At 36.2% G+C, this 72,089-nt stretch overlaps 2 protein-coding genes across 2 annotated transcripts; both read right to left on the reverse strand.

Annotated features, from left to right (window-relative positions):
* Positions 1 to 28,166: 28,166 nt before the first annotated feature.
* On the reverse strand, positions 28,167 to 44,621 carry LOC101435005 (olfactory receptor 51I2-like). Its single transcript, XM_023583744.2, has 2 exons — positions 43,709 to 44,621; positions 28,167 to 28,654 (listed from the first exon to the last, which is right to left on the reverse strand). The coding sequence occupies exons 1-2, from the start codon at positions 44,619 to 44,621 to the stop codon at positions 28,167 to 28,169; spliced, it is 1,401 nt and encodes a 466-aa protein (XP_023439512.2).
* Positions 44,622 to 50,148: 5,527 nt separating this feature from the next.
* On the reverse strand, positions 50,149 to 51,107 carry LOC101434580 (olfactory receptor 51G2-like). Its single transcript, XM_012518327.1, is given in 2 exon segments — positions 50,149 to 50,276; positions 50,279 to 51,107. Coding segments are annotated over 2 exon segments (957 nt in total).
* Positions 51,108 to 72,089: the final 20,982 nt, after the last annotated feature.

Below are 72,089 nucleotides of genomic sequence, written 5' to 3' on the forward strand. Positions count from 1 at the left end.
GCAATGTGAGTTGCTGAGGCAATGAGAGGGGGGAAGAGCTGTGATATGGGATTTTTGCGACTTGATGCTGTCCTGAATGACATTGCAGGGACAGATGCAAGACACTGTATATCCTGCCATAACCCACTGGATGGACTTGGGGGAGTGTGAAATACAATGTAAACTATGGTCCATTTGGTGTGGTAGTGCTCAAGTGTGTATTCACCAAATGCAATAAATGTGCCTTACTGATGATTATGTGGAAGGAGGGGCGTTGGTGGGGTGAGGGGGTGGGGAGTGGTGTATATGGGAAATGAACCTCATGATTCTTTTAATTTATTTTTTTCTTCTTTTTTTTCTTTTAATATTACATTCAAAAAATATGAGGTCCCCATATACCCCCACCCCACTCATCCCACCCCTCCCACATCAACAACCTCTTCCATCACCACAGCACATCCACTACACCTGGCAAATACATTCTGGAGCACAACTGCACCACATGGACAGTGGTCCACAATGTAGTCCACACTCAACCCCAGTCCACCCATGGGCCATGGCAGGACAGACAATATCCAGCATCCATCCCTAAAGCACCACCCAGGACAACTCCAAATCCTGAAAATGCCCCCACACCGTATCTCTTTTTCTATCTCCCTACCATCAGCCACAACCATGGGCACCCTCTCCACATCACTACTACAATTTCTTCCCTTACTAATCACAATAGCTCCCCAGCAGAATACCAGTAAGTTCACTCTAATCCATACTCTATGTCCAGCTCCCCTCTACATCAAGAGGGGGCTGAGATACCACATGGATAATGGATGCCATTCTGCTTGTAGCTATAGGCACTCTTGGCTCCCTGGTGTGGTGGTTGACCCTTGTCACCTCCCTGTCAGCTGGCCAGGGTATGTCCAAGAAACCAAAGTGTAGGAACTGCAAGTCTCCTGAGGCCCAGGGCATGACCATCACATGGACAGTCCAGAGATTCAGGTCTCCTGAGAATATACCAACCCCAGGGCCAACCACAGGTCCAGTAAAAGTAACAGAAGAGATATGTGTAGAAGTCCATCTCCATCACACTCAGAAACACAAACTCCAAAGTAGGACCAACTGACATGGTCCTGAACTCCAGAGCCATCTGCCATGACCATAGAATCTGTGGGTCTCTGCAGCCCTCAGGAGAACCAGCATATGGGTTTCCATCTACACTGGTTGTCTCTGGTATCCTGCTGAAGCATGCATAAGCATGACCCCTTTGATGACCTATCAACTCTTTTTTGGAGACTCATAGCCTTATAAACTCCCTTGTTCTTTCCATTTCCCCCTTTTATCTAAAGTCAAAAAGTAGTTTTTAACACCTGATATTACATGTAGGCTGAGATATTCTGCTGGTATGAATTGACCCCTTTATTCAAGGTCTTTTTCTAGTTACGTCATCAGCTGCTGCTTGGTAGTAATCCCTTGGCACCAGGGAGGCTCCTCCCTGGGAGGCATGTCCCACACTAGAGGGAAGGCAATGCATCTACATGCTGAGTTTGGCTTAGAGAGTGGCCACATTGGAGTAACATGGAGGCTCTCAGGAGGTAACTCTTAGGCACCCTGCAGCTCTAGGCCCAGTTCATATTTCAGGCACACAGGTTTATAATCAGAGCCATCATTATCAAGGGTTCATCGTTGGACCATCCATCTTTGTTGGTCTTTGCATTTGCACTTGGGAAATTGTTGCTGTTCCACTGGGGAATGTGATAAAGTTCCCCTGGCCAGGAACTCAGCACTCTCTCAGTTGTCATTTACAACTGAAACCACTATGAAAATATCCAAACCTTTTTATGTACCCTGTATACATGCCCTGGAGAACTCCCTCCCAACCATGTGTACCCCACCAATAAAACCCCACACAAGTACTCCTCCCCCACCATAGTTGAACCTCTATGTAGTCCCAAACTACTTCAAAAAGGAAGTCCAATATATTGCCAGGTTACAGTAATAGTAAAATCGAATATAGTGATGGATTTAAAGGTTAGATATAGACTACATAGTAATTTAGAAATATTAAATAAAGGAAAAATAAATTGGGTACCAAAAATTGAAAAAATGAAAAAGCTTTGTTTAGACATTTTGCCTTTCATCACTGCTATAACTGTTGCCCTGTATGTACAGTGGCAAGGCAATTTCTTCCATTTCTTCCTCAATGTCTACATCCTTTCTTTTTTTTTAATTATTAAGTTTGTTTTCACATAATTTTTAGATCATAGTAATTCACATATACAATATATGGTACTCCTACATATCCAACATCAACCCTTTTATCCCTTCCTCAGCAATGCTCTTTTTACATGTTCATATTATATTTGCTGCAGATGATGTATAGATATTGAAACAATAGCTTTCAAACATGGTTCCATTTGGGTTTACATTATGGTTTATATTTCAGAATATACAATTTTCTAAATTTTTAGTTATCTTATGTTTTACATTATGGTTTACACTTTAGCCTATAGACTTTTACACATTTTTGGTGTAATTTAACATGCCCTATATCCATGACTGCATGGTCTTGTGGAACACTTCCATTGCCTCACAGTTAGAGTGATTCCATGTATTCAATACCTCTTTCCTCCTCCCCTCAGGGCCCACCATGACAATCAATCTTCATTACTTGAAGAACCACATTCAGAGATACTGACAATAATGTTGAGGGTTTGACATATTCGACTGCCCTAACCCATTGGGAGTCACCAATTCTCTTGAAATATACAAGTCCCTCTGTTTGAGAACATCCATCCTCACCAGCATGTGAGTATACCTTCACTCTCATTGTATGGGTCTCCACCCAATGATATAGCACACTGACAAAATGAGCACTCACACACTCCCTAGAAGCCTACCCTGTGTCAGATGCCCCCCTTAAGCATTTTAAACAGGTTACCTTCCTTATTATATTTTCTTAAGAGTTTTCTCTACATTATAATTTCAACCACATACCTGAAAATCTCCTATGTTCAAATGTCCCCCCCACCTGCCTCCCAATTTCTTGAACCATCTGACCAATCCACCCATCCCTAGCTCCCCTCAAGCCAGCAAAGCCTTACCCAAAGGTATCCCTATGCCCCCATTTTATCCCTTTCCTGTACAAATACTTACCTCCATCTTATCATAGGTTTCACTGATGTAGGTGTCAGCTTACAACCTTCCTCTACCCCTCAACTTCCTTTAAGTTTATCATCCAGTCTCTAGCTCTCTGAGACTGGTTGGTTTACTTATTTCATATCAGAGAAGGCATGTAATATTTGTCCTTCAATGTCTGGGTTCCTTCACTCAACATAAAGTTCTCAAGATTCATCCATGTTATCACATGTGTTTGTACTGTATTTGTTCTTATAGCTGAGTAGTATTCCATTGTATGTATATACCACATTTTATTTATCCATTCATCTGTTGATGGGCATTTGGGTTGATTCCAACTCTTGGCAATAGTGAATAGTGCTGTTATGAACTTTAGTGTGCATATATCAGTTTGTGTCCTTGTTTTCAGTTCTACTAGGTATATACCCAGCAGTGGAATTGCTGGGTCATATGGCAAATCTATAGCTAGTATTTGAGAAACAGCCAAACTGTCCTCCAGAATGGCTGGATCCTTCTACATTCCCACCAGCAGTGGATGAGTGTTCCCAGTCCTCCACATCCTCTCCAACAGTTGTCTTCTATTGTTTTGATAGCTGCCAGTCTTATGGGAGTAAGATGGTATCTCATTGTTGTTTTGATTTGCATTTCCCTAGTAGCTAGAGATTTTGAGCATTTTTTCATGTGTTTATTAGTCATTTGTTTATCTTCTTTGGAGAAGTGTCTGTTCAAATCTTTCCTATTTTTTAAATGGGCTTTTTGTCTTTTTTTTTTTTTTTTCCCAAGATATAGGCATTCTTTGTATATGGAAGATATAAGTCTCCTATCACATAAATGGTTACCAAATATTTTCTCCCATTGTGTAGGGTCTCTTTTTACTTTCTTGACAAACTCTGTTGAGGTGCAGAAGGCCTTAATGTTGAGGAAGTCCCATTTATCTATTTGTTCTTTTGTTGCTCGTGCTTTTGGTGTGAAGTTCATGAAGCCATTTCCTATTACAAGGTCCTGTATATGCTTCCCTACATTGCTTTCCAAGGTTTTTATGGTCTTGACTCTTATATTTAGGTCTCTGATCCATCTTGAGTTGAATTTTGTATAACGTGTGAGATGGTAATCCTCTTTCATTATTTACATATGGATATCCAGTTCCCCAGGCACCATTTCTTGAAGAGACCGTTCTCTCCCAGTTGAGAGGGTTTGGTGGCCTTGTCAAATATCATATGACTGTTTATATGAAGATCTATGTCAGAATTCTCATTGGTCAGTGTGTCTATCTTTGTGCCAATACCCTGCTGTTTTCACTACTGTAGCTTGGTTGTATGTTTTGAAATCAGGCAGTGTGATTCCTCCAATTTCATTTTTCTTTTTCAGTATGTCTTTGGCTATTTGGAACCTCTTTCCTTTCCAAATAAATTTTATAGTTAGTTTCTCTAGTTCACTAAAGAATGCTGTGTTGATTTTTATTGGGATTGCATTGAATTTGTAGATCAGTTTTGGTAGCACAGACATCTTAATAATATTTAGTCCTATCCATTAAGAGAGAATATTCTTCCATTTATTTAGGTCTTCTTTGATTTCCTTGAACAGTGTTGTGTAGCTTTCTATGTATTAGTCTTTTACAACTTTAGTTAAATTTATTCCTAGGTATTCAATTATTTTATTTACTATTTTGAATGGTATTTGATTCCCAATTTCCTCCTCAGATTGCTCATTATTGGTGTATAGAAATCCTACTGATTTTTGTGCATTGATCTTTTAACCTGTGACTTTACTGAACCCATATACAATTCTAGAAGCTTTGTGGTAGACATATCAGGGTTTTCAATGTATAGAATCATACCATCTGCAAATGGTGAAATTTTGACTTCTTCCTTTCCAATTTGGATGCCTTTTATGTCAGGTTCTTGCCTCAGTGCTTGAGCAAGTACTTCTAAGATTATGTTAAATAGGAGCGGTGATAATGGGCATCCTTGTCTTGTTCCTGATCTTAGAGGGAAAGATTTTAGAATTTCACAATTGTAAATAATGTTAGCTGTGGGATTTTTACAGATACTCTTTATCATATTCAGAAAGTTTCCTTCTATTCTGATCTTTCGCAGTGTTTTAATCAAGAAAGGGTGTTGTATTTTTCAAATGCTTTTTCTGCATCTACAGATATGATCATGTGATTTTTTCCTTCAATCTGTTTATATTTTGTATGATCTATGTATCATTTTTAAAAAGACAATAATTAAATAATAATAATACATTTTTAAATTTAAAAGAAAGACTCAATTACTGGGCCAAATATGTGTCAGTATCTTTCAGGTGTGGGGCAATATTCTCCAGGAGTCAGTAGATGCTCTAAATCAGTGCTCACTCTATGGTGTTGTTTCTCCCATAGCCAGGATTCATGAATCCAGGAATCAGGTGGTGAAAATGGGAGTGGCACCACTCACTATTACCCCCCAGTTTACCACTAGGAAATTTTTTGCTTCCTGCCCCTGCAAACTTAAGCTCTGCTGGTCTACATGTCCAAAGGGGGGAGTGATTCCCTAGCAACAAAATGGTTACATTGAACAGTGGCCCACTGGCCACTTTGGTCTTCTTGTGCTTTTGAATCAGCACGCAAAGAGGGGAATTACTGTATTGACTGGGGAGATTGATCCTGGCAATCAAGGGGAAATAGGACTGCACCTACACAATGGAGGTAAAGAAGAATTTGCCTGAAATACCTGAGATCACCTAGGGCTTCTCTTAGTACTATCATGCTCATTAATAAAAGTTCAAGGGAAATGACAACAACTCAATTCAGGCAGGAAAAAAATACCTAAAATATTTAGGTATGACAGCCAGCTGAGGTTCATGCTGAGAGCAAAGGGAACATGGAATTAGTAATGAAAGATGGTAATGATAAATACAAGTTTCAACCAGAGAAAAGGACTGCAATGGTCATAAAAATTTCTTCCTTGTTTTGTTATGAATATGTTTGCATATGTACATAAAATGAAAACCTTTATTTTCGTCCCTATCTTTCCCCCTTATCATACAACATAAGTTTGTATTAGTTACATGTTGTAGTATTTAAGGATGCCAAGCTTAAATGTGCATATTATCCAAGGACTTATACCCTATACTGTAGGGCTTTATTGCATTTCAATTTGCAGGACAGATATATATATATATTTCTGTAGGAGTTTGATATGGTTATGAATTCCAAAAATAGATATTGGATTCTGTTTGTAATCTGGTCTGTACCTGGATGTGATTAAATTATGATTAGGGCTTTGATTAGGCCATGTCATTATGGCATTGAGTCCCCACCCATCAAGGCAGATAAAAGTCAAGGCAAAGGACAGAGTTGAGGGGCTTGATGTTGGAGTTTTGATGTTGTAGTTTGGTGCTGAAGCCTTAAGCTGGAGCTTAAGTATCTAAGTATGGTTTAAGGTGATGTGTATGGCTGCCAAGTTGGTGAGAGGTAGACTGTGATGACTAAGCATATGTGTTATCTAAGCCAGGAACTGGTGTCCTGTTGTTTGGTCAAGCAAGCACTGGGCTAATTGTAATTCAGGGCAATTCACGGATTTTAATCATCAGAGAATTGATTACATAGATCGCAAGTTACATCTCCAATCAACTGAGGAGATGGTTGTCAGCAATGAGTGAGGTTTCTCCCAATCATTTAAAGGCCTTAAAAGGAGAAGTGATTTCAACATTCAGAGAGAGAATTCCCATTTCTATTTCAGACAGCCAGCATCTCCTGGGGAATTCAATGAAGACCTTCATTGGAGTCCCTGGCTTGAAGCCTGCCTTATGGAACTTGGACCGGTACATCCCCGTAGTGGTATGAGACAATTTTATAAAATGTCATATTATTTAACGATATCTTGTGTTGGTCTTGTTTCCCTAGAGAAATCTGCCTAATAGAATAGGGATTGTATTTGTTTTCCATTGCTTCTGTACTAAATAACCATAAATTTATTCACTCAACTAAAATCAAGATGGCAGGAGAGTTGTTTTCTTCTGAGGTATCTTTAGAGGAGAAACGCTTTCTTGAATTTCCCAGCTTCTAGAGACTGACTATATTCCTTGACCCATGGCCTCCTCCCGTTTTCAAAGAAAACAAGGGTTTTTGAAGTCTTTTTTATATTTTATCACTGTGACACTAACTCTTCTGCAGCCTCCCACTTCCAACTTTAAAGACTCATTTCATTATATTGTGTCTACCCAGAAAATCCAGTGTATAATCTCTATTTAAGTCCAATGATTATTAGGAGCACATGTGGCTCAAGCAGTTGAGTGCCTGCTTCCCATAGGGGAGGTCCCAGCTCAGTTCCCGGAGCCTCCTAAAAAAATAAAAACAAAAAACAAGCTAAATAAATTAAAAAAAAAACAACAACTCTGGGGAGATAATGTCACTTAATGGTTATGGGCTAGCTTCTCACATATGAGGTCAGGGTTTCAATCTCTGGCCTCCAGTACCTCAAACAAAGAAACAAAAAAATCAAATGATTATCCATCTTTAGTCTGTCTGCTGCCTAAATCCCCATTACCATGTAAAGTGACTTGTTCAGAGATTCCAGAAATTAGGACATGGTCATCGTTGATGGCCCATTATTTTTGTCTAACACAGAAGTAAATTTTCTTATTTTCTAAAGTTTCTTTGTGCTACATCTGATTTATAGTATTTTATTCCTTGAAATTTACTCATATAGTTTAGAAATTAAGTCAATAATTTGCCTCTTGATATGCAATATATTTGTCTAGAGAGGATTGGTATTTGTTTTTTCCAAGTTTCTGTAGGCCTTCACCAAACATAATGATTTAAATTAAATTTTCTCCTTAGGTTTTATCTGGATCATGCATAAATTTAAATAAGAGACTTACTAATGTTCTACCAACTAAGCTAGCTGGGCCTGTTCATTGGACTTACTCAGGTCAGTTAACAGGAGGTGAGGATGGTCACCAGAGAACTGAGAGAGTCTACAAAGGCAGCAAGCAGGAGAATCCCATTAATCAGCCATGTGGGATCTAGGCCCCTCTCGATTTAGAGGTGGTGTGGACATCGTCATCCCAGGGTCCTCAGATGGAGGAATAAAAAATGGATGAGAGTGGACTTACTGGTATTCTACTATAGAATTATTGTGGTTCTAACAATGTAAGAAACTATATCACTGATGTGGAGACAGTGGCCATAGGAGTTGCTGAGGGCAGGGAAAAGGAAGAAGAGGTATGATATTGGGACATTTTGGGGACTTGGAGTTGTCTTGAGTGATATTGCAGGGACATATGCAGGACATTAAATTTTCTGCCATAATCTACTTAATGGCCTGGGAGAGAGTATAAACTACCATGTAGTAAGCTATAATCCATGCTGCATAGTAGTGCTCCAAAATGTGTTCAACAAATGCAATGAGTTTGTCACATTAATGAAAGAGGTTTTTGATGTGGGAAGAATGGTGCTGTTTGGAATGGGGTATATGGGAACCTCTTATATTTTTTAATGTAACATCTTGTGTGATCTATGTATCTTTTTTAAAAAAAGATAATAAAAGATTAAAAAAGAGAGAGAGAGACTCATGATTCTTGGTTGTAATAGGATCCAACTGTGTCTTTGCTACTTAAGAACTCTATAGCTTTGGCCATTCAGTTAACTTTTTTAACCACTTAATTCTCTCACAGTACTTAAGTGAAGTAGAATAACGATTTTTTAATTTGGTTTCTTTGGTAAGTTTTGTCTAGTTCTATAACTTACATTTGGTTCTTTTAAAAAATAATCTGTTTTTTTTTATGTATATATCAACCTTATTTTTCTTTTTTTAGCATATTTAATCATAGTTGTAAATTTTATCTCAACACTGTATGTTTATTCCTGTGGAACTGTGGTATATTTGTATCTTGGTTTTAAGTCAGATTTAAAATCAAGTATTTGTTTTCATTTATTGCTATTCGTTTCTCTGCTTGATTATGATGAAACCAGATATTTTATGTAACAAATAGAAACAATTTGAAACCTAGCTTAATTTTATAGAACGCTATTCTTATTTATGTGATTTATACTTATGCCACCTGGTCATGGACACCAACCATCTTGGATATCCTAATCAAATCATTTGTGATGATTTAAAATTCTGAGATCATGTCTATTTCTGCTTCACTCTTACACACTGAGAAACATTGTATAATATTCCTTCCCACAGTCTGGGTACTATTTTAGATATGCCCACTTTTGTGGGCCATGAACTGTATGTTTACTCCTGTGGTAGATTTGTATCTTAGTTTTTAGTCAGATTTAAAATCAAGTATTTGTTTTCATTTATTGTTATGTATTTTTCTGCTTGATTATAATGAAACCAGGTATCTTTGCAATAAATAGAAACATTTTGAAGCTTAGCTTAATTTTATAGAACATTATTTTTATTTATGTGATTTATAGTTATGCCAAGCAGTCATGGGCACCAACCATTTTGGATATCATAATCAAATCATGATTTGTGATGATTTAAAACTCTGAGATCATGTCTATTTCTACTTCACTCTGGATAGAATGTGGGAGTGTGTGGGGGATATGGAAGCAGAAGTGGCCTATAAACCTGGGTTAGTCCAGGAGGTTTAAAGAAAGACAGTCAATTTGTAAAAAAAGAAAAAAAAAATGGAGAGAGGAGAAAATTGACCAAAAGAAGAGAGATTGGTATTGGTAGTTAGAAATAGGAGATTTGCATGAAAAGATGAATAAATTATTTATGAAAAAAGTATGACGTGATATTGAAACATTAGATATGGTTGGCTATTTTAGAAAAGTGATCAGAAAAAAATTGAACAGAGTGGTAAAAAAGGGCTTAGATTTTTATACAAATAATACAGAATATGCCTGTAGTTGCATCAAACCAGGAGATGAAGATATATTTTGTACTTAGAAGTAATAAAACTTCAGAGAGGCATTCTTGGGGGATTTGTACATGAGAGAATAAAGGTGAGGAGGAAAGGAATGAGGACAAAATCAGATGCATAGTTCAACTTCCTTTTTACTATACATGAAGTTCCACTAGGTACTTTCTTAAAAGAAACATCAATGGCTTTCCTTTTATTTTGACAGCAATGGAGAACAATTAAAGCACTGTGAGTATGGGAATGACTTGACTTGTCTATGTTTTAAGAATTTGCTGTCATGAGGAATATTGATTGTGTATATGATACATGAATGGAAAGAATGAGATGAACTAAAAGGCTAATAAAAGAACATAGAAAAGAAATGTTAATGACTGCTGTAAGGACTGAAAATAAATAAATTACAATAGTTTGGACATAGAAACAAGATAACATGCTGATTGATTGAATAAGAGTAAAGTGATTTGAGTAATCAAGAACAATGCCTACATTTTTCACAAAGCAGCTCCATAGGTAGTGGTACATTTCTCAAAATGAGAATATTAAGAGACATCAAGAATTCTGTCTTGGCCATTTGATGTTTGCTGTACATATTAAACACGTAAGAATTGATATCCAGTATACTGTTGTATCTATCTTTAATGTCTAGAGATCAGTAAAGCTTTCAAGGATAGAGATATACCTTGAAGTCATTAAGGCATAGGTAGTTTTAAAAATTGCATCACTAGATAAAATCTGTTAGGGTAAACATGTAGTTATATAAGAGAAATAAACCCAGAGCCAAAATGAGGAACCTTATTACAAAATTGAGAAATTTGACAAAGGAGAAGGGCCCAACAAAGATTGAAATGGATCAGCTAATGCTTTAGTTTCCTAGAGAGCTACAACAAAGCTATAGAATGGTTCAGTTTAAGCAGTGGGAATTTATTCACTAATGGATAGAGTCCAGAAAACTGTCCAAATCAAGGCATCATCAAGGTGATGCTTTATTCCTAAAGATCAGCTTCCAGGGATCCTTGGCTCCTCTAACACATAGCAAGGCACATGGCAGTGTCTGCTTGTCTCTCCCTTTTCTTCTGTGCTTCATCGCTTTCAGCTTCTTACTTCCTTTGCTTTTTCTCTTTTGTCTGAGTATCTTTCTCTTATAAATAACTCCAGTAATCAGATTAGACCCATCCTGGATGAGGTGGGTCACATCTTTATTGAATTAGCTTCTCAAAAGTTCCTATTTACAATGGGTTTATACCCCCAGAAATGGATTAGACTTAAGAATAAGGTTTTTCCTGGGGTATATACAGCTTCAAACCACCATAGCTAGTAAGATTAAAGGAAACAAAATCAAATAATTAAACACACACACACACACACGGTTTAAAGAGTTACTGGTGTCCCATCTGCTGAGAATTTTAGTAGGATGAAGATATTCATTTGTGTTTGCTGACTAGAGTTCAAAGATTAACTAGACTAGAGCTCTATCAGCAAGAGTTTGGGTAGGAAGCCAGTTTAAAGAGATGTAAGGTGAGTTAGGGAAAGACACATACTGCCCATAATGCTCACATAGTTCCTTTTCATGTATTTTTAGATATTTCCAATAGCTCCTCATCCTTGAGAGATAATAACTTTTATATAACTGTCTAATATAAATGCTTTCTTCAAGATTTGTCACAATAAATATCTACATAGTTTTACTTCCAAGTTCTAGGCTTTTAACTCTAACCATAAGGAAGTTGTACTTACATCCCACTGTGTTGTAGGGTCCTAAGCTAAGTATCTAATTTGGAAGCTTTCTGCTTTCTATTTTCCCTTTTAGGCTGGAAAAACTCAACCTGCCAATGCAGTTGTATATCAGCCTTAGAGTTAGGGAACTTTATGGGAGTTAGAGGAACAAAATTCCAACAAAAATCTTCCTTCCCCTCCCCATACTTTCAAGATCCCAACAACTGCTTAAGGCAGCACTCTGTCACAGAGATTCTTACAACTCACCCCCTTCACTCCCTCTCAAGTCCAGAAAAATCTATCTTTCTCAGGACCTGCCTCCCTCTGTTTATTTTGTTTTAGATTTCTTTTTTTTTTTTGGTGAAATGGAAAACAAAAACAGTAGAGCTTTAGGTAAAACTTGGAGGAATTTGCAAGAGATGACAAGGATATTATTCAGGGAAGACTACCAGAAAGGGAAGGCACCATTTTATGAATGTCATCCACATTTCAGTTCCTAGCATGTGATGGAGTCATTACAGTGCAGAGTTGAGACTAGTTCTTATAATCAGAGATGAAAAGGTTTCAGCGGAAGATGCAGAAGCCTTAGAAGCAGGGGGATCACTTTGAAATCATTATTTCCTTTAGATTGCTGAATGATGACTCTAAATGTCAGGTTGCATAGCTATAGCATGACATCTCTGTTAATCTCATAGAGATATTTTGCTCTTCAACTATGAAAAATAATTAAATATACAAATAATTTTAAGTCTAAAAGTACTGTTAGATATTAACATGTGATTATTGATCCTGAGTTAAGTTTAAGGTCTTGCCCAAAAGGATCCATTTTTGTGAACTATGTAGAAACTGGAATTTATTTATGTATTTTCTTTGTTTTTTAAATCATTTTTTAAAGAAACTTTAGATTATATAATTGTTACATCAAAAATATTGGGGAATCCTATATACACCCCCTCACATACTTTCCCATATTAACAAATTTAATTAGTGTGGTACCACTAATTAGTTTAAGCAGTTTACTACAACTGATAAACACATATTGAAGCATTTTACTTACCAAGGACTATGGTTTACATTATAGTGTACACTTTACCCTCACAATTTTCTAGTAGAAACTCTAATTTAAAACTAACCTTTATAAAGAATCCGTGAGGCATGTGGGATAAGGCATTTTAGTTAAATGGCAAGACTTTAGTATCAGACTTAAAAAGCTGTTTTGACAAGAAGAAAATGAAGAGGTAAAATAAGTATCTGAAGGAAGCAATTTTGCTGTTTGTACTTACATTACTATGGTATTAGGAACTACAGGGGGTACTCACTTGGGTATACAATCAATCTCTGAGCAAACTGTCACATGGCTGCAGCAGTAAGACAGGTGAGGGATTCCAAATCTGAGAAAACTCCATCTACATGATCAGATAGTAATATTGACATTTATTAAAATTATTAAAGCTATGTGGCCTTGGGGAAGCCATTTTAGCTTCTAAGCTTTAGTCTACTTATTTATATGTCTACTGATTTCATAAACAAATAATACAAATATGATAATTTAAGTGCAATTGGGAAGCATTGTTGTACATTTAACTTAATGTACTTATTTGTACAATATCATGAAGTAGGGCTGATTCCCTTTAAAACTGAAATATGCAAAAATCTAGTGAACAAAGGAGCAAGAATAAGGTAACCAACAGAATGGCACCAGAGTGTTATAATTGCTATTGCCACTGGATAACCATCTGGCAAGGGGGGTTTACATCATTCTAAAACCCAAGGAATGGTAAGGTTGGAATAGCCAGTATTTTTCTTGCCTTTTTCAGATAAGGTCCAAGGCTGTGTCCTAAGATGGAAACATTAGACAATCAGCTTTGAGTTTCAATAACAGCCGAAGAAGACTCTAGGATAAACAAGCCTGGTATAGCTCACAAAACAACTATATCCATAGAACAAATGTTAAGAATTACTTAAGTAAGATTGTGGATGTTTTGCAGTGTATGTACACATAAATGAACCTTGGCAAAGAATATGAAAGAATAACTAAACCCAGACACCCAAGTGAGAGTGAATGAGGTAAGTACTATTTACACTTGGATGCTTATACAATCAGTTTCAGAATCGATTCCTCTACCTCTTCAACTGCTAGCTATATTCACTTGGTATACATTGTTTTTTAAATTATTCCCTCATATCTTATGGAAATATTTCTAAAATTCTTATACCAAGTGTCATTGGTAGAGAAAAATGAATGCTTAATATAGAGAGGTCAGAGTCTGAGAAAATATCTTTACTTATCATACACAAAAACAAATAGCAAAAAAAAAAGGATATTCTTTAAGTAAAAAACAAGGCTATAAAATATTATTAGAAAACAGAGAATATATTATAAACTTAGGTGGCTGAGAACTTCCTAGAAATGATCCAAATTCCAGAAGCATTACAAATGACTACATGATAATTAGAAACTGTTTATAGGATTAAAAAGTAATATAACAACAAAAAAGGGGTGACTTTGTAATATGTGACAAATTACACAATATATGGGGACGTTCTGAACAAAACAATAAACATTAAGAAAAAAACCTAATAAGCGAAATGTGGGTTTCTATCTTCTCTGTGTTGTGTGTTTTTCTTTCTTTCAGTTTTAGGATAAGAAAACAGCTACTTGGAACATCCTTATGGCAGGCTCTGATTCCAGTACTGGGCAGTCTGCTTCATTCTACCTCACTAGAATTCCTGGCTATGAGAATGTGCATCACTTTATCTCCATCCCTTTTTGTATCCTCTACCTGGTTGGAATAGTGGGCAACTGCACCATTCTTCACATCATCCACACTGACAAGAGACTCCATGAGCCCATGTACTACTTCCTGGCCATGCTGTCCCTAACAGACATGGGCATGTCCATCTCCACCCTACCCACCGTACTGAAGATCTTCTGGTTTGACTCTCGGAAGATTGAGGTCAATGCCTGCGTAGCCCAGATGTATTTTATTCATACTTTTTCTCTGATGGAGTCAGCTGTGCCTCTTTGACAGGTATGTTGCTATATGTGATCCTTTGAGGTATTCCAGCAAACTTACCCCACGGCACATTCTCTCTATATATAGGGGTCTTGATTGTAGCCAGATGCTCTGTTGTCCTTCCTGTCATTCTTACTCTCATTCCCACATTTTCCTTCTGTCACTCCCATGTTCTCTCCCACTCTTACTGCTTGCATCAAGATGTAATCCGGCTGGCCTGTGCTGACATCTCTTTCAATATTGAGTATGGCTTGTTTGTTGTTGCATTTTATTGGGGTATAGATTCTTTGGGAATCCTGTTATCTTATGCTTTCATCCTCCACTCTGCTTGGCATTTCATCCCAGAGAAGGAAGTTCAAGGCCCTCAATAAATGTACCTCCCATATCTGTGCTGTGCTCATTTTGTATGTGCCAATGATAGGCCTATCTTCAATACATCACTTTGCAAAACACTCCTCCTCCATAATCCATATAACCATGGCCAATATTTTCCTTTTCGTTCCACCAGTACTCAATCCAATTATTTATAGCATAAAGACAAAGCAAATTTGCCAAGGATTCCTAAGAATATTACCCAAAAGAGTTTGACTTAGGAGGCAAACTTAGGAGGCAAAATAAGTCCCATTATTTTGGCCTTTGATTCCTTTTTCTTCTTCATGAGGATCACCTCCTTAGAACTTCTTGGACACTTTTGGTGCATAATCATTCTGCAACACTTCATAAGCGCCATGTGTCCCTTCAAGGAAAGTATTGCAAGTGCTTCTATCATTATCTTATAGCTTTTAAATATTCTAGAGCTCAGGTTTCTGGAGCTATAAGATAGAATTCATTTAATTCAAATAATTTATGAGGCTATTTTTCATTTAGGTTGCAAGAATTGTTCAATTATGCAGGTTAAACTAAGAAAAGGTAACTATTCAAAGTTCACAGACATAATATAAGATAAAGCTGGCATTGGCAACTAGGTAAAATTCCTTTTCATTAAGGCAAAGTTGGTAAACCATTGTGAGATAGTTGTATGAACTTAGAAATGGAGTGAATGAATATATTGCAGTTTTTTCCTTTATGCCTATAGGAATAAATGCTAGAAAAGTTTTGGGCAAGAAATATAAAGGATTAATTGTCCCCAAAGGGGAAAATCCACAAAACCAATAAAAATTTTATACCAAAATGGCTGTATATTCATCATTAAGTGAGATAGCAAAATATATCAAACCTCTTCGCTCACTATTCTGACCATGTGCATAATTTTAAACAAAAATACAATAAGAAAGAGGCCAATAAAAACCTTATCAATTGCAACTGTCCAAATTTTTTACTGCCTCACTCCATTTCTCAGCAAAAAAAACAAAAACAAAAACAAAAACAGGAGAGAAAAAGAAACCAACGACAACTAATTTTCAGTACTAAAATCTAAAGCTCACATTCTAATGGAAGGATAGAAAGAGGATTTAGGTAACTGGAAAGAAAGTTCAAGGAAAACCCAGTCAAACTATTTTTTTACAAATATTATTTTAAATGACCCAAATAAAACTTCTTGGTTAAATAAATCAAATTTGAAAAACATAATTAAATCCATTTTTATATGATGTTATAGCTAGGATCTCCTCAATTGTTAAAAGAATATAGGAAAGAATAAAAAAAAAAGAGAGAGAGAGAGAAAGAAAAAAAAACTATACAGAGTCACTATTTTTTTGTTTTGTATTGTTTTTTGATTAAACCTATACAGATTCATGATTTTTTAAAAATCATTCAGAAAGTAAAGTTATCTAGGAAACAGAAGGAAATATTTAGACTACAAATTTTGTAGCTGCAAATTAATTTAAAAGAAGAAAACCTCCTTGAAACCATAGTTTAGGGATAAAATAAGAGGAGAAGGCAGATTTCAGAGTAAAGGGGACCAGTGCATGCCAGAAAATACCAAAAAATAAATAAGTATATTGAAAAAAATTGATCTGGTATAATCAATATTTCAAGAAATAAGAGTAAAAAATACAAGAAAGAGAAATGTTGAATATAATAAAATAGGTAATAATGGATATATAAGACAGACCTTGAAGGTTCATGAACTCAATGATGGGAAGCCCTTACAGTAGAGAACAGGACAAATTGTATACAAACTATAAAAAATATATTTTACAGTGTGACAAAAGACTCACATTCAGACATATGCTGGTGAAGTTTTTAAAAATCACTAATAAAGAAATAAAAATATAAATATAAAGGAAAAAATTAAGCCAACTCTATGGGAAAATATTAAATTAGAATGGTCTCAGATTTCCTCATAAAAATAAAATTTAAAAAATAATGTATGAGGATTTCTTAAGGTAAAATATATGACCCAGATTTTCTATATTCAGCATGTTAAATATTTGCATATTAAATTATATAAAGAATGGGATTTGTCTCTAAATAGTCAAGAAGCATGTAAATGGGTTCAGGTATAAAAACTGTAAAAGTTGTATATCAGTTCATAATTGTTGAACCTGGGTGATGGGTATTTGAAGAGTTATTATAATATTCTCTATTTACATATGTACTTTTTTCATAATATGAAGTTTAAATATAAATAACTAATTAAAATGAAAACTGAAGCTAACAAAGAGAATTCTGGTGTTTTATTCCCTGGGAAACTACTTCGACCCTTATTCAGATCCTATATGATTACTGAACAGATTCTTTAACTTTTAAAAATCTATACTCTCAGCACCCTTTAAAAGTACTTTTATAGTTTTGTACTTTCTGTAGTGTCTAACTTCTTATTTCTTGCTTTGCCTTCCTTTTTCCTTTTAAGTTTTAAGTGGTCTCATTTCCACTCATGAGCCTATCTCTCCCTCTCTCATTACAAGACTTCAAGTTTTATTCCAATATAAAAGGGAGCCTGTCTTTTTAACGTGCAGAGAGACTAGGATGTGGTGGTAATCCAGCCTCTGGCTGATGAAGATTTGTTCTTTTCACTCATCCATTTAAGACTCCTATGTAACAAAGACATTATTTTTTAAATTCTGATGACAGAGTCTTATTTTAACAACAGTTGTCCAGGCACCAGAGAAAAGCATAGCTGATTCACATCTACTCTGCTCCAAGAGCATTGCCACTGAAGAAGCATATTCAGTCTCCTTTATTGAGAGAGGCTTACTGTCTCCTTCTTCTCTAGGCTGATTTGCTCTGTGCTTCTTGTCTTTTCACCAGTCTTAGTTTTTTCTAAATGCTGTATGAGAAAAAACTAAATATGCAAAGACACTTGCAACTTTTTGTCTTATACTGGGCAACTGGCTTCTTTGAGCTCCTCACTACCCATTTGGAGAAGAAACAAACACCATTTTGGTCTGAGGAATGAAAAAAAAAAAGGACATCAAGCCTGTAAGAAAACAAACAAAAATTCCACAGATTAAAAGCTCAAGGAGCCATAAACTTGTAAATAGTGATGGTGATAGTGATAAACATAGAAATAGATATACCAAAAATAGAAATAAAAATAGAGAGAGATAGAAATGTATACATCTATTTGAGGGAGATATTTTCCCTTTGTTTTAGTTAAGGCGCTGTCGGGAAATAGATGTCATGTTCAAATGAGCACATGGAGAAGGACACCTGGCATGAGCTGTGACTTTCTGTGCAGGGCTGCAACCACCACGATGAGGCCAGAGTGCGGCATGTGGGTGGAGAGCAGGGGAGGTAAATACCCCAAAATCTTGTATTCTATATTTCAGTTTCCTAATGTTTCTTCTTTTGGGGGTAAGTCTAACCAGAAGCCAGAGAACAAGAGAACCTGTTGCTGCAGCCCATTATGATTAGAAAAAAAGATAGACTGGAAAATAGATCAAGCACACTTTTCTCTCAGAAACCATCCTGACTTCATAGATTTGTATACTCTTGGGCTTGCTGACCTAGGTGGTTCTCTAACCCCAGTTCTAAAGGTGGACATTTGCCCATCACATTCCCCCCATCATTAATGATTAAGGTCATGATTTAACTTATAAATACTTTTTTATTCTTCAAGTTATAATTTGTGAGTGGTAGGTATAATTACTCTTTTTATTTTCTTCCATTGTATATCTGAGAAAGGTACAAACTACATACTAAGAGCTTACTTGGAGTAAAACATAAAGTTGAATGATATTCCTCTATGTTTGGGATTTTTGGTCATATAACCTTTAGATGATGCTAAGTGTTTTAATTTATATTAAAATAATTAATGTATAAGAAGAATTCTGGGAGCATCCAGTTTCAGAGAAGGCAATAAGGAAAATTATTTTTTCTCATTATTTCAGAAGGGGAAGTGAGAAGATGGAGATGTGAAGTCTTTTCTAGTCATGAGATATATAAATACTCTCATGTTCTCATAAGACATCATTGTATGGCAAATTCCTTTAATAATTAACTATTTTATGAGGACTATCATTCCATTGACATAATCAAATCCTAAAAAACCATGTTTCAACTGAGTGTATTAAATGTAAAAGTGCCTGAAGATTAATAAGGTATGACATACATAATAAATTCTGAGCATATGGTTATAGATTTTTATTTAATCATTCAGTAGTGCATAAGATAACTCCTTCACAGCTCAATTAACCAATAGACATTTACAGGTCAATGTTGATGACAAACATAGGGGGTATTATTCATTGAGCCAAAGTTTCTACTTAAAGTCAGACCATTTTTACCTAATTCATGTATTTGTTTCAGCAGAAAGACATTTAAGACTAAGTGAAATAAATATTGCACCAGAAAATCAGGAAGCATGAATGATAAAATTAGTTTTATTGCTTACCATATGATTTTGAGGAAGGCATGTCACATAACTGAATCTCACTTTAATCCCACATGTAATAATTGATCTGACACTCGATTCACTTTCAGCCCTTAAGTTATAGAATCTATATCCATCATAGTTTAAATCTTCAGTAAGTCTTCATTATCTATGCAATGTGTAACAGTATTTGCTGTCCTATCATATTCTTGCTTCAAACTAGTATCTCATGACATATCACACTATATCGTTTGTCCCAGACATCAAGTGAATAAATATTCGGCACTCTCTGTAAGATTCTTTTAACTATGCTGCCAAACTGTAGCATCTTGCTGTGAGCTGTGAGTGGTAGAGAGAGGAAGATGGAAATGGCCATAAACAGTAACGTTGGTGCTCACAGGGTTACTATTATCCAGTCATTATCCTGGGACCTTGTATCTCTAAGAAGCAGAGGAAGCCATCCTTTGAGAACTGGGACATTTACTCCTGGCAAGAGGAAGTACTCTAATAAGCATGTGAGACTTGGGAAAAAATGAAAGTGGGAGGGAGTGGGAAAATATAAAGAATGACCTTGAAAGGCAAAATAATAGAGTGAGAGAGAAGAGGGCAGACAGTTATTACGTGCTTTTAGAGGACATAGAGTCTGGTTCTGGAAAGGAGAGATTCTCAGTTCAGCACAGGGCATAATTCTCACTATAGATATCTTTATCCTTCAGGTCCATGCTAGTAGCCTCTAAAACAGACCCATATAAGGGGGAACTGATAGGTAGACCGGACTTACTAAAGATTCCCTGGACTTCCATGGCAGGTGATACCCTCTCCAAACATGTTGTTTACACATTCTGGAGGACCATTTTCAGGCATAGCAGAGAGAAATTCTAGAATAAGACTGGCGTTGCACCAGATAACTTCCAATCTCTAGTATCCCAAGTGATTTTTAAGGGGACTTTATTTACAGTTCAGTGGTATAAATCACACTTTAAAAGTCCTAAGGATTTTCAAATTCACAAACTAGCACCAATGATTTCCATCTTCTTCCTATGAGGAGAGGTAGAAGATGCCACAAGGTCATCTGAGTGAATTTCAAATTATATGGTCAGGGGCAATTAAATTAGACTTGCAAAATGAAGCAAAATGAAGCAAAATGAAGCAGTGCTACAAGATAAGGGAATGTGGGATAATAAGAGGATCAGCTGCTCCTGTATATATGTGGTACTTCCGTGGTAACTTTAGAGTACCAAAATAGCTGCTCAGATTTCATCGGATTGAGGTCCCCAGGATCATATTTCTTTCTTTGTAGAACCACCCTTTCTACACTGGACTCTGTTCTTTCTAGTTTGGCACTGAATATATCGAGAAGCACACACATAGCAGAATCACACTTATCATAGGGACTTGGGAGTAGGTAAAAATGTCAAAAAAGCAGTCCTTAGCTCTGGCTGCACTGAGTCTTTACTGAATGAAAGAGATAAAACTGATGTAATTTGCTTCTTCTCTGCAGCCCATTAAGGTCAATTCTGTGAGATACCTCTCTCCACTTATGCATTTTTCCTGTATGGAAGACACATTATGGATGCCTGAATTCTTACCTACCCCTTGACTTAAAAAAAGTTTTACTATGGTTCTTATTACTATTGCTGTTGTCATTCTTACCATCATCACCATCATTATTATTTTATGGTTAGTGTTTCAATCTCTAATAGCAAGTATTTACTGGCAATATCACATTTAATACTCAAAACAATCCTGTTGAATTGTTATTATCTTCACTTTACAGAGGAGGAAATTTTGATTCAAAGAGAAAAATAACTTTTTTAAAATTAAGAGCAAGTATGAACTGTGTCCAGGTATAACCTAGGTCAATGTGACTGCAAAGCCAGAGGAATGGAATGTGAGAAAGTGATGGTAGGGAGCTGTCAACTTAAGTCTCAAGAAAAAGCCATTGAGATCAACCACTAATTGTAATCCAGAATGTCCTCCAGATCAGAGAAATTTCAGTTAAACTATGTGTTTACTCCTTGGCACTGGGGGACAGAGGCTATGAGGTCAGAGAAAAGGTTTGATCTGGCTAGGTGGTACAGTTAAAAGAAAGCAGATTTCCAAAAGATATAGCATTCTGATTCTGGGTGAGAATTTTCAAGTGTATAAACAAAAGGAAGAGATAAAATCTGGACATGTTGGATTAGAGGAGATAGTGAGGACAGATTGCACATCATACACAGAAAGCAGGCATGAAAAGAAAATGAGAGAAACAGAAAGGAAGGGAAAAACACTAAGATCATTGATCAGTTAAGGACCATGGAAAACAGCTCTAAGGGGAAAAGCAGGGAAGGGGCAGAGGTATTCAGGAGGGTCCTGAAGAAGTCAGGGCTGGTTCCATATAACTATCTGTTATTTACCATGGTGGGATCTCTGACTGAAGGTTCTCTCTTGTGCTAGTGTTACCCAAGAGAAGAGAAACAAATACATTTTTCTCGTGGAGATACCACATGAGCCACATGTTCTAGTATCTGCCTTTGATCATAAAGAAAGGCAAGTGCAGAAAGGAGCATGCGTTAGACAACCCATTGTTAGATAATTAGGATTTGGAATGGTGATAAGGCAATCAGAGTGAGCAAAGTATTAGAGTCTTAAATATCAGTTTATACAATATGTAGATAGAATATAATGTGAATAATGACAAAGACTGAGTTTGTCTCTAGAATTTACTTGTTTGAATCCTTGCTCATGGATCTGTCATTTACTAGACAATTCCTATTATTAAAAGCCTCAAACAAATGTAAGCTGCATTTAAGATTTATCAATATGGGACTTGAGGATATTGAAGGGGATTTAAGTGTCTCAAAGAGCCAAAACAGACACAGAAAGAAAGACAAGGCATGATAGTTTATTAACTTATAATGCGGGAAACGGACTTTGTCCCAGTGGTTAGGGCGTCCGTCTAACACATGGGAGGCCCGCGGTTCAAGCCCCGGGCCTCCTTGACCCATGTGGAGCTGGCCCATGCGCAGTGCTGATGTGCGCAAGGAGTGCCGTGCCACCCAGGGGTGTCCCCCGCGTAGGGGAGCCCCACACGCAAGGAGTGCACCCATAAGGAGAGCCGCCCAGCGCGAAGGAGGGAGCAGCCTGCCGAGGAATGGCGCCGCCCACACTTCCCGTGCCGCTGACGACAACAGAAGTGGACAAAGAAACAAGACGCAGCAAAAAGACACAGAAAAAGATTCAACCAGGGGAGGGGAGGGGAATTAAATAAATAAAAATAAATCTTTAAAAAAAAAATTTATAATGCATTAAAATTTTTCATTTTCACATTTGGTGAGCACGATTGTTCAGTAAAATAATGGACAAGTAGGGTTATGAGAGGCAACTCATATTTCTTATTTCAAATATATTTTTCTTGACCTCTGGGAGCTAGAGGGGAAGAAATATTTTCACATTGGGTCTAAGTATAAGTCATTTAGTGTCATGAGAATTGAAGTCAACAGGCTTATTCCAGCCAATTTGTTTCACATTTTTTTTTTTTTGAGAAAGAACCAGTCTTCAATGACTGATTATTTCTGAAAAGTAACAAGGAGAAAATTTTAAATATTTAAATCAGATCAAGAGTTAATTGTGTTTTCCTTAAATGACATATTTTATTATCTTAAGATTTTGTTTTAAAAATTCATATTGATTATTTAATTCTATTTTAACCTGAATTTAGTTCTTGATTTTGATTTTTTACTCAATACTAAAGCTTACTCTATGCTATGGATTGAAAAATAGTTGACTAAATTTAGGTGACAGACCAAGAGTAAATTGATATTAGACTTGACTCTCAATAGATACCAGATCTCGGGCACCAATTGCATAGATGGGGATAAGTGAATAAAAACATTATGTAGGCCATTAGTCAACTGAATTCTGTAAAGATACCTTATGTGGTGATCTAGCATCATTGAAGACACTATCAAGATCAGAAGGATAAAGAGATTTCATGTAAATCATTGAGTAGACATTAAAAAGAAAAGGACTAACTTAGGAGCAGTAATTCTGGCCAAGAAAGTTCCTAAAGCACATTATTCAATTTATGAATGTAGCCTAGAAGAAGTTGTGAGTTGTTCAGTCTGGAGAGTGTTTTTGGAAGATGACCACATTTTTAAAAAGGATGCTGATGATTCTGCATCTGAGAGGCAGAAGAGAAGGTCCACATGCATATGAAGTGGATGCTCTATTGAAATGACAACATCCAGAAGTGAAGGAGAGAAAAATAAAACAAGAATGTGGAGATAGATTTCAGGGTGATTGCAGATAAGCACTGATTTTTTTTTCCCCAGACACAGATCTTGATCTTATCATTACCCTACCATAGGACTGTGATTGTGGAACTATAGATCAACAAGTCAGCCCTATGGCAGTCTCAAATTCCAGCAGTGCTCTTTCCCCCACATTCTACCTTACAGGCATCCCTGGCTATGAGGAATTTCAACACTGGATTTCCATTCCATTCTGTCTTCTCTATATTGTTGGAATAATGGGCAACTGCACCATCTTACATGTTGTGTGGACAGATCCCTGGCTTCATGAGCCCATACACTACTTCCTTGTCAAGCTTTCCATCACTGACATGGGCATGTCCATGCCCACGATGTTATCATTTTTCAGGGTGTTGTGATCCATTTCCAGAGAGATTCAGTTTAATATCTGTGTGGTCCAAATGTTTTTCATTCACACTTTCTCTTTCACTGAATCATCTGTACTCTTGGCCATGGTCCTTGATCAGTATGTGGCCATCTGCCACCTTCTGCGATATGCTACCATTCTCACCCCAAAACTCATCACCAAGATTGGAATTGCAGCTCTGCTCAGGAGTGCCTTTGCCATGATCCTACTTCTGGCCTGGCTGGCCTACTATCCCTTCTGCCATTCCTACATCCTTTCTCATTCTTATTGTCTGCACCAAAATATGATCCACCTTGCCTGTGATGATACCAAGTTTAATGTTATATATAGGTTGGTTCTGATCACTGTGGATTCTTTAGGTATTTTTGTGTTTTTTGTTTTCATTCTCCACTCAGTGTTGAGAATTGCATCCCATGAGGGGAGGCTTAAATTCCTCAATACATTTGCATCCCACTTCTATGCTATGCTAATTCTATATGTGCCCATGATTGGACTGTCTATTGTCCATAGTATTGCCAAACACTCATCCCCTCTCAGGCACGTCTTTATGGCCCGTGTCTACTTATTGATTCCACCTGTCCTTAACTCAATCATCTATATGTGAAGACCAAGCAGATTCACCAGGGAATCCTCCACATGCTTCCCCCCAGAAACAACTTCTACTGTGAGATAAGCATATCCTCAAGACAATGATAGCTTAAGTTCCAATGATGTAAACTCAGGAATTTGTCTTCTCTATGTATGTTAGTGCCATTATGTGCCAACACAAGTCTACTTAAAGGGGAGAAATAGTCATTGAAAGCAGCATGAAGCAGCCCTAAACAAGAACATTATAGTCCACTGGGACTACACAGCCTGAATTCACACTGTGCTTAAAAAAAAAACAAAACCCATTAACATGAATGTTTTGTAATATGTTAGAAATGATTTGCAGCTATTCTCTTTCATTTTTAATCCTCACCCTTATTCAAAATTTCACCCATGAAGTTTTTCTTGAATATGCCACACTTATATTTCCTTACTTCCTGATAGTCTATATTATTTGTCATAGAATCTTATACTATATGTCTTGTTATATATATTCTCTGTTATTTCTATCTTTCCTAAAGTTAAAAAAATCTCATCTTGAATATAAAAGCATTTTAGGGCACAAGCAGAGGTTCTCAAACCTCTGAGGAGGTCTAGTTTCCTCAGGGGTAGAAAAAAATACCCATCAGCCTAGGATTTTATCCCCCTTAACTTAAATATATATATATATAAATCTTACAGACAATTGAGACTCAGTAATTTTGTAAACTTGTTAGCTATATTGTTATATGCAGGCAAGGATTATAAACCACTTGTTTAAATGTACCTTAATAATAAGTATACACTCTTCATTTAAACACTCTATGAGCGAAATATAGCTCTCTTAGTTTTAGCTAATTAGAAGCTGGTAGCAGTAGGATACAGACAAACAAGTTGTTTTCATTCTTATCCAGAACTCTTTTTCATATAGGAAATGATCTCTTCTTGTATCTCTGAAATTACCTAGCACATAACTTTGCATAAAGTTGTTAAAAATATACTTGAAAATTTAATTAAATTTTTTTTGGTTACATACCCACATTTCCTCAAAGGAAAAATAAAATAGAGAATAAAAAGATTTCCAAAATCTTTGTGGCCCTCAATACTTGCATATGTCTTCGTAATAGGTAATGTGTTTTTACATATCTTTTATTAAGGTATTTACTCTTAAGAGGAATGCATCTCAAATATTTTGCCATCTGCAGGAACTAGAGCATATATAACTGATTCATAAATTAATCAATTAGTGACTATAGAAAGGCTAGATCAAAATCCTCCTGAAAGCCTTCTCTATGGAATCCAGAAGAGATCAGTATCCAGAAGTTAAAATAAGTAATCTGCATTAGGCTAAAATGCAATGCAATTGCTTTCATAATGCCAAATGCTATCATTTAGATAGTGCACTAATAATCTTGATTCTTCCTCAGTAACTCCTTGTATAAAAATGTGATGGCAAGAAAAAAATAACAGAAGGAAAGACCACTATTTCCTTCACCATCCAAGTGGATGCTACAAAATACTTCATTATTCCAATTAGCCAATTAGTCGTTCAATCTAAAAACCTGAACAATAAAATATCATTTCCTACAAAACAACACCGTGGATAATCAACTGATTACACAGAGAATCTAGAAACAGCCATATACGTATATAAAGAGAATTTTAACTGTATAAATTGTTCAAGACATTCAATCTCTAGACCATGTATACATTAATATTTATATAATTTTCATTTTTAATTGTTTGGCTGACAGGGAAATATTTTAGCTCTATGATAAATCAAGAGGCAATTTTTTTTTTCTAGTGAAGAAAAGAGTTTATGCATTGTGGGGATTATGACAGATAGGTTTTTGGGTATGGAAGTATGGCCTAGGTACTGTAGAGTGCAATCAGGAAAATGGTTTGGTGTGAAAAGGGTTAAACTACAAAAAATTCATATGCTAATAAAAAAGAGACAATGAACCCATTTTCATGATTCTGACCAATTCTTGTGATTTCATTTTGCCAATAAGTGTCCTGAAATACTTTTATCTTTATTAAATCAGAATACTAAGTGATAGTACTCTCTAAACATAACAGATCAATCCATGTTTAGCAAACTGACTCAGTCCAGGACAATTACACTTATTGTCCCAGAGTCATTACAGCTGAGACATGCCATCAATTCTAGAAAAGATGTCCAGGTTCTCCTGTTGTTGAACTAATATAGCAGTCAGCAGTCTGGATATTCAGTTCATCCTTGTACGTCATGATATAACTCAGGAATCTTTTCACACATTAAAATATCTTGCTTTTTTGTTTATTTAACTAAAGTCAATTTATATTGTGTAATCAAAGGAATCAGAGAAATTTTTGTTAAACTAAGCCATTAAGAAAGATAATAAATAGATGTTTTCTGGAAACTAAGGGAAAGGTTTTTGAGAGGAAAATAAAACAAATATTTTACCCACAGATCCTATATAATACAAAAGGAACTTTGTTATATAAGAACAACAGCCTTACTTATTTAATTAATTAATCATGTCATACATGTATCCAATAATTACTTAACAAATTATTTGTATATTCTAGGTCCCATGGATAAAATGGTGAGACTGGGTTTACAAATAATACAGGACCTTTTTGGACTGTTTACGGTAAATTAACAAAGAAGAGGCATTGTGGGTTATAAAAAGTATACTTAATCCTCTAAATTATCCACTCTGCTACTGTGGAATTCCACTGATTGCTATCTTTTAATCTTCCACTCTACTACTGTGGATTCCAGGGATCACAATTACTAGATTGTGACACTCCACAGTGGTACCTGAACAGCTCCCAGTTAGCTTTCTGTTTCCTCCATGTTAGGGATTCTGGGTATTTAAATTCTACTCAGATGTTAGGTTTTCTGGGGAAAGATTGGCACGGATTGATTCAGACATAACATTCAAGTCTGTTGATTTATCATGGAATTCCCTATTCCTTGCTGCTTCATAATATTTGGGTCATGTTTTTTTTGTTTTTGTTTTTCTTTTTTTTCATCTAAAGAGCCTTAGTACTAGCATTCTTATCTCTTTGGTGTTTACTCCATAAACAATAGGATTAATGGTAGGTGGTACCAGTAAGTAAAGGTTTGCCAGGAGGAGAAGGGTATGCCTAGGGATGTTGTACCCAAAGAATTGTGAGAAGGAGAAGAAGGCCAGAATATAGAATAGCACCATTACACAAATATGAGTTCCACAGGTCCGAAAAGAGTTTGTCTGGGCCTCCCTTGTAGGTAGTCAGAATACAGTCTGCAGGGTTACCCAGTAGAAGAGGGAGATGAGGATAAAGTCCAACCCTATGTTGAGGAGTGCAGCAGTGTGCCCATAAATGCTGTTAAGAATGATGCTATTGCAGGCCAACTTGGCAATGAACACGTTCTCACGTGGTGTGATGGATGATGTTGGTATGGCACAAATGCAGCCGGCGAATGAGGAGGACACCAGGAGTGACTACAGCCACACTCCGGGCAACCAGAGCCAATCCACCTTGCCAATGAGAGAGCCTATAAGTAGGGTCGTACAGTGGAGTGGTGCACAGATGGCTACATAGGGATCAAAAGCCATGGCCAGAAGAACTGCAGATTCAGACAGAAACAGAGCATGAACAAAAAACATCTGTGTGAGGCAGGCAGGAAATGTTGATGGAGAAGGGCCTTGCCAGAAGATTATAAGCATTTTGGGCACTGTGACTGTACAAAGAAGGACATCGTTGAATGCCGGCATGGCCAGGAAAAGATACACGGGCTCCTGACATTTCCTGTCCCAGGCCACCTCTGCCATAACCAGGCCATTGCCTAACACAGCCAGAAGGTACATGAAACTGAAAGGAATGGCGATCCAGATGTGGAAGTCTTCTAATCCTGGGATACCGGTCAGCAGAAAGACACTGAGTTGAGTGGATATACAGTTAGATGCTGTTACAGAGAAGTGACCAAATTCTGTTACATGAAAAAGAGAGAAAAGTGCTAGAGTGAGCAATTGCGAAAAATGGATTTTTCTTCCCAGTCAAATCATAATCATTCTTTTTGACATGACCTGGAAGGAATAAAGACAGAGAATAAAATAGCCTGAGATAAATTATTAGATAACTGAATAATTGTGTGCAAATTGTTTCCCTTCTCTTAGATATATTGTTCTCTCTGAAAAAAAAGTGTGAATCAGAAAAATCAAGAGCTGAATGCTTTGTTTTTTGAAATTTCAATGGTTCTAACCATATAATTTATGTATATTTTATTAGAACTTTTAACTGTTTTGTGTACATAATTTCTACTTTTACATCTTGATAATCCTTAAATAGTGATTTCTCTATTTCTTTTCTCTCCATAACATTTAATAAAAGGAGGGAAGAAATAATTCTCCATTTTTCTGAGGCCAAATTGAATGGCAGAAGATGGGTCAGATGGTAGACTGAGGAAGAACTGGAAACAACATGAAGTTTCCAGTTCTTGCTTCTCATCCTGAGTGTTAAATTGTTAATTTTTCTGCAATAAAGAAAACAGTTCTATTTGTTTACTTCTCATAGAGATCTTTGAAGATAATGGCTGAAATAAGACTGAAATTTAAAGTGCTATGTAAAAGCTGTAATATTGTTTACATAGTAATAAACACTGACACTCAAGAATCATGAAATAGAGCCAAAGAAGGCAAGGAAAATTTCAGAGGGCAGAATGTTCTCATTCACAACAAGAAAACCAAATAATTATTCAACATCTATCATTGAAAGAGTCTTACACATAGCAGAGTGACTGCCATTTTCATAACTACCACCAAGAGAACAAAATCAAATTTTAGAGATTTTTAAAACAGGGGTTATTTCAACATATCAGATAGCATTATAAAATTACCTTTATTCTTCTCTAAAAAAATGCTTTAAATACAGAATTATGCAGTTGAGGGGCTTGTAAAACAACTTCAATTTAGTTGTCCACGTTCCCAATCAAAAGCAGTAGCTGTTTTTTTCAACGTTTTCCATTATATATATATTATTTTTCCTTTCTCTTTATTTTTTTAAAATGTTACATTCAAAAAATATAAGAGGTCCCCATATATCCCACATTGCCCTCACTACACTCCTTCCACATCAACAACCTCTTTCATCATCGTGGGACATTTATTGCATTTGGTGAATATGTTTTGGAGCACTGCTGCATCAAATGCATAATGGGCCATGGCAGAGGGTACAATGTCCAACATCTGTACGTTCTGTAAATGCCCCACATCAGCTCAGGCGGTGAGAGGAGCGGCAGCGGTCAGCAGCCACGCTTGGTGCAGGCTCTAGGCACTCCCAGAACTGCAGTTTCCCCTCGGCTGCCATCATGCCTGGGAAGTCCCCACACCCCCCTCCCCCCCACTGTCAAGGTGTCCTAGAGGATGGTCAGATTGGAGAAAGGGGAGAGGAAGGAGTACCCCAAGGCGAAGCTGTCAGCTAAACCTGTTCCTGAAGAAGGAAGCCAAAAATGGCAGCAGGAAAGGATAGATCTTCAGACAACAAACAAACAAATAAAGCAAACCAAGCAAACAAAAAATGCAACCAAATATGAAAAGGGAAGTAAAGGGAAAACAGTCAGAAGGGCTAACCAAAAAACTAAAGATTTGCCTACCGAAGAACATGGAGAAACTAAAAATGAGAGAGTCCAGTCTGATGAAACAGTTGAGAAGGAAGCAACTCTGATTATTTTATCTACCTTGTCTCATCAGTGGTCTTGTTTCTCCCTTCTTGTGTAACCCAGAGGAGTATTTTATCAACTTCTTTTTTTTTTTTTTTGTAAATGAAGTGTTTCAGTAGCTCTAGAAGAAATATTTTTAAGAAGGAAATTGAAATTCCATCTTATCCCATTTTTTAAGTGTAAATGCTTCTTTTCTTTTTTTTCAAGAGGTGAAATCATTGACTGATTGTTGACTTTTGACTACAACCAGAAAAGAGAGGGTTATTGAATTAAAGGAGGCTTGACTGTCTTCAATGTCAACTAAACAGTCTGCGGGTGGGGCATGCAGTTTTTATCCTCTATACTAAATGGTGATTTAGAGTTACAGTCATGCATTTAATATATTGTTGAAAATTTTAAATTATTTCTCTTTCCATGCTTTTAGTGGAATTGCTTCTTAAAACCACTCCCTGCCTTGGTTCTCCCTGTCAGAACTGTGTGCACTTGCAACATCCTTACTCCTGGTCATCCAGTTTTTCTAATAACTTTGTTATGTGCTGTGAATGATTGGAAATGGGAATATGTAGTTTGTATGATATTAAACTGTGAATTATAAGGACTAATAATATAACAGCTTATCGATATCTGAAAACACTGATGGTTGATATCCTCCAAATTTTAAGCCAGAAAGTCACTGGAATAATTTTATAAAAAAATTACAACTACATAGCTTTTTTAGGTTTTTGGTATGTATAATAAAAATGTATACAGTTTTTCATAATGTCTGTGTACTCATCTTCAAAACAATCAATAAAATCTTAATTATGAAGAAAAAAAGCAATATTTTTGGCAAAGCCACTTTATATGTTTATCAAAACTTTTGGACCGCAATTCTTTGGAAGTTTCAAAGAGTTATGCATAATAAATATGATTGCCTTTAAAAAGTCACCCAAATATGGAATTCCAAGGCTTCACTTTTCATGAGTGGCTGTCACATGATCAGATAGCCATAAAACTACTTTACAAGGTATTTATCAATCATTCTTTGCATTACTTGAAATCATCCTTTCCAGATTATCCCAACCCTTAACAAATAACTGAGACACATTATCACATTATCAATATGTATTTATCTTATTCTTTCTCTCTCACTCTCTCTCATTCTCATCCAAAATTTGGATGAAAAGAAAACAAAAAACTTCTCATCAAAGGGCAAATATATATTAATAGAATAGATATATTGGCTTTAATGAAAGTTCCTAGAGTTACTTTGTTAAACATGGGACTCTGATCACAATTTTATGGGAGTCTTTTAAGACTGAGATTTTCCTAATTCATTTGGGTGTCTTCCAGCAGTACATGGGTATAACACCCATGCAGGAAATATCAGCATATTTAAATAGAAGACATATCACATATCAGCACAATAAGGAACAAAACAGCAGTAATAGTAAAAAAATTTGAAAAATGCAAAAACATATCAATGCTTATAATATGACAAACTTTTTCCTAAAAACTCCTCTCAACACTTTACATAGATTGTCCAGTTTAAAGTTCTCATCTACTACATAGGGAAGTTATTGTTATTAGCCCCTTTTTACACAAGAGAAATCTCAGACACTGAAGGATTAACTTTAGGAAGTTTATATCACCAGTGAATGTGTAAACTCTGTTTTCATCTAAGGATCCTAATTCTAAAACTCCTGGTTTTAAACACTAAGTGATTCTAATTTACCTTTTAGAAACATGGTTTTTCTAAACCATTAGGAGCATAAAAGGGTAGATCTTGAATTTCCTCTTAGTACTTCCCACAGTGAGAGTCCTAGGTGTTGGATAAAAAGTCATTACTAGATTATGAGAACTGAGAGGAGAATATTTATACATCTTTAAGGTATTTTGATATCTATAAAAAACAACCCAGGGAATAACTCCTGGGCCTAGGAGACTTTGGTTATTCTACCTGCTAAGTAGTCCTCTTACACCTGAGACCCCACAGGCAGTATTTGGATTAGCTGAGTAAACCATCTCTTTACACTTGTGAAACATATTTTTCATTTTTAAACTCATCTGATAGTTTTCTATCCTATTCCAAGTCTCTGAACAACAACTCTGCATTTTTATGCCAGATCGGTATTTAGACTTAAGATAATACTATACAATTACCAGGTGTCCTTCAGTATGAGGTAATGTGGTTTTACTGAGAAAAAAACGTGTGATTGGACTTTGAAAAACTTCCACTTTTCAAAGGGAACTAATCATTATTTTTTCTTTTTAGTCTTTAGAATAATCAAACTAGACTTCAAATAAAAATACATTTCTAACTAAGGAGATTAATTAGGCCTCCCAAACAGAGTGCAGTTTTTCATTTCTGTACGTAAATTAGCACAATTTAACATCTATTACTTCAACGTATAGGTCTAAAATTACCCCTAAATTAATAGGACTCAAAAGAAATCATGACCAATACCAATCTCACAATATACTTGTAGACCAAAATGTCAATTTATTTTATGTAATATGAAATCTTACTCTATTAGCAAAAGAAATACTTTTGATATCCAAAAATAATTTCCCTGAAAATGTTACCTAGAAAATGTAATTAATAATCTTGATGCTCCTTATTCATCGTGGAGTCACAACTGAAGAGGATGGTGATAAGGGTGGCATTGATGGTGGCAATTACCACCTTCAGGAATGCAATTTAGATCATTAAGACTTCAACACGAGATGAATTTTCCAGGCCGACAAGAGTCTATTTTTAGGGGAATGCGATTTTCTTGATTTTGGCTATAATTTTTTATGTTTCCCCCAATTGATATCTCCTCCTTGAGAATGAAAATGGAATTCAGCTTTCAGACTTAAAACTAGAAGTACACTTTGTTTTTACTGCAATACAAATGAGAACTTAGAACAAAAACAGGAGAAATTGTTCCAACAAGGGGGTAAGGAAGGCATGGAAAAATTTACAAAGATAAAATACACACAGTTGTGACATGAGGTAATATAACCTGTGATCTGGATCATTAAAATTGGTGGGGGGTTCTTCAAAGAAAGTAGCTCTAGTTAAGATCTGACAGTAAAGAAAAACTGACCTAATAATGACACAGTGCACTTGCACGTTAGAGTTTAGAAACCATTTTAGAGGGTGGTTATAAAGTCAGAAAATATAAAAGATAATGATAATGATGATTTACAGAATGTATCCCCTCTTTCTTCTTCTGGTGTATGTTAATGATTGAAGCTTATTAAGTAAAATTCAGAGACCTAGATTATCTGAGGAAATATGTATTTCACAGAAACATGTGAAATGCATTAATCCACTTAGCTCATCAACATTTTGCAAAGTGCCTTGATATTGAGGGGCAACAATTTAATCATACCTTTTAATATTAGGTATTAGACTGTAATATCATTAATCCATTTATATTCCCTGATTTTTCCAGATTTTTATGACTGAGTTATATTTCCCGAGAAATATCACTTTTGTAAAATATTACACAATTAAGAAAATCTATCAAGTTATAGGTCTTATCATCGGCTTCTAAATGGGCATAGGAATATACATGGAAGAGGCCTGAGTCTGGGCTTGAGTCCTAGCCAGTGATGGACATTGGCTTCAAAACACATAGTCACCAAAAATATTTTGTCAGTGCTTTTGATAATTTGTTTTTATATGAAACTGAATGTACTTATAGCTAATATAAAGAGAATGAGCTTTTAAGCATTTGCTATTTTCCATCAAATTAATTTCCAGAAAGTTGGTATGAATCTATATTCCAAAACTCTATAAGTGAGTGAATATCGCCAGTACTTTCACAATCATTAAGGATTATTCTTTTAAAAGTTTTTCCAATTTGATAGTCAAAGTTTATAAATCATTAATCTTTCAGTTGGCATTTCTAAAATGGAAAAATGAATATTTTAGTATTATATCAGTGACATATCTTGGCTGTTTTTGAAATTTTCAACATCATATTTCCCTATTATCTACTGAATTGAAATATTATTTATATCAATTTCAATGAATTGTTTATATTTTAAAACAAAGGGAAACAGACGTGGCTCAAGCAGTTGGACACCTGCCTACCACATTGGAGGTCCCAGATTTGATTATGGGGACCTTCTAAAGAAGATAAGAAAGACAACAATATGATGAAATGGAGCAGTGCAACAAGATGATGCAATGAAGACACACAATGAGGAAACACAATGAGAGACATAACAAGCAGGGAGCAAAGGTGGCTCAAATGATTGGGTGCCTCTCTCCCACATGCTAGGCATTGCCTTCAGTTCCCAGTGCCTCCTAAAAAGAAGATGAGCAGACACAGAGAACAAACAATGAACAGACAGAAAGAATAGAGAGTGAGGGCAAACAATGAGGGAGAGGACAAATAAATAAAGAAAAAATAAATCTTAAAAAAAAAGTATACCACTTCCTAAAATTACTGTGGCATATATTTTCAAAACATATTTATATTAATGTTGTTAGAGTATTTTAGCCATAAATAATTTCTTGGATATTTAAAATTACTTTTTGTAAATTCTATCACTAATGATTGCTTCAGTTATGAATCACAAAAGGAAAATGAATTATCTTTAACAATCAGGAAATTCCATTAACGGACATAATAGAAATATAGAGGTAGACAATTTTAGAGTTTGCTAACTCATTGTTCTAACTACTTAATTAAGGACCTTCTGTTATCCCTACCTTAATTTGTTGGCTATGGGCTCCTTCTCTAGTTTATTTAAAGTTTATTTATTAAACATGTGCAGTGCGCCACTACTTTTTTACATCCTGTATATAAGAAAACAGACTGAATAAACCACAAATGTGATGATAATGACATTGAGTCCTCAAAAGCTGTAATATGGTAGTCAGAGCAGGAGAGCTTAATAATATCTTGGGATAGACAATAGGAACGGGAAAGCTCACTGCCCTCACGAAAGTTTAGTGGCTTAATGAGGATAGAGACTAGGATGAAAACAATGATTGACCATGATATATACCCAAAGAAATTTTCACAACGGAGGCATTGCTGAGGATGGCTGTGTATCTGAGAGGACTGGAGATGGCTACAAAGTGGTCCAAAGCCATCAATAGTAGGATACATGACTCCATCATGGAGAAGATGTGAATAAAGTACATCTGGGTAAGGCATGTATCAAAGTCTATTTCAAGAATATTGAACCAGAAAAGCTTAAGCAGTGTAGATAAGGTGGTAGCCCAGGTCACAGACAGCCAGGATGGAAATAAAGAAATACGTGGGTTCATGAAGTGGTTGGTCCACTGTAGAGAGCAAAGGAGTTCATGATGAAGTCAAGAGTTCATGTTCCCTGTTACATACCTGCATGCAGGTCGAAACAGGACAGGAAATTCAAACAATTCCACGAACTACACTCTTGGCTGAAGTGACTGTTTTTGTTTATAAGGATGTTCATCTGGTTAACTAAAAGAGGTTATGTTCTTGGAGGCAGAATTAAAGACACCTGCTGTTTTCATAAATTTCTAAAAATAGCTTCGTATATAAACACCACTGTATTCATATGAAATAAAAGCAGGGAGCTGACTCTGTTTTGCTGAATGCCTGAGAGAGCTTCAGTCCTCCTTACTACCAATTATCCTGGCTGCTGACTCTTCTCTCCATCTCCGTTCTATACAATTTAACACAACAACTGTGCCCAAACAGGGACCTAAGGTAAGTGTTGAGAACAGTTAGGGCTGTCGTAAATCACCCTCAGATCTATGAAAAAACATCTGGGACACCTGCTAGTAGTAACAGGTGACTGTCTCTAGTGTCTCTATCCACCCCACTAACATCCCTTTTAGGACTGTTGACGCAGATGCCTTTGTGAAGATCCAGGGCCCTACCACTTAAATCTGGGTAAAAGCAAAGTGGCTCCACTGAAAAGGCAAACATCGTGAGTACCAAACCTTATGGTGCCTAGCCCAGCAGTTCGGGCTGCCTGTTACTTGCCAACAGCTAATAGACATCACCCATAACTTCCTTCATGCTTACTCCAATGACTGTGACATCAGATCCCTTCTGCTCTTGAGAGGAATGAGTCCCCAGATGCACAATTCAAATCCTCCAGGGAGTAACACAACAAAAATCCACCCAAACTGTATTCATTACTTTACTAAAACAAAAAGGGGGGAAATATATGGATTCTCCTCGAAGAAAGATTGCTGTTGCTCTTTTTCAAATAAATTTTTTGGATATAGGAAAAGATGGATCTACAGCAGCAGAAAAACAATGGATCAAGAGGTTTATAGAAACAATGGATCAACCTGCTTTTTATTTAGATGTCATTACTAATCCATGGATACCTGTCACCGTATTACAGTGGGGACGGAGTTATGCTTATATTTCTACAGGTCAAGAGAATATTTGGGTACCTGGCAAGAGATTAAAGTTAGATCACAGCCAAAAATGAAATGGAGGAAGTTCAACAGCAGTTTAAGATGATGGGCTGAAGAATGGAAAGACTTATTTTAGAGTGCAGCTGCCTCGAACACAAAGAACTCAACCTCTGACATGGGGACAATTGAAAAACTCACCCAAAATGCTGAAAAACTGATTGAAGAAACAAATACTGTCAAAAGCCTTACAACTCTTTTCTTAGCTATGTTATCTCTTGTGTCTTTTCAGGTTGGTTCATGTCAGACTTCTAATTATAGCTATTGGGCTTATATTTCTTATCCACCATTAATGAAAGGAGTGTCATGGACTGATCCTGCTGTCCCTATATATACTAATGAAACTTTCTGGATGCCGGGACCCTATGATAGTCGTGGCCCTTTATTTCCACATGAAGAAGGGACTAAATTGCCAAATTATACCACTGGAGTTGCGGGTCTTCCAATTTGTTTAGGACAGCTGTCTTATAGTTTGAAGTATAAAATGCAGGCATGGTTGTCAATTCAGAGAAATTTGACAAAAAAAAAGAGGCTGTTTGTCATTTATATTTACTAGCTGCTTATGCTTTTAATTTTTCTGAAAGAATGAATTCATCTAGTCCTGATTTGCCACCATGTCATCTCCCAGTAGTCTCTCAGCTTACTAATTGGGTTCATTGGACTCAATATCGAGGAGCTGAAGGTCAAGTTTTAATTAATTCTTCCTATGGAAAAGTTATTGATTGGAGCCCTTTTGGTGCTGCTCGATCACAAGGCCTGGGAGTTGATTTGAGATGGCATTGAAATGATACTGATTTTCATCAAGTATATATAAATGCTAGTTCTAACCATTCTATTGTTCGGCATGGTGGAGGGTTTGGGGTCCCTTCTCCTTTTCTGGAAAATTATCATTCTCATCCACATTTATGGAAACTTGCCAATGCCTTTTATTCTATTAGTTCATGGGTTGGGCAAATACATAATAAATCAGGGAACTTTACACTCACGTTTTTTAAGAATATTATGTACCTGTTATGTACCTGCATGCGGGTCGAAACAGGACAGGAAATGCAAACAATTCCATGAACTACACTCTTGGCTGAAGTGACTGTTTTTGTTTATAAGGATGTTCATCTGGTTAACTAAAAGAGGGCGTGTTCTTGGAGGCAGAATTAAAGACACCTGTTATTTTCATAAATTTCTAAAAATAGCTTCGTACATAAACACCACTATATGCATATGAAATGAAAGCACGGAGCTGACGCTCCGTTTTGCTGAATGCCTGACAGAGCTTCAGTCCTCCTTACTACCAATTATCCTGGCTGCTGACTCTTTTCTCCGTCTCCGTTCCATACAATTGAACACAACAGTCCACCCTAATCACCACCAATATGGTACGATTGCCCAGGATGGCAGTCAAGTATAAGGTACAGAAGCATAGTGTTTCTATGCTTTTAATTCTAGAAACACTGAATATAAACACATATCATGATTTTTAGTTCTGGCTATTTGATATTTTTTTAACAAATTGTTGCTTAATTTCTTGCATAGTATACATATAGTGTACTTTGTATTTAAAGTGCTCTCAGATAAGTGCTTTTGATTTCTTTTTGAATTTCTGTTGAGGGATACATAAAGTAAAAACCTAATATTAAAGTTAATTAGCACAGGAATCTAAAAGGAACATTAACAAAGTTTATGATTATGTAAAATATATAAAAAATTGGTGAACTATGCTAATGCTTTCCAAATATACTTTCCTGATCGTACTTTTAAAACATTGTTTGAAGGAAACAGAAGATTTGTAAAAGTAGAACAAAGTTAAATAAAAATTGAATAATAGGTGAACTATAACAATATTTTATTGCTTTTGCATTAAAACACTTATGAGTATAAATATGTGTGCAAAAGTTTTTTTCACACTCTGAATAAAATAGCATTCTTTTCAAATGTGTTTTTCTGATTGCATATTTAAAATGTATTTTTGCAGATGATGGATGACTGAAAATTGAGAGAAATATTTAAATACAAAATGAGTTATAAGTAAATAAATAAATAAAAATTCTAAATACATGAGTTAAAAATAACATTTTATTTCTACACTTTCAAATATTTTATGTGTGTTTTGGTTACTCTTATAGGATGTGCAACAATTACCACTTTCAGTCGCTTAAAACAACACACACTTATTTTTGTCACAATTTTCCTGGTTCAAGAGCTCAGGCAAATACATATTTCTGTTCTGTGCTCTGGCTCTAGCAAGATTTCAGTTAATGTGTTGGCCAGGCTGCATTTTCATCTGCAGGTTCTATTGGAGAAGATTATTATTCTGAAATTTGTTAGGTTGTTGTCAAAATTCATATCCTGTGGCAGCATGACTGAGGATGTGGGTTTTTTACTTGCTGTGACTGGAGGCCAATCTCATTTCCTAGGGGAGACGATAGTTCATAGAGATCAGCTGCAGTTCTTAGCCACGTGGGCTTCTCAAAACGGCGCCTTATCACATCAAGGCTTGAAGGAGCACTTCTCCCTCTAATCTGCTTAGATGGAGGAAATGACCACATCACCCATGCTGTGTATTTGTTCCGTGCTCTAGGTTAGAAGCAAGTCACAAGTTTGACCACACTCACGGAGAGGGGTTACACAAAGACATGGACAGCAATAGGTACGGAAACACCAGGGATAACCTTAGCTACCATCTAGTCACACTGGTGTTAATAAGATTTTGCTCCTTTTACAGCATGAGCACAAGGAGCAAGTCATTACATGAGCTTATATTTAAATATTTTATGTTATTAGAATATGATTGCACTGATTTTAAAAACCCAGTCTCCTTACAGATATAGGCTACAAGGATGACTGTAATGAGAATGATTTTATCTCATTGAGGAAAATTTCTAAATTTATTGGGGGATGCAAATTTAAATTAATGGATAAATTTTATAATCTTGAAAGAAATACAGTTACAATGTTATAATGAAATAATTTCCTCCCGAAATTGTTTATTTGGCATGCACTCTATGGTCATTGATTGAAATGTCTATCTTTTTAGTATTATAAAATACCTTGTGACACATATATTTGGTGACATCCACTTGGCAAAACCATAGTCTCATGCAAATCCAAGAATTCATCTATTCCATGCCTGTACCTAAATACTTATGCATTATAGAAAAATCACATTACCTGGCAGATTCTCCAAACACATCATTCCCAGTGAACAGTTTCTATTATTCTGTTTCTTTTCTTTTATTAGAATATTGCTTATTCTGTTTATTTGTTTTTAAGATACTTTCCTCTGTTCAAAATGAGGACTTTTCTTCTTCCCTGAAATCTTGCTTGATTAATTTGCTACAACATCACACACACACACACATACATACAATACATAAAATGTATAGGAAATATAAAAGAAAGCAACTAAGCCCTATAAAATCTATTACTTAATCATATTGAGTTTTTCTTCCTTCCTGTTGAAGAAAACTTGGCTCAATACATAATGCAACCTCAAAATTTAAAAATTGATCATTTGGCTTCAGAGCAATAAAAAAATGAATCATCTATTCAAAGACATTTGTGAGAAGCGTATTTTAATACTTCCGTAGAGGAAACAGAAGAATACTGGGAAAAATGAATTCATTAATTATTCCTGAATGTAACTGTAGCATGTAGAATCTTGTGATACATAATAAAGGAAACATTACAGACAAAAAGAAAAAAGTAGCAGGAGAAAAAATGTCTAATATTTGAAAAACAAAAAATCCCTTCAGAATGTGAGCTAATACAGTAAGTTAAATTTAATTTACTATAGAAAGCCAAGTTAAATATTAAATTTGAAAAATAAAAAATATAATATTGGAAAATAATAGGAAAGAAAAAGTCACACCTATTACTATAGACGCAACAAGTATAACCAAAATAAAGAATCCATTGATAAAAATAATATAGATATCTCTTCCAGATTAACATTAGGTAAATTAGCAATGCTGGAATCACCATGTGCCAACTGCTAAGTCTACTATAATAAAAGTAAAAGAAGAAATGCCAAGTTTCAGCAGTAGAAAAAAAATGTGATTGACAGTTTTTTTAGGATTCTTAAAGAATTTCCTTCATCACTAAAAAGTGAATTGATTTAAAACAATAGAGTCTATATTTGACTCTTACTTAGAAGTAAATATATGTCCAGGAAATAAACTTCCCCAATAGTTACTAACATATTATGTTTAACAAATTCTTTTGAAATCTGTGGTCTCAGCCAGTCTAAAAGAGTTCCTCTGAGGAAATTGAATGTACTTTTAGTGTTATCATCTCTCATATCTCTTTGAGAGAAACTTGGTCTCCTTTCAGGAACTGGTGATATAAGTTCAGTCACTATCTTTTAAAGTAATTATTTAGTGACAAGGGCATGAGTAGCATTGAGGATATTTTCATGAATGGATTTGTATGTGTTTTAGTGCATGTGAGTGTTTATATACCATGTAGTCAAAGAGAGTTTCCAAACTAATTAATTTCTGAGTAGTTAGAGAAGTGAGACAAGTTGATTACAAAGAAAAGAGTAGTAAAATAAGATTCCTATTTTGATGCTCCTCAGTGGTTGGACATGTAAACTCATGCAGATCGTTTTCGTATGTAATGTTTACTTTCAATATCAATTATATATGTGCCTCCATTTCCTCTTGGAGTTTGAAATCACAGGCCCTCTTATTTCAAAGAGCTCCAGGCAGTCACCTACTCCAGTACACCCATCTGAATTTATCCTGAAATCCTTCTATTGACATCCACGACCTTCAATGTTGGAAATTACTATCAATCAGAAACAATGAATCATGTAAAATGCATACTGTCTTTCCCACTGCAACACATTCCCATTAGAGTTCACATAACTGAAAGCCTTTCAGATATTCCTTGTGTGCAAATTATGGTTTTCAGCCTCATCTTTGCAGCTAATCTTACAAGATGGCCCTTATAATAAATACCAATGTTGCCCCCACACAAAATGTAACTGGTATTCTATGATGCCCATAAAAAATTATGGCGTTTTTTTTGGGCTGCTAGTTATGGTCCTGAATTTTTGTCTACTTTGTAATTTCTGCCTCCAATAATTTGTGACTATTGATTTATTCCTTTATTCTTTTAATACATATTTTGTGGTCATTTGTATGTTGAGCTCCCCGCTGGTATTAATACCTCAGTGAACAGAACTTTAGGATGTTCCCTGTCCTATGGAGCAGATACTGTAAGCGGAGGGAAAAGATAAGGAATTTTTCCCAAGGAAATATAGCCACTGAGTTCCCAAAATGAACACTTTAAAAAAGATAAGAAAAATGAATGTGGGAATGAAAATAATAAAGGTCGGAAAAGTATAAATATTTTCCAAAGGATGAGGTGGAAAGAATAGATTGTTTAGAGGTGAGAAGAGTTTTAATAAAACCTTTCAACCTCCTGCTTTACTGTTTGACTCTTCAGAAAGATTATATTTCTTAAGCATAAACAGAAGCAAAATACCAATAATACTTCTAAGCATATGTTACGGAGATTTTTGTGTTATTTTTGGAGTGGGTTTAGGAAGCCTTGGTCAATCAGCAAAATGTGGAAGTGAATTATAGGTGAGGCTCTCAACAACCTCTGAAAAACTGATGTCTTAACTCATGAAGTACCTATTTTCTCATTCTTGGCTAGACATGCTGCAAATGCAACTTACCAAAAGAACTGCTATTATTTCTCCATTATTATGCCATTTTAATTACTCCAGGAAGGCAAGAAACTATCTACAGTTGGTGGTTTCCAAATAAAATATAACTTTCCTCTACTAAGTATTCTTAGAAAAACATCCACCATAACAGCTACTAGGAGTAAACAACGTACTTTTATTTATTTTTTGTATACATAATTTCATAAATAAGTAGAATGCTGATCAGCAAATACAATCCCAACAAAAAAGTGCACATACTGTGCAATCGTACCAGTAAAGCTCTGATTTCAACCTGTTTTAACATTGCTACCTAGTTTTCTAAGCTATATGTCTGTACTTCATCAAGAGATATCAGCAAAATTGGGAAAAATACATAGCAAATAGTAAAATGAAAAATATATTTGTAAAGTAATATCTAAAGTCTATAACACTCTCACACGTGAAGGGAGAAAATTAAATAGAATCTCAAGGAGGAATAACAAGAAAAATATAGTAGAAACCTTTGTAGAAATTATTCAACAGGAATTAAATTGTGGAATACATGGATTCAAATTAAAAGGTGATATGATGTGGAGAGGGTGGTCACAGTGGCTGCTGATGGTCAGGAGAGGGAAGAAGAGATATGATGTGGGGGTATTTTCAGGATTTGGAGTTGTCCTAGGTGGTGCTGCAGGGATGGATGCTGGATGTTGTATGTCATGTTGTGGCCCACTGGGTGGACTGATGGAAGAGTGTGGACTACAATGTGGACCACTGTCCATGTACTGCAGCAGTTCTCCAGAATATATTCGCCAGGTGCAGTGGATGTGCCACAATGATGGAAGAGGTTGTTGATGTGGGAGAGGTGGCGTGGGTGAGGTGGGGTATATGGGGACCTCATATTTTTAATGTAACATTTAAAAGAAAAAAAGAAGAAAAATTTTTTTTAAAAAGGTGTTATATAATGGATGCCCGGTTTCTTGGATGACAAATCTTTCAATAAATTCACTGATATCCATGTGTATTGGGATAATATTTATTTTGACAACTAGTATCTATTTTAGGGGGAATGAAGGTTTATAAGTTACTGTTTCTATTTTCCAAACCTTTCAGAATCATGAGGGATAAAAATACATGCAAGAGGACTGTGAACACAGTGCTCCTCACGGATATTTTTCTTTTATTTGGCCCAAGCTAGAAGTTAACTTCACAGGGATTAATCCAGAATTTGGAAAATGACTCTAATGTCATCTCTGTGAAATTTTCAGTAGATTACCCAAAATACGGGTGCTTATCTCCCGGGTCTTAATGCAGTACACAACGGGGTTGAGAACAGGAGGTACTAACAGGTACACATAGCCCATGATAATGTGCACCACAGGTGGAGCATGCTTCCCAAAGCGATGAATAATGGACACCCCCAGCATAGGGACATAGACCAGCAGCACAGCACAGATGTGGGAGACGCAAGTGTTGAGGGCCTTGAATTGTTCTTCCTGTGAAGCAATGTGCAGCACAGTGATCAGGATCTTTAAATAAGAGAGGAGGATGAGCACAGAGTCCATGCCAAAGGTGAGGAGAAGGATGATGAAGCCATAAATGCTATTGATGCGGTGGTCAGAACAGGAAAGCTTGATGATATCTGGGTGCAGGCAGTATGAGTGGGAGAGCACGTTGGCTTTACAAAACTTTAGTCGTTTAATTAGAAAGAATACTGGGAAGAAAACTGTCACAGCCCTTGTCACAAGTCCCACACCTATCTTGGCAATGGTGGCATTAGTCAAAATCATAGTGTATCTGAGTGGGTTGGAAATTGCCACATAGCGATCAAAAGCCATGGTGAGCAGGATGCCTGATTCCATTAGAGAGAAAACATGGATGAAGAACATCTGGATGAGGCAGGCATCAAAGTTTATTTCACGGACATTGAACCAGAAAAGCTTGAGCAGTGTGGGCAGTGTGGCAATACAGAGTCCGAGGTCACTTGCAGCCAACATGGAGAGAAAAAGGTACATGGGAGCATGAAGTGACTCTTCCACCCAGATAACTACTAAAATGGCACTATTCCCTATAAGGGCAATGAGGTACAGGACACAAAACAAAATGGAGATCACTGGATGGGAGGCCTCCAGGCCAGGGAACCCAGTCAATAGGAAGGGTCTGTAGGCACTGTCGTTGTAAAGGACCATCATGTCTAATTTGGAGTACAGAAGCAATAGTCATGTATCCCTGGAGTAAGAGAGTATGGATTAATATATCATCACCATGACCCTTTAAATGAATAGTGTATTCATAACCGTGTGGTGGGTACTAAATAAATGCCTTCCATTACCTTTTCAAAGCTAGAGTATATATGTTTCAAAAGGGAAATCTAGCTGGGAATTAATTTTCAATCTGAGATCCTAAGGATGGGAAGAAATGTCCACCCAAGGGTGGGTAAAGAGTATACCAGAAAGGGAGAAAAGCACTTGGCAAATGCATGACACACAGAAAAAGAAGATACATTTTAGAATATATAACAATTTGTAGAACAGATTTCAGTTGTGGATAAAATCTTGGCCTGAGTGGTAACAAGAAGTAAAACTGGAGAGGTAACCATTTTTTTTTAAAGTTTTATGTCTTTCCAAATAATGAAAGAAATGGAAGGATATTAGTTTTTCAGAATGTGTGTGAGTGTGTATGGTTAGGGATGGTCCACGGTATGGTTACATTCATATTTTTAACATATAATTCTAGTTATATTGGTTGCAAGGGAGCATTTTATTAATCTCAAAATGATCCCTTCCCTTTCTCAAGAAAGTTGTAATGTATAATAATAGCATTAGTGAACAGAATAACACTATGACCCTGGAATTTCAGCACTTTACAAGATCTTGTGCATAAAGTTTATGAAACCTTAGTGTAAAAATTTCTGGTTTACTCTGATATCTTAGGTGAGATATTGGACTTTAGAGAAGTAAAGTGTCTCTCCAGAATAGGGTATCAAGCCACAGGACAGAGACTAACTCAGTGCAGAAATGAAAAGGTGCAGTAATGAGTTTTGCCACACATTGTGTTGATTTCCTTAATTAGCCATATCACTACATAAAAATGGAAAGCACAAGATCAACTTGGACTCAATAATTTTCTCTCTGTGGACATTTTCCTTAACATCTTCTGGCCTAGATTTATTTCTATGAATTACTGATAAAAATAATAACTAATAATATTACTGCATAGGAAGGATGGGAAGATTACATTAGGAAATTCATATAAAGCATTTCAAACCCAGCCTATACATAGTATTGTCTTTTAAATATTGGTGGTTATAGTATTTCTCAGCTGACAACCCCACGTTTTCTTAGCTGTATTTAAACACCAAATAGATTGCTTGAATCCCTGGTTGCTGGCTGCAGAAACAATTAGGAGGCATTTGAAGTTTACAAATTGCCTAAATAAAATCCTAAGAATTCTTTCTAAAATAATATACATGAATACTGAGGATCTATTGCTTGCATTTAACATCTCCATTCCTCATTTGGGAAATATGGTTATTCAGAGAGAAATTTACATCTTAGGAAGGGTTAAGGAGCCAGAGGCTCAAGAGGAAACATCCTTCTATAGGCCTTTGTCTAACTACTTATATAATTAAACTTTGGAGAAGAAATAAGTCTAGGGATAATAATTACATTTTGAAATAATCCCTTTCTTGGCATTGCAGTTAGTAACAAAAGAAATACCTGGTTTCTCACCACAGATCTTAGGTCAGTACTTCTGGACCATAGGCATAAAGAATAGTTTCTAAAGTTATGTCTCGGAGAAGGCAGTTTATATGTCTGTGTGTGTGTGTTTGTGTGTGTTTACCAGTCTGTTTTTGAATCCCTCTGAGCTTTTTCCATGAGAATCCTGCTTGTTGAGACAATATTATTATGAGTATATCCCCAGAGTCTATCACTGGGTAAATTATGTTTTAATTGTTTTCCTCTCTGCGTGACTCTTCTTGTATTCATGTTAAAACTCATGTCTATATTTTCTTCTGCCTATCTATAAAGGATAAAAAAAGGATCTTATTACCAAACTAAGAATTTAATATAAATCTCTTAAGCAGATTTTTATGCAATTAAGTCCCAGTAATACGGATATTATCTTATTAATCACGTAGGCTTGCCCTCATTACATTAGTTCATTAACTACAACATCTGAGTAACTCATTTTGCTTCATTTCCTCAGCTCATTGGCCTGTTTATTTTTATCACATCTATGTTTTGTGGTAGAGAGAAAAAGAAAAAAAAAACTGCTTGAAGAAATAAAGTTTTGTCTAAATTTTTGTGATATGTAGAATAAAGCAGGATAAGGTCAATAAACTGATTATGTTTATGCCAGTTTAAGGAAATATGCCTCCAAAATTTAATTACTATGGAAATTACTGAAGAAACTTTGTGTGTGAATTTTTATAGTTAATAATAATGGCAGTATTTATAATGTAGATCTTGAGAGACCCATGAGAAAATCTGGTAATAACATTTCAAGACTTTAGTTAGACTGATAACCTTGTTTCCAAGGGTAGAGCATATGTGACTAGAAAAGAGTGAGTTTACTGAGCTGAGAGCATCCTCCTTGGATTCACAATTTAAGGGACTGACAGGGACCTCACCAGGTGGTGAAAACAAAACTATGATAATGGATCAAACCAGGAAACATGATGGCTCATGCCAAATAAGGTTGAAATGCCAGATCTGCTAGGGTTTTATGTATAGGGTTGATGCAGATGCAGGCTGCATGGTAATAACAGGACATTTTAAAAAATGCCATTACTAGTGTAAACTCATCAGGATTCAGGCAGACATAATTATATAATGAAGGGCAAGCACTATGGGGGAAGCCAGGAGAGTTGAGCAGATTGTTAGTACAACATGGTGTCCCAAGGAGTCAAATGATGGGCAGTCAACAATAGTGCTACTCAATGTGTATCCTCTAATGAAATCAAAGTGGATGATCAGGAAGGTTGAGGACAACTGTTCCCCAAAAAACATAACATCTTGTCTGTTTTATGGATTTCAATCAGGTTTCTGTCCTGGCATTTACTGTGCAAAAGAGGGGTTGATTTCCCAGGAGCAAGGAATTATATTACCTTAGCAAGTACACAGAGTAAAGAGTCCCCCATTTCTTCTGAAGAGGGACTTATGGCCATTTACTTAGGATACTGTGTACTGGGGACATAGAAATACAAAATATTTTGAGACCTGTGGGATGCGGGTTCTCAGTATTAAAACCTGAAGACAAAAATCATCATCATGTCTCCTACTGCATGAGTGTGAGAACTACAACTATAAAACTCCTAAAGGAAACTTAGGGATGCATCTTCAGGAAATTATGTTAGGCAACAGTTTCTTAGATATTATATGAACAGAGGAAGCAACAAAAGAAAAAACAGATAAAGAGGACTTCATCAAAATTAAAAGCTTTGTGCATCAAAGGACTTGAGTATGACAGTAGAAAGACAACCAACATAATGGGAGAAAATATTTGGAAACCACATATCTGATAAAGTTTAATAACCAGAATATATAAAGCAGTCCTACTACTCAACAAGAAAGAATCAAGCAACCCAATTGGAAAATGGGCAAAACACTTGAATCAATATTTCTCCAAAGACGATATACAAATAGCCAAAAAGCACATAAAATGATGGTCAACATCACTAGTCATTAGGGAAATTCTATAAAAAACACAATGAGATATCATTTCACACCCACTAGAATGGCTACTAATAAAAAATGGAAAAAAATTGTTGGAGAAGATATAGAGTAATAGATCCACACATTCCTTTTTGGTGGGAATGTAAAATGTTGCAGCCTCTATGGAGAACAGTTTGGCAGTTCCTTTCAAAGTACAGACTTGCCATATCCCCTGTAATCCTCCTTCTATGTATATATCAAAAGTATTTAAAGCAAGGACTCAAACAGATGTTAGTACATCATTGTCCTTAGGAGGATTATTCACAACTGCCAAAAGATTGAATCAGCCCCAGTGTCCAGCAACAGATGATGGACAAACAAAAGTGGTGTATACATGCAATGTCATACTGTCCTACCATAAAAATGAATGAAGTTCTTTTTTTTTTTTTTTCTGGTTCTGATCATTCTTATTTATTTATTTTTTTTGATTACATTATGAAAAATATGAGGTCCCATTCAACCCCACCGCCCCCGCCCCCCACTCCCCCCACAGCAACACTCTCTCCCATCATCATGACACATCCATTTCACCTGGTAAGTTCATCTCTGAGCATCACTGCACCCCATAGTCAATGGTCCACATCATAGCCCAGACTCTCTCACGTTCCATCCAGTGGGATGGCGAGTGGGAGAGCCGAGCCGCGCCGCGGAGGGCGGCGGGCAAGGGAGCCGAGCCCAGCCTAGCTGGGCCGCGGTGGGCGGCGGGCGGGAATGAAGTTCTGATATAGGAAACAACGTGGATGAATCTTGAAAACATCATGTTATCTGAAATAAGCCATACACAAAAGACAAATATTTTATGAGCTCACTGATATAATTAGTATAAGCAAATTCATAGAGTAAAAAACTAGAATGCAAGTTGCCAGGGGGAAGGACGAGGGTAGGGATTAGGGAGTTAGTGATTAATTGATACAGAGTTTTTGTTTGAAGTGATGAAAGAGTTTTGGTATGGATGGTGATGATGGTAACACAACATTGTGAATGTAATTCATATTAGTGAATTATATATTTGAGTTTGGTTAAAAGGAAAAGTTTTAGGTTGTATATATGTTGCTAGAATAAAAATAAAAAAATAAAAAAACCCACAGGAGTATATAACACAAATATGAACCCTAATGTAAGTTAAGGACTATAGTTAAGAATATAATTATAATCATAAGGTTCCACCAGTTTTAACAATGGTACTATTCTAATGCAAATTATTAATAATAGAAAAAACTGCAAGTGGGATGTTGGTATATGGGAATTTTCTGCATGATTCTTCTGTTAAACTACACCTATCTAATTTTAAAAAAAGTTTAAATAATCTAACCCATTAATCTATTCATTTTTCATACAGCAAATACAAAACTAAACCCTGATATATGAAAAGCAGTCCATCTGTGAGAGGGGATGCCATATTGAACAAAAGAGAAAGAATCCCTGTCTTCGTAGGAAGTATGCTTTAGTGGGGATATTCTAAAATACTTCTATTATCAATGAATCCCAAACGTGCCCATTATCCCCATTTACCAAAAATTCTTTCTCCTCAGCTCTAAGGCAAAGAACTATGCTTTATGGATCCATTTGTAAAGATCCTAAGTTATGTGTTTAAACTCTCATCTCCATTTAGCATAACAGTTTACTTTATGGAGTTTTTAATAATATGAGACTCTCCTCCATATATCTCTCTATATATCTACATCTGCATCTATATAATGTATGTTATCTATTTCCAAGGTCTATAATAATATAAACCTCTCCTCCATATATCTATCTTTATATATATATATATATATATCTGCATCTATATAACATATGTTATATTTCTATATCCAAGGTCTATAATAATTTATTGAACATGTTAGGTGCTCAATTAAACTTTGTTTCATGAAAGATAAGTAAATAAGAAGGTGGATTGTTTTTCCTATGATGAATGAGATGACTTCATTGGGAAGAGGATGGTGTCTCCTTCTTACTTCTTATCATTGCTGTATACTTTCCTCTTTCCATCAAAGATTTAATGTCGCTGGCTGACTCTGATGCTACCACCATGCAACTGGAAGAAGCACAGCATCCTTAGTAGGATCTGCTTGGTCTTGATGGTGTAAACAACTGGACTGAGTGCTGGAGGTGTGAGAAAGTGAAAAAGGAGAGCAGCACATGACTGCATGGGGAAGCCTGTTTCCCAAATCTGTGAATCATGGACAGGCCAATCATAGGTGTGTAGAAAAGCAGCACGGCACAGATGTGGGAGACACAGGTGTTGAAGGCTTTGAGGCACTCAGTCTTGGAGGCAATAGACAGCACTGTCCATATAATCAGTCCATAGGAGAGAACAATGAGCACTGAGTCCACACCCAGAGTAGAGAGCACTACAAAGAGACCATAGGCACTATTGATGTGGGTGTCGGCACAGGCCAGCTTCATGACATCTGGGTGCAGGCAGTAGGAATGGGAAAGCTGGTGATGCTGGCAGTAAGGCAGCTTCTTTAACATGATGGGGGCTGGGATGTGGAGACTGACACTGCGCACCACGATGGCCAAGCCCAAGTTGGCAATCCGGGTGCTCGTGAGGATGGTGCCATAGTGTAGCAGGTTGCTGATGGCCATGAAACGTTCAAAGGCCATTGTCAGCAGCACAGAGAATTCCATGATGGAGAAGTTGTGGATGAAGAAGAGCTGGGCCAAGCACACATCCACCGCCACCTCCCTGAGCCCCAGCTTGTAGATGGTGAGCATGGTGGGGAGCATAGAGGCAGACAGGCCCAGGTAGGTCACTGCTAGCATTGAAAGAAAGTAATACATAGGCTGGTGCAGGGAGGGCTCTGACCTCACCACCCACAAGATCAGGCTGTTTCCTGGGAGAAATGCCACATACATGGCACACAGAGGGAGGGAGAGCCAGCTGTGCACAGCCTCGAGGCCAGGGAGGCCTGTTAGGAGGAAGTAGGTGTCAGTGTGGTTGGAAGACAGCATGGTGATCTTGAGAAACAGAATTCCGAATGTAAGTGCAATCACAGCCCCTAGAATCAAAGGAATTTGTGGGTCAGAATGTGTAGCATAAACCTAATGCTTATACAACTCCCCAAAATAGTTCTCTGGCAACTCATGAACTTATAATTTCCCTAAGCATCTCCCGTTGTCCATAGATAAGAAACTCTTAAAAAAGCTGTGTTTGAACTATTAGAAAAAATCCTGTCTACATGGTAAGCCTAGCTCAGGAGCCACACAAGAAAATATACTTTAAATCACAGAAGAGTTTTAAACATGGCTCTGGAAATGATCTGAAGACAGATTTGGCCCCAACTCATCATTATACATATTGGGAAAAGAATTCTAAGTTTCAAGATGGTGTCAAACCTTGGTTCAGAATCCAAATGGCCTCACTTACCAAGTCAAGTTCTCCTTTCATCACTTCACACTGTCTTTCAATAGTTATTCTACCATGTGGTAAATTTGAGAAACTTGCAGGCATTATCTGTCATAATTAAAAAATAAATAAATAAATAAAAGAACAACCCTTGGCATATCAGCTACCGTGTGAGCACACAAATACCACCTACAAACACACACACACAATTGGAAATGCCAACTTATGACAAATATTTTAAACATTTATCTAAATATGAGTAATTCTCTGAGTGGATCTGTGCATGTGGTACACTATTTAAATAGAATGATTCTTAACTCATAGAATGTCAGATTGGTTGACTTAAAGGTAGTCTTTAACTACTTAACATTAAACTAAAGAGAATCCAGAAACTAGAAAAGACAATTACTTGTCAATAAATTACTATTTTGATTCACATAAAAACTATATATCCCAGAGATATACCACTCTCTGGGGTTCAATCTGTCCTCTCTGCACTTGCTTCCTGGACAATTGGATGCAATCTCCTCCCTATATTTAATCCAGTATGGGTTTCCTCTTCTGATAATACCACAGAAGAGAATTCAGTTCAAAAGCTTTTCCTCTTTCCTCCTAATCATAAACACAGGTGATTTCTGAAGTTTTCCAGGAATACAAAACCTTAATGTATAACCAGCAAGGACAACTTAATCTTGAACAGTCTTAATTAAGCATATACTTACTAGATTTATGTGCTTTCTTTTTTTCTCAAATGACATTGATTTTTCTTTATTTTGTTACCAGTCCTCTCATCTATTCTAGGACATGCAGTTCAGTATTCCTCTGACACTGAAAAGTAGGGCTACATAATTAATCCTGCTGCTTTTTCTTCTGCAGATAACAATGCCCAAGCATAATGCATTGCATTTATATTTCACTTAAAGCACTTTACAAATAGAGCATTTTATAATATTTCAACCCTCAGAAGTAGAAAGGTGAGTTTTCATGCCTAGCGTCTAGATTAAAAAATCATCTCTAAGATCTCAAGTGCATAACTTCCCTAAATCTAGGACGGTCATGAAGGAGCACCTAATTCTAGGTGGCTCAGTGCTTTGCCATCTGAGTACTGTGGCTTGTAGCTGAGGACAATAGCTAGCTCTTGTTGACAAGAATCAGGATACTCACAGACCTCATCTTTAATGAAAAGTAAACTAAAGGGGGGTGGATGTGTCTCAAGTGGTTGAGTACCTGCTTTCCACTTGGGAGGTCACGGGTTCAGTTCCCAGTGCCTCTTGTAAAAACAAAAACAAACAACAGGCAAAACAAATGAAAAAAAAAAATAACATAGGGAACCTGATGTGACTCAGTGCTTGAGCTCTGACTTCCCACATATGAGGTCATGGGTTCAATTCCCCATAACTAAAAAAAAAAAAAAAGTAAGCCAAAGACTCCCATTCATCTTAATTTTTCATTTCCTACATGTTACCCCTTCTAGTTTTTCATATATCAGCCTACTTTATTATATCCATGTAATAATTAAAGTGTCCAAGGCACTGTTCTATATGTAGGAATAGAGCTATGAAAAAGTAATAAGGTACCAGTAATGAAGGAAACATAAGAAACAAGATTATTTTAAATATGTGTGAAAAATAAAATAATGTGGCAAGAGAAGGTGATGCTGCATTAGACTGAGAGTTTAGGGGACAGCTTTCTGAGGAGATGCCATTTGGGATAAAGATAACAACAAGTAGGAACAAGACAAATAAAGGTGAATATAATTAGGTGGAGCTTCATAGAGAAGTGTCAGGAAAAACCTCAGATTATTAGAGTTTGTGTTAATGAGGTGACAGGGATCTGCTAGAGCTGAATTTATGATAGAAGTATGAAAGGTAAGAGAACAGAGAACTAGAATCAACAAAATCACCTAAGGAACTGCATTTCACCTATATAAAAAAAATCTTAAACAAAACAAAATGTTAAAAGCATACAGAGAATTCTCTGTTGTGCTGAATATGTATACCTAGTGACTCTGAATGGCAAGAAGAGACCTTGCTCCTCAGGGCCAACCTCTGATATGCCGCAGGCATGGCCAGGCACAAAAACAGTTTCTTTGAATGGGATGCTCAAGAGTATTTAATCACTGGTGGTTAAAGAACAGAAAATATATGGCAATTGTAATAAACAAGGATAGTATGTGACGGCTAATAATTTGTTGGGAAAAGTACTAAATTATAAATAAATGTATGTTGGCTAATCTTTGTTGCTTCAAGAAGTTGGGCAAGTTGTTTAAACCCCACATTTAACTTTATGAATTTCTAGTCAGATACTGACAGAGGGAACAAAGGCAAAATAAGGTGAACACATAGTTGGGGACATTGGTGAGAATTATGCACTCAGATTAACTGAATGTTCTCTATGAGCTCCCCATCCACATTCATCTTGCAGTGTTTTTAAAACCCAGAGAAAATCTTTAATATTTCTTTAAAAACTGAAAAGTCCTTTGCCTTACCCATAGATCTCAGATGCAAAGAAACAAGCACAGCAATTGTACTTAGGGTAAGCAGAACTAGGATTTCTAATTTTACTGCATTTACTCAGGCTTCAAGAAAATAATATTATGGAAAAAGGCATTGAGATGCTCATATACGTAGACTATGTCCCAATTACTTTTCTTATGTTACACTCATCTGATTGCATAGAAGATTAATTTGGTGAGCTTGTAATCGTGTAATATAGTTTCCTTGTTTTAATAGTTAAGAAATACTTGTTGAATGAAGGGTTTGGTGATAATAAGCATAAGAGTGTGGTCTTTAGTGCTGACTATCACCCAAACTCTAGTGGGGAAGAACCTTGAACACATGCCTTACTAACTCAGTACTTCTATAATTGACATATAGAAAAAAAAAAAGGCACTTTCATATATATTTTTCACCTTTAATTTATTCATATAGTGTCTAGACTCTGTTAAGGACAATGAAACATCACATAGGGGAGGGTTACAGAAGAATGATTTCACAAAGAACTATTAGCTTCTCGCAAATAGTAACTGTTCCTTTGAATGGTAAACAGATTTTTCAATCCTCTGTAGACGTGTGGCTTCATGGAGAAAGATGAGAAGTCATTCTGGGTTTTCCAATACCAATGTTGATTTTCTTCTGCAGGCACATTACGATTCAGGTCAACAGCTTTAAGAGCCCATAGTCAGCTGTGGTAGTAATAAAACAATGGGTTTCATGTTCACAGAAGATTCTGTTTTCTCATTATGTACATATACTCATATATGCTGTAAGACTTCAGTTCTTCTCATCTTCTGAACAAGGGGGAAGGAGGCAATTGCACTAATTCTTATAGCATGCCAATTACATAAATTTATTTGATGATAAAATAAGACAGTGGATGGAAGAGTTCTTAGTATTCTATAAAGTACACAGGAAGTAAATAATGATTGCCAATGCTTGTTCCTTAATTATTTCTAAATGTACTTACCATGTTCAAAATGCAAGGAACTATCTCAGGGATGATTCTACAAGATTTACAAAGAATTTTATTTATTCTTCACTGCCCTGGGTTTATTGATTCAGTTAACATCTTTCTCACCTACATTTTTGCAAGAAGAAAGAGCATGTCTTTTCAGACTACCTTCATAAACCAACAACCCCTGTTCCATTCTGTCACTCAAAATTTCCCTTACTTTGTTGGCAGAGAATCAGTCTGTTTATATCAGGCTTTATTTAAGACATGGAAGACTTTCAATGGTGAGTTAATTGCCCATCTCCAAATTTCACATTTAACTGTTTTCCTCTGCTATGACAGCACATTTGATGAGGTCTTCAGGAAATTTAGTCAACGGCTCTGAGCTGGTACCTGAAAGTGAAGAGCCTCTTCTCTTCCTCTAAATGTTTGCTATACCATCTTTTTTCAGGGTTTTAACTAAACACATACTAATATTATTCTTAAATGAGCACTAACAACAACCATGGCCAATGACTTTTCCTTTTTCCTTCCCAACCCCACCTCATTGACTTACCCACAAGGAGACAAGAACTGAGAACATCTCTTCCCCTTCCTAGAAGTCCGTGGCAGAGCTTCCTCAATAGAGAGTAATTTTACAGCTAACCAGCCACCCTGAGCATCATCCACACAAGAACCTGATAGGCACCAAAGGCTTTGGAACAGCAGCTGGCTTTAACTACATCATTGCCAAACAAGTTCCACAATGGGTTATAAAGAGAGCCATTGTGACTGGGAAATCCTTTGGCCCTCCCTGTCTATGTCTGAATACTTAGGTTACTAAGTCTCCTAATATTGTAGTTAAAAGGAAATGGTGTGTTTTAGAGTACAACATCAGACATCAGTGTTGAAGATGGTTTCCACCACTTGCAGTGATACAAATTACGTAAGTTTCCTTTTCTCGTTTTTCATGTATTTAAAATATATTAGTATAAGCATTGGGAGAAAATGGACGTAATGGGTAACAACATTGGCCCTGGGGTCAAACTGTATGGGTTTGAATCTCAACTCTGTCACTTAATAACTCTATGTCTGAGTATGTTATTTAACCTCTCAGTGACTCAGTTTCCCAATCTTTGAAATTTAACTATTGAGAGAAACTAATTCATAGGATTATTGTGAGAATTAAATGGGATAACCTATTAAAGGATTTATAACAATGCATGGCAATACTCACGACTATATACTATGTTTCATATTTATAAGAAATATAATTCTTATGAAATATAATTACAGGAAACAAAAATATTTTGAGCGTTTAATGCAATAATATAAGTAAATCACTTACCATAGTTCCTAAAAGACCCAAATTGAATATTTAGTCAATAACAATAGCTATTATTCTAATTTTCATACAAATGCAATGAAGAAAATTTTTCTTGTTCCAGCAGAAATAATAGAAGATTAGTAGAATGAAGGATTTTCCAATTCTGAGGACATGTCTCTGTAGTTAAATAGAAATCAAAATACTAGCCACAGCTTTGAATATAAAGGCAGACAATCCATGCCCTCCAAAGTAATGTTTGTTTTTTTCTCTCATTATTTTTTTAAATGTTACATTAAAAAAATATGAGGTCCCCATATACTTCCCCACCCCTCTTACCCCACTTCTCCTACATCAACAACCTCCTTCATCATTGTGGGACATCCACTGTATTTGTGAATATATTTTGGAGCACTGCTGTACCACATGGACAATGGTTTACACTGTAGTTTACACTTTCCACAGTCCACCCAGTGGGTCATGGCAGGACATACAACGTCCAGCATCTGTCCCTGCAATACCACCCGGGACAACTCCAAGTCCTGAAAATGCCCCCACATCATACCTCTTCTTCCTTCTCTCTACCCTCAGCAGCTACTGTGGCCACTTTCTCCACACCAAGGCTACAATTTGGAAGAAATTGTAGCAAATTAATGTTTTATAAAAATTCTGTTTCACCCTATAGTTTTAAAAGAACAAAAATCTCAGTTTTGTTGTGGACAGTCTTTGTCAAACATGATTATGAATGTGGTAATACCCAGAGGCCTTAAAAACCTTTCAACTCATAGCTATATATCATCAGCAAATAAAGGTTATTGAATATATATATATATCCAAACAAAATTGCAAATCTAATCCTGGGCAAGATATATGAGGTATATGAGACATAAAAAGCAGACAGTGCAGAGTTGTGATTTCTTGTATCAAGGGAAACAAAAGGTGGTCTCCATATTCACCCTGACTTTCTGCCTAGGGCACTTTACAAACCTAGACAGAGAACTTGCATTCAATTGAGAGCAAATCTTCCCTTACTGAAGATAGAACAGATCAGATTTCAGATAGAGTGAGACAGATCCAAATTTGGAGGCAACTACTAGATAGGAATGAGTTTCAGAAGGAAGGAGTCCTGCTTAGATATCCATTTGAGTTTTTTACAAAATATTGTTGTGCATATTCACAGAGCATGACTCCAGAAAGCTTGGCAGAAAACAATTACTGGGGGGGCAGGAATGGGTTATATGTTGGATGGAGATTCTGGAATTCATACAGTATTCAGATACAGTGTACTTTCTGCGAGAAGGGTGAAAAAACATCTTTGAATACTTTATGCCTTGATTTGAAATCCTGGAAGCATACCATAATAGTAGGACTGCTTTAACATGAATAAGGGCATAATAAATCCTCACTTTAATAAAACCTAAAACCAAAATGCAAAAGCACCAAGATGATCCTCCAGTAAATTAACTGACTGCTAGAACAAATCTTGACTCACTTTACATAAAATAATATGAACCAGATTATCACAACCTGGTGGGCATCAACAATGCATGATGTACACCCAAAAATGGACAAATAAAAAAGTAGAAAAATATAACCCATTGACAAAATAAAACAAAAGAGCAATAGAAAAAAATCCAGGATGATGAAGAGATTCTGAAACTAGATCAAAAAGGACTTCACAAATATATTTATATACTCAAATAAAAATATAGACATAATCAGTTGCCAGATGGGTAACAGAGAAATGAAAAGTATATAAATGAGGCCAATGGTAATTATAGATGGAAAGTCTAATACCTGAACTAAAAGGGAAAAAAAATCACATTATAAGTTTATCATTGTTACCAACATATTGAAAAAACAGAAGAAAGAGGAACTTGAAGTAAAATTGAATTTCAGTAGCTATGGAGAGAGTTTGAGAGAAACAATCCAAGATAAAGCAAAGAGAAAAAGCACTGAAAGAAAATTAACAAGGAAAAAAAGAATTATGTGTAACTATCAAATCTGACAATGTGTGAATGTAGTCAGAAGAGGAGAAAAAACAGAAAACTGGGTCAGGAAACAAGTTTAAGAAACAACAGGAGAAAAGTTTCAAGTGTCCTAGAAAAAATGCTCATATTTAAGAATATCAATAAACTTCAAGGATCATTAGGACTAAGAAAATTCTACCTGGGCACTTCATATTCCAACAGCTGGAAATTAAAACTAATATAACACCAGCTAGAGATCCAAAAGTTAGTGTCAGAATAGATCAGCAGGGCTCACTTCCATACAAAAACAATGGAAGAAGGGCAAGAAGCTGTCCTAGGGAGTTGCATTTAGGATCTGAAGAGCAGGGGAGTAATGTACATGGCATAGGAAGGAGAAGGCAGAAAGAAGAAGAGGTCAAAACGAAAACTGTGAGTTACTTTTCCCAGTGGTTGGGAATGGTATTCATGTCCCACCTTCAAGGTGAACAACTTCTGGAATGCCCATGACTCATGGTGGCCAACTGAGAGGGAAATGTAGGTCTTCCTTTCTAGGAATAGGAAGGGTGCAGCTGAGAACAGATTGTGTTTTCTCTTTAGAAAATTTGGCTCACAGAGCAGACTTTGAAACACAGCTCTGCCAGGCTTTGAAACTCAGCTTGCCAGTCCAGTAAGTACAGGTTGAAAGAGACACTTCCATGGAAAGATGCACTGGAGATTGCCACCTGCAGGCAGGCCAGGATAAAGCAAGAAGGAAACACAAAAAAAAAACCTTTTTGGAGGTTGTTTTTTTTTAATTTTATATATATATATTTTATTTTTATTTCTTTTTATTTCTTTTATTTCTTATATTTTTTCTTTTTATTTCTTTTTATTTCTTCTTTATTTAGATTACTTAAATGTTACATAAAAAAATATAGGGGATTCCCATATGCTCTGCTCCCCATACCACCTGTATTTACCCACATTAACAATATCTTTCATCAGTGTGGTACATTCATTGCAACTGATGAATGCATTTTGGAGTACTGCCAATAAAGATGGATTATAATTTATATTGTAGTTTACACTCTCTCCCACACAATTCTGCAGGTTATGATAAGATGCATAATGACCTGTATGACATTATAATGTCATTCAGGACAATTCAAAAGTCCTGAAAATGCCCCTGTATTAAACCTGTTTTCCCTCTCCCTGGCATCAGAATCTCCAGTGGCTACTGCCTCCACATCAATGATATTAATTTTTCCATTGCTAGAATCACAATAATTCTATAATAGAGTACCAGTAAGTTCACTCTAATCCATAGTTCATTCTCCAATCCTGAGGATTCTAGGATGGTGATGGCCACTCCAATCCTAAAAGAGAGGGGCTTCAGTCCCATTTGGCTGATCGATGGGACTCTTGCTTTCACTGTAGATTCTGTCGGTTCCTTGGTATAGTGGTTGTCCATCATAACCTCCTTGCTAATTGTCCTAGGTCTTTTTGGAGTCTTGAAGTCTCTCATGACCCAATCCATTGTGGGTCTGGCCTGCACACTCTTGGTGGGTTATGACCCTATTTTGATAATTTAAGCAGGGGAATTTTAAAGTTTTAGAATATGTTGACCCAACTTGGAAGATAAGTCATGAAAGAAAACCACTAGGCAAAAGATAGAAGTTGATTATTAGAGTAAATTCAACAACATAATCATATACATAGATATCAGCAAAAAATTACAAGCCCTACTGAAAAACAGGAAGATATGGCCCAGCCAAAGAAACAAACTAAAAGTCTTGAAGGGACAACTAAGCAATGATGTTAACATAAATCTTTAAATCAATCAAAGAGTTGAAGGAAAATATGGATAAAGAGATAAAAGATATTAAGGAGACATTTGGAGAGTAAAAAGAACAGTTTGAAAGAATGCAAATTAAAGTAACAGAGCTTATGGGAATGAAATACAGAATGGATGAGATTAAAAATATATTAGAGTCATATAACAGGAAATCTGAATTAGCTGGTAACAGAATTAGTTGTTGGTGAGCTTGCTGGCAAACAACATGTAGCCAAAATGGCCACTAAGCATACACAATGGCTATCACAAAAGGCACCTCCCTTCTTCCTAGCCAGCTTCCCACCAGAGAAGCCCACGCGCGCCAACTTCAAAACTACCTCATCCAATCAAGTAGCTGCTTCATATTATCCTAATCCCCTTAGCCTATCTATAATTGACATGCCACCTCAAGCCCCCACCCCTGCCTATATAAGCTGTACCACTTCCCCAATAAACCAGACCTGCGCCACGAGCCTGCGTGTCCAGGGTGGTTACTGTGTGTTTAAGCTGGCTGTGTGATACCGGGGCCCCATCGTCACTCACAACCCGTTCGAGAAGTTCGCCTCACCGAGGCGAAAGCCGTCTAGCTAACGGCCCCAGGGGCATGCCCACAACTGGCACCCGAACTCAGGGACCCCCCACCTCGTCCGGACAGCAACCAGTGGGATCCAAAGCGATCCTCTTCGTATCGGTGAGTGAAGCTCAGAATGGGGAACTTAGCCTCTTCTGAGAATGCACTAGAAGCACGGGCGTTACATGCCCTATTAGCTAGCCGCTGCCTTAAAATCACTAAAAAATACCTCTGTCAGTATTCGGACCTTCTTGTCCATTTTAACCCGTGGCTTTCCATGGCTGCAATATGAATCCTGCCACTTGGGCTAAATTGCTCAGGTGAGTCAAATCCGCTAAGGTCCACGAAGGCAAAGCCTTCCCTCTTAGTCTCATACCCACTCTTTTAGCTTTTCTTGGCTGCCTTACAGACGCCTGGCTAGACACTGGCTAAAATCTCTGGAGCCTAACTCTCACACTGCCATGCCTACTACACCTCCCTTTTCAGCTCCACTTACTGCAATTGTCCTTAATCACCACCCATTCACTCCTCCTCACTTCTTTCCAGTAAATTACCACAATGAGATTCTCCTCCCTTTTAGGCTCCTTAGCATCATAAAACCATTACTCACCTTTGTAAATCTGTTCAAGAATATAGTCTTAATAGCCCCTGTGCTCAGATATTATTAAACAGCATTTCTCATGCTCACAATACACCTACTGATTGGAAAAGCCTAGTCCTTGCTATTTTAACCCCCGGAAATTACATTACCTAAAAAGCTCTCTATTATAATGAAGCCGAAAGTGTAGGTACCCACAATATTATTAACGGAATAACAGTCATTCCCCTAAGTGCTTTAAAAGGTGAGGAGCAATAAACCCTTCCAAAAGTTCAGGCTAGCTGTCCCCCCCTCCCCCAACTTTGAACAATGTTTAACCATAACTAAACTAATAACAATGTTTCCAAGGACAAGCTTGCATGTTACAGGCAACACGGATTCCAGAAGAAATCTTAAGAAGTTATATTTAAAATGTGGTATAATGGACAGCTTAAAAGCAGCTATAACAAGAAAGTAAGAATTATGAGTTAATTGTAAACTGTATGTTTCTCTTACTGTGTTGTGATTGTTCTGTGTTTGTCTGTTCCTTCAATGTCAGTATATATTTTGATACCTCCAGATGGTAATATAAATTAATAAAAATTTATACAGGAGCTCTATTCAAATGGCCAAAAATTAAATAAGCGCTTATATTAATACTTAAGTTTAAATGTTAATAAAATCTCTATAATGATAAAAATCATAAGTCTTGATTAACAAAATTACTATAAGCCTTTTTATAAAAAGTTGTTCTTGCCTAGATTGAAATAAATAACTTATTTTTCTTCACAGGATAATATGAAGGATGTAAAACTTAAATGAATATTTGGTTAAAAGTTTGTGAAAATGCTAACTGAAATTTAATAAGTTTTTGCAAAAAGGTGTGTTTTGTCCTAAAGTAGGATGGCTAATTTTCATAAACTCTTGTAACTTAAATGCATGTGGCAAGTTATAGAAAATATTGTGGCAACTTTAAGTAAAGAAATGTGTTCTGTAAAGGTAAAATTTGTCTTAAAATAATATAATTATAGTCTATAAGTTTATAAATAATTATAAGAAGTTTTATAAAGCATTGTTTAAATTCAAGTGTTTAAACAAACCTGAATTAATAATAATAATAATAAGTAATTTTATAACAAAAAAGCTTGGCTGCAGCCAGCCTCCTTTCACAACTTGCTTTTAGAAAACTGTTTCTGATATTGCATGCTACTAAGTATTTAAAGAAAAGTTCATTATTTTAATAAGCTTGTTTAGTGATCATGGTATTATGTTATAAGAATTTTGCTTGATAACTTTGTATGTAGGCTATATGGAATGTGTTTTTATTGTTAAGGAAACAGAAGACAATTTTGTCCTAAGATAAAATGATTGATTATTGGAAAGAGTAGAGTGTGGGACAAAACCTGAGTGAATAATGAAAGTGCAGAAGGCTGGTGGAAAATGAATTTTTATAGTTAAAGTTAAATAAAATTTAATGGGTCTATCTATAAAATTTTAAAGGCTTTAGTATCAAGTACTATGCTAATGCAAACTTAAAAATTTTGTTCTTTCTCAAGGCCTGTCAAATCAATCTGTTTTAGTACAAGTTTTTATCCTCAATAATCAATAATATACAAAGAAAGTCTGCTTTATCAAAATAGCTTCTTGTGATTCCTGTGCTTATCATTTCCTCGGTGTTCCAAGAAAGGAAAGTTTTATCTCTTTTAAAGGAACATAATGTTCAAAACTGCTTTCTCAAAACCTAATCCTGAACAGTAGCCTTTTATTCCAAACTAATTATAAGAGATTTGTTCTTTTACCTTGAAAGAAAAATTAAAGTAATAATTGAGTTCATTTAATATGTTATAAGTTAAATAAAAGGTGTTTTAAAGTGTTATAAAATTAACAAGTTTTTTTTTTCCTTAAACCCTCTATTAATTAAAGTCGTATGAATAAAAGGTTCCTATGAATGCTTAAAAGTGTATAAAGTTACCAATATTTCAGCATAATATTAAAAAGAAGTACAATGTGGTTATTTATGGTTTTAATTATTATAAAAGAGTATGTGTCACAGAAACAACCTCTTATCATAGATTAAAGTAACAACACTAGTATGCAGCAATCCCAAACACTGCTAGTTTGTTGCAAAAAGTTAAAGTCCAGCTGTATTGCTATCACTTTGTTTTAAAATTTGCTAAGACTTTCTTTAGTGTCTTCTTAGACAAATCAAGCCAGCTGCATTCCTCTATCTGTAAAAAACCCAACAATAAACTTTTGCAGTGCTTTTCAGGGCTATGTGCATAGCCCAACCATCCGGTATAGTATTTACTGATAGTAATAGTAATGGAAAAGCAGCATATGTTACTTCTCAAAAAGAACAGGTTTGACAAACTCCTTATTTGTCTGCTCAATGGACAGAGCTTTCAGCCGTCATTAAAGTTTTACAAATGTTTTAAGAGCCCTTGAACATAGTCTCTGACTCTAAATATGTAAGTCTTACTGTCAAGCATGTTAAAACAGCTCATATCTTTGCTACTGATGAGATATCTTAACTTTTCACTGACTTGCAACATCTCATCAGGTTAAACCAGCATCCTGTTTACATTACTCACATATGCTCTCATACCCCTTTGCTTAGTCCTATAACAGCAAATAATGCTCAAGTTGATTTATTAGTAGGGTGTTTACAAAGTGCTGGTGATTACCATGCTTTAACTCACATTAATGCTAAAGGTCTATGAAATAAATATCAAAAGTTAACAAGTCTACAGGCACAAGAAATTATTCGCACTTGTCCTACTTGTGGACCACTAACAGCGGTGACTTTTCAGGCTGAAACTAATCCCAGAGGCCTGACTCCTAATCAATTATAGCAGATGGATGTTACTCACATACCATCCTTTAGTAAACTACAATATGTTCATGTTTATATTGACACTTATTCTCGTTTTATGTAGACTGTTGCTCAAAGTAAGGAACAGTTGCATCATGTTCATTCACATCTATAGTCTGCTTTTGCTGTAATGGGATGCCCTCTAAAAATTAATAATACACCTTCTTACATTAGTAAATCTTTTGAATCTTTCATTTTAAAATATGGTATTCAACATGTTGCTAGTATTCCTTATAATCCTACAGGTCAAGCCATAGTTGAATGCAGCCGTCATACCCTAAAAACTATGCTTTTAAAACAAAAAGGGGGAGATAATTGTATTATAACACCAAATGATTAATTAGCAAAAGCTTTATTTACTTTACATTTTCTTAATGTTTATAATTCATTAACACCCGCGGAATGTCACTCTGGAAAATGTCAAACATCTACAGTAGACACAGGAAATGAAGATCAACCAATATTCTAAAAAGATATTTTAAGCAATGAATGGGAAAAAAGGCAGGATTAAAGTAAGGGGGTAAGGCTATGCTCTTATCATTTCAGAAAATGGAGAACAAATTTAGTTATCTGTGAAAAGGATTAAACCCCAGAATGAAGAGATGGAGTCTTCTACAACTTCTGATGATGGTGATCGTAAGTAATAAGGAAGCTGCCAGTAATTACACTTATTATGCCTATGTACCTAACTCCCCATTACTTAGAGTGTTAACCTGACCATTCTTTCATATATATCTGAATAAAACCCATATATTCCCTAAACCAATTGATAATCAATTGCCAATTAAACCCTATAAAGAAAGACAAAGAATCGATAATCTCATATTACCATTTGATTATCAACCCTTATGCATTAGTAACCATCCTTCCTGTATATAGGTTAAAAATCAGGCCATAATTATCTTCAAAAATAGTAATACCCAGTTTATTGTGACTTTGTTTCCCTCTTACAATTTAATCATAACCAAGAATCCTACTTATGATTGGCGGAAAATTAACTATAACCCAAAAATTCTCTATTCTATAAAAATGAGTCCTTGCATCCTAGTAGCCATTACCCCGCAACTAACATCCTATGGAGAAGGCAAACTAAAAATTTTACTGTCCCCATCTGTGTCAAAGAGAGCTGCCTTCCTCCCTATATTGGTAATAAATTAGCCTCACAGGTTCAGTTGCTGCAGCTGGCACAGCAGGTGGTGCTCTTGGTCATGGCCTCATCAGCTTGCAATACTTTGAACAACAACAAATTAGCCTAGAATCCACTGCGCAATCTCTTGACTCTCTGCAGCGACAACTAACATCCCTCGCGCAAGTAGCCTTAGAAAACCATAGGGCCTTAGATCTACTCACAGCTGAAAAAAGAAGAACATGTTTATTCCTCCAAAAAGAATGCTGTTACTATGTTAATGAATCTGGAGTTATAGAACAAAATATTAAAAAACTTAATAATCTCTGTAAAAACTTATATACCAATCAAAACAGTGCCAATCCCTTTCTCAATTGGTTTTCTTCTCCCATCACAGCATGGTTCGCCTCCCTGATTAGTCCTCTTATACTAATTAGTCCTCTTATACTAATCGTTATTTTCTTCACCATAGCACCTTGTCTTTTAAAGTGGTTGCGGAGGCAAATAGAAAACATTTATGCCCTCACTATTTACTCCATGCAGCTCCGCCAGTACCAACCACTCGTGCAAGAAGAAACTGAAGCCACCACTGCCGTGTAGCCATGTAGCTAGCACACAGCCACCTTTCCTCCAGCCACAAAGCTCAGTTGGCAGCCAGAGATGGGTAAGAGCTCCAGAGGGAGGCAACCTAAGACAGGCACAACTGCGTGGCATAAATGACTCGTAACTGGTAGCCAAAGACGGGTAAGATTCTCAAGGGAGAACAACGTAAGACAGGCACAGTTATTGCAGTCTTGAAATAAAACAAAAATGGAGGTATTGTTGGTGAGCTTGCTGGCAAACAGCATGTAGCCAAAATGGCCACTAGGCATACACAATGGCTATCACAAAAGGCACCTCCCTTCTTTCTAGCCAGCTTCCCGCCAGAGAAGCCCGCGCGTGCCAACTTCAAAACTACCTCATCCAATCAAGTAGCTGCTTCATATTATCCCAATCCCATTAGCCTATCTATAATTGACATGTCACCTCAAGAACCCACCCCTGCCTATATAAGCTGTACCACTTCCCCAATAAACCAGACCTGTGCCACGAGCCTGCGTCTCCAGGGTGGTTACTGTGTGTTTAAGCTGGCTGTGTGATACCGGGCACCGTCATCACTCACAACCCATTCGAGAAGTTCGCCTCACTGAGGCAAAAGCCGTCTAGCTAACGGCCCCAGGGGCACGCCCACAATTAGTGAATTAGAGGACAGAGCAACTGAACTTGAAAAGACAGGACAGAAAGGAAAAAGGATGAGAAACATTGAACAGGGTCTAAAGGAACTGAATGACAAAGCAAAACACACGAACATATGGGTAATAAGTATTCCAGAAGGACATGAGAAAAGAGGAAGAAAGACTATTTGAAGAAATAATGATTTAAAATTTCCCAACTATAATGAAAGACATAAATAACAATGTCCAAGGAAAACAACAGACCCCAAAGAGAATAACTCTGAATGGACCACCTCTGAGACACTAACTATTCAGAATGCCAAATGCTAGAAATAGAGAAGATTCTGACAACTGCAAGTAAAAAGCATCACATACAAGAGAAGTTCAATGAGACTAATTGTCAGTCTCTCATCAGAAATCACAGAGGCAAGAAGGCAGTGGCATGCTATATTTAAGGTAATGGATAAGAAAAACTGCCAGCCAAGAAATTGTTTATCTATCAAAACTGTCCATCAAAACTAAGGGTGAGTTTAAGTCTTCACAGACAAGCAAAAACTGAGACAGTTTGTTACCAAAAGACCAGACTTACAGGAGATAAAGGGAGTTCAGCAGTCTGAAAGGAAAAGAAAACAGCAAGAGAGTTGAAGCAAATTGTAAAAAGACAGAAAATAGTAAAATATGACAATGGAAAGCCAAAGAATAAAACAGTCAAAGAAAGAATGCCTTTAAAGTAATAACATTGAACATAAATAGATTGACTTCCTTAACTAAAAGAGATAGCATGAGAGAATAGAATAAAAAATAGAAGTCATCTGTATGCTGTCTACAAAAGACTCACTTTAGATGCAAGGGCACAATCAAGCAGGAAATGAAAGCATGGCAAAAGATATTGCATGCAAATAATAGCCAAAAAGGATCTGGAGTAGTAATACATACCAATATCAGGAAAAATGGATTTTAAATGCAATATTATTATAAGAGATTAAGAAGGCAATCTTATATTAATAAAAGGGGCAATTCACCAAAAATATCAATAATAAGTTTTGATGGCCCTAAACTGGGTACCCCAAAATACACAAGTCACAAAGTCACAAAACTGAATAGTGAAATAAATAGATCTACAGTAATAGTTGGAGAGGCAAATAACCCACTCTCAACAATGGATAGAACATCTGGACATAGAATAATTAAGTACACAGAAAGCTTGAAGAATATGATAAATCAACTAGACCTACCAAGCATTTATAGAACCTAACATACCAAAACAGCTGGACATAGCTTTTTCTCAAGTGCTCATGCCTCCTTCTCCAGGACAGACCATATGGTTGGTCACAAGACAGTTCTCAATAAATGTAAAAAGTATAAAATTGTACAAAGCACTTACTTTGATCATAATGGAATGCATGAAATCAGTAAGATGTAGAAAAGGGAAAATTCACAAATACAAGGAGATAAAGCAACACTCTCAAATAATCACTGGGTCAAAGAAGAAATTTCAAGAGTAAATAACTTGAGGTGAGTGGAAACAAGAATACAATATATCAAACTTCAGGAAAATAGCAAAGGCAGTAGTGAGAGGGAAATTTATAACTTCAATGCTTACATTAAAAAGAAGAGCTAAAATCAAAGACCTAGATCCACACCTAGAGGAACTAGGAAAAGAACAACAAACTTATACCAAAACAAGCATCAGTAAAGGAATAACAAAGATTAGAGCAGAAATAAATGAAATCCAGAACAATAACATCAACAACAACAAAAAAATCAATAGAGAGAATCAACAAAACCAAAAGCTACTTTATTCACAAGAGCAACAAAATCAATAAAACCTTAGCTATACTGATGAAGAAAAAAGAGAGAACATGTAAATAAAATCAGAAAAGAGAGTGTGGACATTACCATTGTCCCTGCAGAAATAAAATAAATAACACAATACCATGAAAAACTGTATACCAACAACCTAGAAAATATAGACCAAATGGACAAATTCCTAGGAACACACAACCAACCTACCTGCACCCTAGAAAAAACAGAAAACCACAACATACCAATCACAATGAAAGAAATTGAAGCAGTCCTCAAAAACCTCCCCTAAATGAAAAGCTCAGGACCAGATGGCATCACAGGTAAATTCTACCAATCATTCAAAGAAGATATAATACCAGTCTTCCTCAAACTCTTACAAAAATTTGAACAGGAAAGAATGTTAACAAACTCATTCTATGAAGCCAATATTATGCTAATACCAAAACCATATAAAGATACTATGAAAAAGGAAAATTACAGACCAATTTCTTTAATGAATATAGATGCAAAAATCCTCAACTAAATTCTTGCTAACAAATTCCAAGAGCACATGAAAAAAATGATACACCATGATCAAGTGGGTTTTATCCCATTTATACAAGTATGGTTCAACACAAGAACATCAATTTATTTAATACACCATATTAAAAACTGAAGAACAAAATCACATAATCATCTCGATTGGTGCAAAAAGGCATTTGACAAAATATAGCATCCTTTCTTGACTACAGTCAAAAGATAGGTATCAAAAGACACTTTCTCAACATGATAAAGTGCATATATGAAAAACCCATAGCTAACACTACATTCAAAGTTGAAAGATTGAAACCTTTCCTGTTAAGATTGGGAACAAGACAAAAATGCCCACTGCCACCATTGGTATTTAGTATTGTGCTAGATGTTCTATGTAGAACAATGGGCAAGAAATAGAAACAAAAATCACCCAAATAGGAAAGGAAGGAGTAAATCTCTCACTATTTGCTGACGATATGATCTTATATATAGAAAATCCTGGAAAATCCACAAAAGAAGAGAGTTCTGCAAAGTGACTGAATACAAGACAGATATGCAAAATTCAGTAGCATTTCTATACACTACTTTTGTTTTGTTTTTTGTCTTTATTTATATTTTTAATATTACATAAAAAAATGAGGTCCCCATATACCCCTCAACCCCCTCACCCCACTCCTACCCCCATAACAACAATCTCCTCCATCATCATGAGACATTCATTGGTGAATACATCTCTGAGCACCGCTGCACCTCATGGTTAATGGTCCACATCATAGCCCATACTCTCCCACATTCCACCCAGTGGGCCATGGAAGAACATACACTGTCCAGAAACTGTCCCTGCAGCACCACCCAGGACAACTCCAAGTCCGGAAAATGCCCCCACATCTCATCTCTTCCTCCCACTCCCTACCCCCAGCAGCGACCATGGTCACTTTCTCCAAACCAACGCCACATTTTCTTTGATTACAAATCACAATAGTTCATGACTAGAATAACAATAAGTCCACTCTAATCCATACTCTATTCCTCCATTCTGTGGACCTTGGAATGGTTGTGTCCACTCCAAATCTGTATCAAGAGGGGGCTTAGATTCCACATGGATGCTGGATGCAATCCTCCTGCCTTCAAGTGTTGTCACTCTTGGCTCCCTGGTGTGGTGGTTGACCTTCTTCACCTCCATGTTAGCTGAGTGGGTTAAGTTCAATAAACCAAAGTGTAGGAGCTGAAGTCTGTTGAGGCTCAGGGCCTGGCTATCACATGGTCAGTCTAGAGATTCAGGTCCCCTGGATATACATTAAACCCCAGCACCAACTACAGTTCCAGTAAAGGTAACAGGAGAGGCTTGTGAACAAAGATCACATCTGAGTCCACCTCCATCACACAGAAACACAAACTCCAAAGTAGGACCAACTGACATGGCACTGAACTCCATCTGCCATAACCATAGAACCTGTGGGTCTCTGTAGCCCTCAGAAGAACCAATACCTGGGGTTGTATCTACTAATGAGCAATATGAGTAGGAAGTCAGGGAAAAATCCATTTTCAATAGTGAATAAAAGAATTAAATATTTAGGAATAAACTTAACCAAGGATGAAAACTACAAAACATTGCTAAAAGAAAACAAAACTTAAAAAATTGGAAGAACATTATGTGCTAATGGGTTGAAGTCTAAACATTGTAAAGATAACAGTTCTACCCAAACTGATTTATAGATTCAATATTATGCTAATAAAAATTCCATCAGTCTTTTTTTTTTTTGGCAGAAGTAGAAAAGCCAGTTATCATATTTATTTGGAAATTAAGGGTCCCTGAATAGACAAAAATATCTTAAAAAGGAAGAATGAAGTTGAAGAACTCTCACTTCATGATTTTAAAATATATTACTTAGCTGCTGTTGTAAAAACAATATGGTACTGACATAAAGATAGACATATTTGCCAATAGAATCAAATTGAGAATGCAGAAATATACCCTCACATCTACAGTCAAGGGATTTTTAAAAAATAAGGTAAACTTTCTTTATTTTTTTCTAAGATTTGTTTTTTAATTGATTTCTCTCCATGTCACCCCCACCCCCAAGTTATCTGCTCTCTGTGTCCATTCGCTGTGTGTTCTTCTGTGTCTGCCTGTATTCTTGTCAGCAGCAGCAGCACTGGGAATCTGCATAACTTTTTGTTGCATCATCTTGCTGCATTAGCTCTCCCTGTGTGTGGCGTCACTCCTGGACAGGCTGCACTTTTTCTCACAGGATAGCTCTCCTTACAGGATGCACTCCTTGCACATGGGGACCCCCTACTCAGGGCCACCCCTGTGTGGCACAGCACTCCTTGAGTGCATCAGCATTGTATGTGGGCCAGCTCACTACATCAGTCAGGAGGCCCTGGGTTTGAACCCTGGACCTCCCATATGGTAGGCGGATGCTCTATCAGTTGAGCCAAATCCACTTCCCCAGTCAAGTGATTTTTGACAAGTCTGTCAAATCTACCTGCCTGGGTCATAAGAGTTTATTCAACAATGGTGCTGAAGAAACTGAATAGCCATAGCTAAAAAAAGAAAGAGGACACCTAAACCACACCTTATACAAAAGTCAACTTAAAATACATCAAGAATCTAAATATTAAAGTTAGAAACAGAAAATTCATAAAAAAGTGTAGGGAAATATCTTCAAGATACTGTGGTAGGAGTGGTTTCTTAAAACCAAAGCAAGAGCAACAACAACAAAAAATAGGTAAATGGAATCTCCTCACATTAATCACTTTGGTATTTCAAATGACTTTGGTAAAAGAAGATGAAGAGGCAGCCTACTCAACAGGAGAACATTTTCAAAAATCACATATCCAATAAGCATTTGATTTCCATGTTATATGAAGTGATCATACAACTCAAGGATAAAAAGACAAGCAACACAATTTAAAAATGGACAATAGGCTTGAGCATACATTTTTCCAAAGAAGAAATACAAATGACCAGAAAGCACATGAAAAGATGCTCAACATCACTAACTACTAGGGAAATGCAGATCAAAACTACAATGAGATTATGAGATATCAAATCACATCTTACAGAATTACCTCTTTTTTTTTTAAATTAGAAAACTACAAATGTTGTAGAGGATACAGAGAAATAGGAACACTTCTTCATGGTTGGTTGGAATGTAAAATGGTACAGCTTCTGTGAAAGACAATTTGACGGTTTCTTGGGAATCTAAGTATAGAATTGCCATATTACCTGGCAATTCTGCTACTAGGAATATATTCAGAAAAACTGAAAACAAGAGTGCAAACAAACATTGGCACACTGATGTTCATAGAGGCATTATTCACAATCGCTAAAAGATGGAAACAACACAATTGGCCCATCAACTGATGA

The sequence above is a fragment of the Dasypus novemcinctus genome, chromosome 10, assembly GCF_030445035.2.
Source record: "Dasypus novemcinctus isolate mDasNov1 chromosome 10, mDasNov1.1.hap2, whole genome shotgun sequence".
In the NCBI taxonomy this organism is placed as follows: domain Eukaryota; kingdom Metazoa; phylum Chordata; class Mammalia; order Cingulata; family Dasypodidae; genus Dasypus; species Dasypus novemcinctus.

What these genes read in the sequence shown, in the direction of transcription:
- LOC101435005 (XM_023583744.2), bottom strand. Translation starts at nt 44,621, where the DNA reads ATGGTCCTTTACAACGACAGTGCCTACAGACCCTTCCTATTGACTGGG. An exon ending in GATAAGCACCCGTATTTTGG is followed by an intron (nt 28,655 to 43,708) that starts GTAATCTACTGA and finishes TTCATGTAACAG; the next exon opens with AATTTGGTCACTTCTCTGTA.